The sequence below is a fragment of the Chroicocephalus ridibundus genome, chromosome 5 (assembly GCF_963924245.1).
Source record: "Chroicocephalus ridibundus chromosome 5, bChrRid1.1, whole genome shotgun sequence".
Taxonomy (NCBI): domain Eukaryota; kingdom Metazoa; phylum Chordata; class Aves; order Charadriiformes; family Laridae; genus Chroicocephalus; species Chroicocephalus ridibundus.
This window is the reverse complement of record NC_086288.1, coordinates 57,372,120-57,444,208: the sequence shown is the minus strand read 5'-3', so window position 1 is coordinate 57,444,208 and position 72,089 is coordinate 57,372,120.

The window sequence follows — 72,089 nt, the reverse complement described above, 5'->3', positions numbered from 1 at the left end:
TATTTTTCTTTTTATTATTCATTATTACATTATTTATTTTTAAGTATGGTTTCAAGTCATGCCTAAGGATTAGGTATTTAGTGCTTCAGTTCTGATTGTTTTACTACTAGACTATGGACAAAAGAAAAATGGTCAAAGAAGTTCTCTCTTAATAGGGTAAAATACTTGGGATTACGTGTTCACGCATGGGAGAGTCATTCTTTGAGGTAGGTTCAGATATTGCTTATATAAGCAGATGTAGGTTTTTGATAAGTGTAAGTAAAACAAAATTGTATCCGATTTACAATTCTTAACCCACATATTAGTTTTAGTCATTTAAAGTGGTTATACAATAAGCTAATTAAGATGTGTGTTCATTTGTAGAGAGTATATATGAAATTCAGCAGGAACTTTTAAACACTGAGTAATTCTAAATTACTGTTAACAATGGTTTGAATTTCACTAGAGGGCCCTGAAAAAAATTAGTACGGTCAAGTGCTCTGTTTAACTGGATCTAATAAAAAATTGTGTGAGTTGGTAACTGAATACTGCAAAAAATTATGAAAATATTTTTGACCGTTAACACTTAGAAATTACTCATTATGTACACAATGATTCCTCTATTTGAGTGTTTAATTTGATTGGCTTTACAAGATGCTTTTTGCCTTACAAATAAAAGCGTTTGACTCAGAAATGATAAACGTTCTTACATAGAAACTTTTCTTCCTATTGAGAGCAACAAAGGATGAGTCTCCAAATGGAAATAATTTTACAATTCATTGTACAGAGAGGCATCCCACTGCAGCTTTGAAATTACTGTCTTTCAGGTGACTCATTGAGTGAATTAATTACAAATTAATGGAAACAACAGCCCCTGGGTCAAACATTGATAATGAGACTTTGAATTACACTTAACATGACATACACTATGGTGAGCCTCCTGTGAGCTAGTTTTTCTTAGTCATTTATTTTTACACACATGAAAACAGTCATTTTCTTTCCTTAACTTAAAAGGGAAATTCAGCAATTTTCTCTCCCTGATTCCATTGAAAAATGGAATAACCTTTCTGAAAGAATTATAGAGGTAGTTTATGTATTTGTACAAAGTAGCTTAAATAACTTGATAGTGACTTGTTGATGAAATTCAGTTACCTCAAAGTGCCATTTAATAACGAATTGTAACTTCCACAAATTATGTTAAATGCACACACCTCAGAATTATTTATATTCTGCTTGTAAATATTTTCTATATTACAGCATTATTTGACTTGTCCAGTTTCAATCAAATATTCCTTTTATATATAAATATATATATATAAAAATATATATATATATGTAATCTTCATGTATCCTTATGCTTTGTGTAACAAAATTAAGAGATTCTATAAATCAAACCAAAATGGCAAAAGCATCCTAAATCTATTTCAGGAATCTTCCCTGTTTTTTTTGGATTGTCTCTATTTCATGATGATCCTTCAGTGATCTATAAAAGTTAATAGACTAGAAAATGGGCTGTGCCATCTGTTCCTATTGTGATGAGTTCATTAGTCTTTGCCTGAAAATTTGAGTGTAGTTCTTAAACAGCTTCACTGTTGTCTGTGAATACATCAGGCTTATCTGTGTGAAAACTGTTTTCCGTTTTGAACCAGTCTAACCAGTATTTCGCCTTCTTGTGAAGAGAGTCATATAAAATTTTTTATTATGTGGAAAATAATCAAGGACATTATGAAGAAGGAAGAGCACCTGCATTAAACCAAACTCACTGAGTGCAGGTTGTCTCTTATGTATTTCAAACAGGCTTTGAACACTCATCTAGTAAGATGAGTTTCTCACTTCTCCTTGATGGTAAATCTCCAGGGAAAGAAACACTGCTCTACAGATATAGTGATATAGCTTTTTCCTTACAATTTGGAAAAAGTCAGCCATAACCAGAAATGACACAGTACTTTGAGTTTTAATTAGAGGATGACTTTGAGGGAAGAGAGGTATTCTTTTGTGAAGCAGATGAATTACTTGGAGGCACAAGAGGTAAGTTTCAAAAATCTTCTCAATACCTTCTTTTTAAAAATCACTGACCCCCCATGAAAGGGAAAATCTGAATGTTTTTTTTTAATTCAACTCAGTTACCTTCAAAAGGAATATCACAAATAAACATTTTGTTTTCTTAACAGAGAAGAAATTATACTTGTGAACTACGAGCTCTTCCCTTGTGAACAATATGTTAATATATTATTTGTCATTTTTTGTACTTCTAATGAGGACAATCTTTTCCTCTCTTTCTCTCTCTCTGGCGAAGACATTTTAGCATATGAATATTTTTTATAATTTCTCTTCTGCAGTGCTGGCAGACAAGGCATGCCTTCCCCCATTACTTGCAGTAAGAATAAAGGCTGTCACTCCCAGAACCCACCAGTCTCCTGGACTGACACACAAATCTCACACATTGGGATTGTAGTAAAGTTTCAGTTCTACAGGTGCTGTGGACTTTTGATTTAATAAAGTGTTAGGGTTGTCATGACAACTGCCCTGTTTGCTTTAGTCATTAGGATAAAAGGTCTTATTTATGGTACCAAATGGTGAACTGCTTTGATCCACTTCTTATGTCTCCATAAGTTTTATAAACTGTTAGAGCTGGTCAAATATCTTCAACTGAAATATAGTTCACTAAAACCTGGGTTTTGTCCATCCTGAATTATTTTATTTTTATGGAATCTTTTGGGAAAGTGAAAAGAAATTGCTGGACTTCAGGTCAGCATCACATTAATCTCTAGTCATACTCAAACTTTGTATCTCTATGAAGCTATATCATAAATCTCCTCTTATTCTTCTTCCTCATGGGCCTGTTAGTCAGATCTCGTTCCCTGTGATTCGTCTCATGACATGGTCTCCCAGTCATGGCCATTCTCTTGTGCTCCTGCCTATCTGCCACCAAAGGCATGAATGTACATTTTTCAAAGGACTTTAGTGCAAAGATGCCTCAGCTGAGACATAAGTGAGATGGTACTCTACTCGAGGAAATGGTAAGCAGAAGTGTAGAGTCCTGAAGGCACTTCAGTCACACAGGGTGGAATAGCCTGACCAAACACTGCACTATACCAACACTTACACAGGGGCTTATTCTAAAATGTTAGACTGATTTCCACTGTATGATGGAGACATAGTCTGGGAATCAAAGCCTGGACAATAAGGACTAAGGGGACAGTGCTTTTAGGATTTTTTCTGGTCAATGCCTTGTTAATGGGAAATCACTGTTTAAAACACACAAGATAAACTTTGAATTGATTTGTCATGAACTAGTACAAGAAGTGAAAATAATGTCCATTTCATTTGCAACAAACTTTGCTGTTTGCTTTCCACAATTTAAAGCAACTCCCCTGAGATATCGCTGATGTTTCTTTTATTTATCGCCTCTTGTATTACATATGTTTTAGGAAGCTAGATTTTCTTCATTGTTTTTGAGTCCTTTTGTATTAAGGAAGACAGGTTGAAAACTTCCAGCTAACATGGAAATTAAATCAGAACACCAAATCATTTCTGTGTAGGATCACACCATCTTTTCCTTTAGAGGCAAAAATCTTCCCCTCTTATAGCTGGTATCTCATCATACAGTAGTGAGAGATCAACCAGTTAGGGAAGTCTGAAAAACGTGGAGATATTTCAAAACATATCCTCCTCCTTCTCGGTTAGTGTTTTCTGATTTTCAGTGGCAATAAGGATGGTGTGTAATGTAGTGTGAGCAACATCAAGATTTGTTTTCCTTGTTAATTTGGGCCAAGGTTTCCCGTGGGGCCAGGAAGGGGGGCGACAAAGAAAAAGTAATACCAAGTCTTTGTCTTTCCACTGAACCCACCTTATTATCTTATTTTAGGGGCCTGCTTTTATTTTCTGTGTTAAACATCACATCGAAGCCTTAAACAGGTTCCTGACTCACCTACCTCTATGGGCAAAGAACTTTTCAAGGTCCAGGTTGATGCCTTCAGTCTGCTGAAATACACAGCCAGGCTGTGGGGGGAACATCATTATCCTTGGGTCAGAGCTCCTGATGCTGTGGGACTTGAAAGGAAGTTCCTTTGAGGTTTGAAGATAAGTCAAAACATGCCTAGCTATAAAAATACCTAGAATACTTTAAAATGAACTTTAGCCAGCTGAACTCAGAACGTGTTTAAGGGTCCCAACTGAGGATTTGAGCTAAAATGACAAATCTAAAGGAAAGTTTGACATGGGGAGGAGGGACAGTAAGACAATGAATATTGTAGTAAAGAAAGGATTTCAAGGAGATTTGTGAAGAATGAATGTAGACATGGGTACGGCCTTTTTTAATTTTAAGACAAACATATTTGGATTATGCTTACTCCTTCTGGGCTTTGCCTTTTGGAATTCCGGTACCAACTAAGGACCATCAGGATGGGGGTGTGAATTAAGCATCAACTCAGAAGACTCAGCTGCCTTTTAGAACATGGCTTTGAATAAGCATTCTTCTCAACTGAGCTTGGATATTTTTTCTCATCAAGAAAACAACACTGATAAACAAATACCACATCATCAACACCTAGTTCATCAGCGTTGTCACTTTTTATATAATAATGCCTGGTTTTCATTAAGTGGGTCATCTGTAATTCTTCTGGAACTCACAAAAATCCCTTGCCGTTGCCCTATTTTTAGCAAAGAATAATGAATAACTGATAGGATGAAATATAGTGCTACATAATTGGCAAATGGAGAACGTTTTGCAGAAATCACTCAAACTATTTTGAATTTCATTTCTAGTCATGGTTTATTTAACACTAGCAGAGTGCTGGAAGAGTTTCACAAAAGATTGATGATCCTCTAGAGCAATTCCTAAGCGTAATATTATGTCTTAAAGAATTATGTCACTTTCTTTAAGGGTGCCGAGAAAGATATTACTATGCATCAATAAAAATTCAAGTTTTACCGACCATCTGTATCGCATAAATCAAGTAGAGGGTAAGGGTTTCCCCAGAAAACAATTATGGAATGGAATGAGATGGTCCAAAAGGCATTTACTGTACTAAAGCGTGTTGGTAAATGCATTAAGCTGCAGCTACGATGAACTTCAGAATAAATTTTAAGGACAACATTTTCAAGGATTTGTGCTCAGGGCCCTGTTTGCATGCAAAATGGTGTTATCCTTTGAGTCTACAGGACTCTACTTGTCTACAAGAAAGAGGTGCACCTGCTCAGTTTGAAGTGTAGTTCTCGAACCACTTTAAAGCTTGGTTTGGACGTTTTATTTCAAATGAGCTCAACCTTATTAGAAATCTTTCAGCTGAACTGAAATTAAATAATTTGAAAAGAATGTATGTGTGTCCCTATATATTTGCATACATACAAAATTGTCACAACAAAATAAAGGGATTTTTTTTTAATTAAAACTAATACTTCTTTTTCTTTTCAATGTAGAAAAGCCTGCAGTCAAATTATCTCAATGCTGTTAATATAACATTTGCCACCTTGGTAGGAATCTAGGCCACCATACAACCACTTTACATATTTTAGAGGTGTTCAAGGAGATTAGATAATGACTATGTAAACACTTCAAAAGCTGATTAAATATATGCTGTGATCAATTTCCTGCACTGAAGTTGCCAGTACATCCATGTGCAAGTAAAATCACATCTAATATATGCAATATGGATAGCTAGGATGAACATACCTATTATTACTACGTAAAGAGAAGTTCTGCCTGTCAGTTCCTGGGTTATTTCTGAGATTTCTTCAATAGCTCCACAAATGTGAGATAAAGGTTCGACTGAGTGCATTACAGTTGTTCACAGAGAACTGGAGTTAGATCTCTATTTGGTGTTTGGGAAATTTTTGTTTCATAAAGAAAGGAAAATAGTCTCAAATTGAGAATGTTTATCAAATTTGAACTCCCTTCAGAAATATTTACTTTGACAGTAAAGAAAATCCACTGGAAGTAAGGATTTATGACAGAAATTATTTCTGAATCTTTTAAATGCAGTGAAGAAGGAATAGCATGGGACTGGTGTCTAAATTCTGGTGTAGTTTATATTTGCAAATGTACATTTTGAGCAGAATTTATTTTGTTAAATCCAATGAGCAGTACAGGGTTTAGACTGTGCAGTAAACAAAACTGTACGGAGAAAGGAGAAGAACCTTTTCTTGAAGTACATATCCCTTGGATCAAGAGCACCAATATGATGTCTCTCAAGGGATTGCTAAAATACCATTAAATAAAGATTGGCAGAGACTGTCATGTATTGTCTTCTCAGCCATCAATGACCCTTGGGACCTGCACCACCTTGAGGAGCTGTGTCACCCCAAGACAGTGCCATATGTGCCTGGAGGCAAGGTGGACTGTCTGATCCTCATGCCGACACTGGGAGGTGCACTAAGACCACCATATAATTCCATAGCTATTGGAGCTATGGAATCAGAGATACTGGAGCTCCAATTTTGGAGCTATTATTTTCCATGACTAATGAGTTGGATTACACTTATAAGTGTTAATGGGGTCTCTTTTATTAGTTACCCCAAATCATGCCATTCCCTCTTGCTTTTTGTATAACAGTGTTTGTGAAGCTGCGATAAGTGTGCCTCAGTCTTATCACAAGCGCTGTGACATGCCCGTCTTTCTGCTAGGTATCTCTAAAAAAGCTTATCAATCTCATTTAATTTCCTGGAAACTCAAGACCACTCTACAGCCTGTTGAAGCACTCAGTGATATTAAGCAATGCTTATTCAGGAAAGATTACAATGTTGATCCTTCTAGGTACCCTGTTTTAAAAATTTGGATGGTAGCTTTTGTGAATAAGGATTATTCTCAAGTGCTGTACTTTAAAAATAATAATGGTCATCAAAAGCATGTCTCTCTCAAACTGGTGCATTGCTACTACGTTAATGACCCCGAATTTCCTTGTGTAGTCTCAACCTCAACCCTCCTGCTAGATCTAGAAAATTACCCAATTGTTCTAAATTCCACTTCTAGGTTTTAATTTTTCTTTGTGTGTGGGTTTGGCTCATGGAAAAGTTTATAGGTACTTCTTTCAAGAACACCTGGTTTTGGTAAGAGCTAGTAGTGGTCTAATAAGTCCTTGATGTGATAGTTTCTTAATTAAATGCAAGTATTCGGTGTATTAAAGTAGAGGCAGATATTCATAAATGATCACCAATTCATAAAAAATGGTCTAACATTGCTAAATGTCTGAGAAGTCCATGAAGATATTTTCCAATGAAATGATGTGATTCGTTACTGTAAAATGACCCGAGAGTCAACATATTAGTAACAGAAATATGAATAACTTATATTTAAAAATCAAAATCGAAATATAATTCTCAAAATCACTATGATGTATGATGAACCACACAGATCCATTTTCACAATAAGACTTTTCATTTTGGCATTCCTTCCAGAATCTCAAATATTCTTACAAATCATGATACAATATTTGTTGTCCCACATTTTTATTGTAAACTTGCTAGATCAGCTTCTCTTACCAAGGCTCTGTACAATGCCTACCATGAAAGGACTCTGAAGTGGGCCTTCTTCAGGCAATAAATAATTGTTATCACTGCACAAGAGCTTCTGACTCCAAAAGTAGAAAATTCTTATATGTGAGAGCTGAAGTGACTTACAGGTGCTTAGCACAGACCTTAGTGCTCTGTGATTTAATAGTCTAATTCTGTAGCCTAAAGGTAGGTTAGCCCTCAGCTAGGTAAGCAAAATCAATGATCCCTGTAGTCTAGGCTGCCAGTGTGTTTTAGGTAGTTCTCAAAATAAAAAAAAATCCAGGAATTATGTGGTGATATAGACTCAAAATTCTCTAGTGAATGTTGTAAAAGATAGATTATAGCACTGTCTTTGCTAGCTTCAGCCTCTTTCACGCCTGACTTTGTAGTCATCCAGATTCAACTGGAAGATGTTCTTTGTCTCCCTGGCACTCAGTTGCTAAATAATAGCAGTAAAAATCCTGTGAGCCAGAAACCCTAGTTTTCAGTAGCTCTAACATTATTCCCAAGCAACATGATACATGCTCTTCATTATTCATTTAAAATCAGTCAAAATGTAGCTGCAGTCTTAACCATGAAGGCCTCCCTCCACTTGGACATTTTGGAAAAAAAGATGAATATTGAAAACAGACTATAATAGCAAAATCTTTCTGTGCAGCACATCTAGGAATAAATTTATGCAAAGACGCCAGTCTTCCTTGGGACTGTAACTTCAACTAATACCTTTCAGCCAGGACACGTTGCAAGCCTTGATCTAACAAATACTGCAGTGCTCTCATGGTGGGGAGCACTACATTTTTTGTCCTGCAAAATAACTGTAAACAAGCACATGACAAAGACCCTTGCACTGGTTTACAACCTAGGGGAGATTATAGGTTTTCCTGAGGCAAACAGAAATCACAGTTTCCTGGGTGAAACAGAGCAATTAATAATTATGTAGCCACCTGAGACAACCTTGCATGCATGTGGAATGTTCCTTTTCCTGTTTCTGCTGTCAGCTTGATGCCGACTGTTGCACTACGGATCATATCCAAAACCAGAACTTGTCGAGCATTTGGCCAAGATTTGAGTAAGTTTAGGAAGTGCTTTTACCAGCCCTTTCTACTAATATATTTGGTGGTTAGGACAAAACTTAAGAAAGTAGGACTGAGTTTCTAGGCTGGTACACAAGGTAACTTTTTGGATTTCAGTCACTCCCCTGCTATTTCCTTCAGCCCACACCAAATTGTCCTATGACAGGACTGGAAAGACTAGCGGGTCACAGACCTGCGGTGCTTGGTGGTGTGATAAGTCACTTTGTAAGTAAAGATGTAGATATAAATGCTGTCAGATAGAGTTGATTTCAGTTTTTCGTTTTCTGGACAAATGTCTAGCCATCAACTAACGACAAAGAGGAGAACGTACTGCCAAGAACAGTGCAAGAACTGCGCAAGGAAGTTTGGTATTCATGCACCACTGTGAGAGGAATGTCTGCTATATGCATCCTGCTGGATTTAGGCAACTATCTGCTTAGTGTTATCACGCCCAGAAGCATCCCTTCAGGCACCTACATACAGTTTCATTTAGGGAAAAATGTCCCTGTCTCTGCATGTGTCCACAGAGCAGGCATAGGCTGAGTAAAGGTTTTGAGGATCCAAATTTTGGATTAGAGATTGGTGGCTTAAAGAGTTTGTGTCTGTTGAAGAGACAACGTTGAACTGAACTAATGTGGTCCACTGCTTAGGTCTTGAACTTAATTCCTGTTTCAACAGGCAAGCTTAGGTGATTCTAACTTGTGAGTTCAAAACTCCACTGCTCCACTGTCATACCTTTCTGCTTGACTTTATTGTCTTGATGGAAGAAGTAGCAGAAAAAGTGATTTCATCAGTAGTAGACAATGCTACGGTATCAGATGGAATGGTATCTAATTCTGAAACTTAGCAACAACAGAGGTGACCTTTTTATTCTAAGTACTTCGGGAGAGGCAACCCAAAGACCTCCCATCTCTTTGACAGCACTCCATGAAAAAAAAAGATTCTGACTTCAATAGTCACTGTTAAAAGGGAAAAAAGAAATGCTAATGAGGTCATTAAAAAGTAGCTGAATGCCAATCAGATTCATATAGTTTTCCTTAGCTTTTCAGATGAATAAAAATGCACATATGCTAAGTGACATAGTAAGAACACCAGAAGGGTTACCAAAGGAGTAGTACCAGAGTAGAATGGGTCTGACAACTAGCAAACCCCATGGGATAATTTTTTAAAGCAAGGGCCAAGCAGTCAGCTCTGAGACCACAATGGATCACCTATCAGTCATGATAGATGAACCTGGAATTCACACTTTGTAACATTGAATTCACACTTCGTTTTACTAATTCGTATTCCTAATTTACACAATTACATTATGAATGCATGAAGTTTTGAACAATTGTAAAAATGTAAGTCCTTCACTACTAGAGTAAGTGTTGGAATAAGATGCATCTAAGCTGAGGTTATTCTGTTTCGAAATCTGTCATGTGCAGATATGTCAGAGTATACCCTAAAAAGTCAGAGTTTTTGAAATGCAAAATTACGCAATTTTTTTGTGTAGGATATTGCATCCATGTTTGTATACATGGGCAATACAGAAGCCTGCTGCATCTCTACTGTGCAAATGAATTCAAAGGAGCTGGGAATATAGGATGTGCTCAGAGTAGCTGTTAACAGTTTCTGACACTTGCATCTCAAAAAAAGGTTCCATTTCTGCTGCCAAGGCCCTAGTCTGTTCACACAGGACTGTTTGAAACTTGGCATCTGAGTTCACACACCAGAGGCATCCTGAGAAAAATAATTTCATTGTAAATTAACAATGTTCTGAAATTTGGTTTTGTTTTGATTAGTAACCTACACACCCACCCACCCCCCCTGTGTGTGCACGCATGAATTTCTCCACAAAACCAAAAATCCAGCTCTCTGGCTGCAGAGACAGCCTTGTAGCAGGCTGCCTCACATTTAGAGTGCCTTGTAGCAAAGCAGATGATCAGAAAATCTTTCACTGGATTCCTGCCACTTTTCAAGAGACTTTTGTTCAAACCGAGCTTGTAACTGTGTAACTGTTATAAGTAAATTCTGATAGAAAACTATTGCACTGACGAGATCTTCAATACTGCCTTGCAAAATTTCAGGTTTTAGCAGTTGTTGTAAGTGTAAAGATTCTCCAATCAAATCCTGAGGTATGATGAGGTCTGACTTCTCAAATTGGCACTCTCACAGATGATTTTCTGCCATTCTCTCTAAACAACAAAATTAAAGGCTTATTACACTCATTACACCCTCTGGTGATAAAGCCAGGATAAGAGACTAGAAACCAGTGGAAAATATCTTGGTTTTAATCTTGATGTGGTTCCCATTGCTGAGCCGTTGATACATGATATAACTATCAGGTGTCATACAGTGCAACTGAAGGGCAGTTAGCTGTGATGTACACAAAAGGGTGCACTGGACCAAAAGGCCTGACTAAGTGGGAAGTCCTTGGGCTTGTGTAGTCCAAGACACTGTGCTGCCTCTGGCAGCTGAGGAGACTGTGGCTCGTGGACTTCATTAGTTTAATTCTCTCTTTCCAGTCTAATTGGTGGTGTTTTCGGTGTTATTTTTGGTGTTATTTTGTCCTTATGTTGGCCATCTGATGCCCTTGTCTGGTTGCTTCCTAACCTGTGTTTGTAAGAAACAGACAGAGAGGAATTATCCTAGACCTGTTATTTCAGACCATTTAAGCAAACTCAGTTCATTTTCATTGAGAGGATTTAGCCATCAATCACAACAGCAGCTCTAAAAGTCGGCATGGAGGAGGGAGATCTAATGGGGAAGGAGGTAGAGCCAGAGGGCGGCATGTGTCCACACACAAGACATAGCAGGACTGGGCAGAGTAGGTTCGGACTGAGCAGGACAAAATGGGATTTACAGCCCTGTCTCTTCCTGTGCACAGGGCCAGCTTGTCTGGAAAGCCTTTGGAGGCACTTAAGAGCAACTTTTTTTGAAAGTTGTTTCCCCTGCAGTCTGTTTTGTCCCCCCAAGCACAAGGGAGATGCGCTTTGCAAATGTTTTTCATCTCTCGTGTTTTGGCTATTCAGCCTTCCCTGTCCCCAGAGCAACTTTCTCTCAAGGAATATGACTGAACCCACAAAGCATCATTTTTTATCAACAGGATACGAAATCATATGCAGTGATGAATAGGCAGAATAAAACTGGCGTTCTGCTGCAGTATATTCATTTTGGCACATTTGTATTCTCTTTCCTGCCAGGTTTTGTCTAAAAGATATGCTAGGTTTTTTATCTATGCCCTACTGGATTGTTCTTTTTCTTTTCTTTCTGTGTTCCCTTTCATTACAGTATTTATTTATATAGCTTTTCTTCTCAGTCTCTGTAAGAATCTCTCCCTGTCTCCCTCTTCTGCACAGCCTCGGCATCCATCCTCACCCCTGCCAAAGCCACACAGCCAGTTTCTTGCAGATGGTTGATACTTGTCTTATGGCAAGCTACAACAGGCCTGTTCTCAGTTTTCACATTTGTGAGAGAAAGCCTCAGTCTCAGAAAAATTTCATTGGCAAAAAATATCTGTGGACTCCTATAATGCTAGTGGCATAAGATATTCTTAAAAGTGCTTATCTCTGAGGTGGTTCAACAGCACAGAAGAGGATAATTTTCAGGAGGGGTTTCCCTGATCTTCCAACTTTCTAATAGTTAATTGTGCTGCTAATTCGAGCATAGTCACAAAAGGAAGAATAATGAGGGAAGATTTTAGCATCCATTTTTTCTGTGTTTAAGCACTGTCCAGATTTTGAGGTTTATGATGTCTTGTTGGGAGTGCTATTGTATTCCTTAAACCAGCAAAAAGGCACGCAGGATTGTATGGGAACCTTATGATATTTCTTGAAAAAGGGAGAGAAAAAAAGTTTATTACATAAGCTTGAAAAGTTGGATTTGGACAGTATTAACATAGTGACATTTTAAGAGTTCTATTCAATATTTTATGGATATTAATGTTGCCCAAGTTTGCCACAAAGAGGCCTAAAGGGCTTTGGCAGGTGAGGTGTGATGAAACTTGCTGAGTGATGCAAAATGCTATTCTTTCCAAAAGTCTGTCTGTAGTTCTGGTGGAGGTTACTACTGGATTTGTTGGCCTCCAGGACAAGGCTCATTATTTTAAACTAAGCCCCTGGTGGAGGTAGGTTTCACCTACATGATGAAAGCTCAGATGGAGTGGCTGAGGACCATTTTCTCTTCTGCTGACTTTTCTAAGGGCAGAACTTCAACAGAGGCAGAAGGAAGAGACAATGTCTTAAAATGATACAGTAAGAGTTGCTAGAGCTTTGCCTTCAAAGCCCTCACGCTGGTGCCTAAAAGCGTACGGCTCTACATGTGCTAAGCATATATGAGATGTCATATAGCTCATTTTATCTGTCTACTACACACACAAATGATTTAATTAGTCTCAATACTAAATACCCAAGTAAACAGCTGTGTAATCCAAATGTACCAATCTGATAGATCTAATAACAGTAGTAGATCATAAGAATCAAAGTTGCAAATTCAACACCTGTATTTCAGCGAAAAGCCTGTCAGTCAAAACAGTTTAGCAAATATGTAGGAAAACCAGCTTGGGCAATGAAATGAGTTTAGAAGGCAGCAAAATACTGTAGACGCGAGATGGACTGGAGTAATTCAAAGCTTCACGAGTATTGAGTAATTTCAAATATAAGATGAATCTCTTCAGTGACTTCAAGAATAAGAAAAAAATCATAAGGCTGATATTTATATATATATTTTACCATGGTTATAATAAAATACTCTCAGTCTCAAATCCACAAAATGTTTTCGTCTCCCCCCAACAGCACAATTCCTGACTATAGAGTTTCCTGCAATAATAACTGCTATGTGGTTTATATTGCCAAATGGTATGTTTCATCCATGCATCCCAAAGCACTTTCCTCCAGAAAATGAGCGTTGTCAACCTCCTTTTAAATCAGAGAGATCTGGGAACATAGTCACTTCATGCCCCTTTAAATCCGGGGAATCTCAGAACATACTCACTTTATGTCAGGAAGCATGATGAAGAGACCTTCAAGCGAGGAAAGACACAAACTGGCAGAGCACGTAGTGCCGTGCATGAGTATTAGTGTGTGATACTCATGTGATCAGTGCAGGTGTGTAGCCCAGGGCTGAGCCCAAGCTAAGAAACTCTCTTCCTTGGGAGGTCTAATTAGCAGTTTGCAAGGTGGTAGTGGTGTGGCCTAATTGCCTCTTGGTCTATAGCCAGTTGAGTAAACATCACCCTCTGGAACTCTGCACAACCTTTTGTCACAGTGTTGATATGCCAAAGGTAGCTTTGAGGAGATATTGCATAATCTAGGAACTGCAGGAAAGCCGGTACTGAACCTACATGTTCTGAGTGCTCCTCCGTATGGTTTCAGTCATGCTAATTGCAATCTTCAGTTTGCAAATCCCCAAATATGCCAAGTAAAAGGTTCAAAATACAGTTTATGACTCCAAGATGACTTTTGGGCTCTTCCTTTAGCAGGTGTATCAGGGTTTCCTAAAATGATTCAAAAATTAAGGTATATTAATTTCATCATCTTATTGTGTAAATTTTTAAAGCAAAACCTTCACATTTCTGCTTCTAATTACTGATTTATTTATTACATGCACAGTCTTTTCCCCTGTCATACTTTTAGTCCTGTAGACAAATTATTAGTGATGAAGATAGTTGGTATCCTGTTAATTTTCTATAACAATTTACGAGTAGAGCATATTACCAGCTCAGTCCAAACGCAAGGTGTTCCCAACAGGCTGTGAGCCTTCTCAGTGTGGTTTCTAACCCAGGAGCAGTAATAGCCTTTCCCTTGCAGCCTAAATATTCCAAGGAGATCCAATCTCTCCTTTTCTGTATGACACTTTTGAAATTCAATGTTAATGCCTTCAAGAGAATTTTAGGAGGAGTTCACTCCAAATTCAACATTATATAATGGAAGTGCTCCAGCTTAAAATTAATGTGAGAAAGCAGGTTACCCATGAACTAACATCATGGTATGCTAAACGTGGAGACTTTATTTCTAGCTGTGTTTTAGTAAGAAAAATGTGTATTACATCATCCATAGAAGCTTGTTAACACTATTCACATGACTTATATTCCTATCCTGAAGAACATTCTTAATCAAAGTCAATTTGTTTTTCATACTGGAAGAAGATAAGGCAGGCAATATAATAGCTTGAGATCTCAGTGATATTTTGCTTCATAAATACAAAGATGAGCCTTCCTTTCTAAAAGAAACAAAAACCACCTAGCTAACTGAAACAGCTTTTTGAGCATTACTTTTATTCTAGAAGGTACAAGCACATATTTTTTGCATAAATTAATGTGATTTTTTATTACATAAAAAGAAAGACCACCAAAACCAAAAAAGAGGAAATGTAAAATTTCAACAGTAACAACTCCAAGGTTCTTAATTTTTTAAGGAGTAAAAAGTACATACAAGACTCTTGGTCCTTGCTCCATGTTGGAGGCTAAGACTGCCAAAAATGAACAATGCACAGGTGTTCTCTGACTAATAATGAAACCAAATCAAATGAAACTTAGTTTTCACAAGAAGCATTCTATGAAGGAGCTCTTTTTGATTAAGCCCAGGCAGGGACACCTGCAGCCTTTCAGCCTACACTAGGACTCCTGGGTTGGGCTTTGGTACAAAGTGGTGTATTTTGTCTTCAGAGGGGTAGTAGGCAGGTCATTCATGGCTGGCATATATAAAGAATATCTACCTGTTGCTCAATTATTTACTCTGAAAACAGCTACAGCTTTCACCCTAATCTCAATGAAGGTAGAATTCAGGCCAATGTGTTCAAGACTGAGCACCTCACAGAGTTATGGCCTCTGGAAACAAAAGCGTCAACACCTGCTGAAAGAAGCTGAGACTTTCCTATGGAAATTAATGAGGGGAACTTCAAAAGCTGAAGAAATAGCTATAGTCTCCCAATATAAATATCCTATTGTACTGATGAGAAAAAGGGTCCCAGATGATAGGAAGCCCTTTCTGGAGTGCATATTGCTATTAGGACATTGCCACTTTAGCCATTTTGTGGTAGTCTCAAGGTTTGCTAAGAAAACATACAGAAGTGCGCGCTGCTTGCATGACACTGTAGGAGAATTCAGGTAGAGAGCTTTCCAAGAAATAAGGAAAGTTGTTCTTTTTTCTTGCTTTTTATTCCTGCTACAGCAGTTTGAACTGACCATAGGGTTACATAAATACTGTAACTAAAATAAATATACAAATATAAGAACCTGAGTACAGAATCAATTGAGATAAAAACTGTAACTTAATTTCTTTTGCTGATCCTGGTCTTTAAAATGTGATCCATCCTTTCTATCTTATGCAGCAGAAATTCTTTTCTGATGCTTTCCCAAGTTACTGGTGGACTCCAACTATTAATCATGATAAGGTCCCTCTGCGCTTCTCTGGAAATGTAAAGCTGCTGAGGCCAGATGAGATTCTGTGTGGTATGAGATAATACATGATATACATAAAAACAGACATGTCACCTTTATGTGACCATATCTTAAATTAGAGGGGAAGCCAGGGCATGAATAGCAGTGGCTGGAGCGCATTCAAGTGCACTGGGGAGATGTTAGCACCCCAAGCTTTCTGAGCAGAGCTACAGTTTCAATTCTTAGTCTATATTACAGAAAAGAAAAAAAAAAAAGAAAGAAAAAGGAATATACTAATATGTATGCATGAGCTAGTCCTACCTCTCTGTGGTACGAAAGTGAGATTGAAGGACATCTGCATGGCAAACTCATACTGTTGTTTCCCTTGGGAAAAGTGCTGTGGAACAAATTCTACTGGCTCTTAATCAGATGAAATTTCATCTCAAGGAGTGTGCAGCATAAGATCTAGTCCTCTTTTTGATGAGTGATAAGTTTCATTTCCATGGCTCTCAATCTGGTGTGTATACAGTAAACACATTAGCAAGAACTAAAGCAGTGGAGAAATACACAAGAAACATGGATGACATCTGGCTGTCTGCTGCCTATGTATCTACGTCGGAGGTCTTTGTTTTAGCTTTGGTACCTGAAAACTGTTTTGCAATGTCACAGGATATGCAGGATGCAGCGGTATTGGAAGAGGAATCAAGTTGTTAGGGGAACAAGTTAAAAAACCAAAAACCAGAGATGCTTTGCTCCTACCTCAGTCTGAATCATGAAAGAATTCATTTGAGGAAGTAAGAATCTGCTATCTTGTTCCCTCCCTTCCCTGAGATGTGCCCCCTTCCATGAGAAAAAACAGGCATATGCTTTTTCCGAGCTAGATGTCCTTGGATTGAGGCAGATCCTGCTGCTGGAACTGTTCCATTTTGCAAGGAATAGTTAAATATTTATTTTGCTAGAGGGACCTTGACACTGTATCACTGCAGTCAGGCTGCTCAGTGAGACAGAGGCTGGTCGGAAGTTCTCACCTATCTTGGGTGACCATTCCAACCACAAAGTTTGTGTTTTATGCAAAGTGCAAAAAAGATGTCCAAAGGTTTGAAACTATCCCAAATGCTCTAAAGCATGATGGTTTAGGTAGATGACTGGAAAATGAACGTTCAAATGCTTTCAGCGGAGAGCAGAACTTTGTACCTGAGCATCCGTGAGTATTCCTAACACTGATATCCCCCTTTGAGAAGAGCAGCCTCTTGTCTGAATCCAGAATTCCTTCCCCACCAGCACGCTGAAATTGAAACTGTCTGGTGAAGGTTTCAGGCCAACTGAAACAGAACTGAAATTCAGAGAATGTATTGTTTGGCAAGAAAAAAAAAATCAGTCAGCTTTACTACTTACCTTCATCTCTCATCATCAGAAACGCTCTATCAGGGGATGTTACAAGAGGAAAAAATCTAATTTGTAAAGGAACATTCCATTTGAGATTACCTCAGATCTCAGCTTTCAGAACAGACTGCTGTAACGGGAAGAAAGAAAAACTAGATTTCCTTGTTATTAATACTGGCAGAGAAGAATCCTTCCTCACACAACATTTTTAGATGGATGGACCTTGCTGTTCAGAAAATAAGTTTAGTATGTTAAAATAAAAAGGGACTTTGTGGGATACTTTCTTTAGAATAAAACATTTATTCATTATGAATTGCAATTCATACTTAATTTTTACTTTTAAGATTTCTTAATGCATTTGTGTAGATGGAAACAACTTACTGATTTATTAAATTTCTAGGATTATAATAGAGTTATTTACCATACGCAAAAACAGTATAAAAAGAACTATGGTATTTCCCATCTGTTTAATAATAAAGGAGATAAATTCAACTTTTTTTAGCATTAATATTGGTTGTTTTATACAGAATGCTGAGTTTCAAGCTGTGAGGAGCTGTTCCCCCAGAAGAAATGACTCTTCTGAGCATGGATTTGCTCCGTCCTGTTTCCACCATGCAAACACACGCTTGTCCAGCCTCCTCCACAGGATGCTGACTCAAAGGAGGAAGGGGTGAAGGGGCAGAGATTACAGGGATGCTGGCATGGGTCTGGGGGAGGCCAGTGATACTGTCTATTCACAGTCATGAGTATAGGCCAAAGCTAAGTTACAGTTTCTAGAAAAAATTTTCCTCTAGTGATTCAAACCAGACAGGAAGATACTCTTTACTTCTTGATTTATAGTCCTGTTTTTCTCAAATTTAATTTGATCAGGTTACTAATCAAGTTCCTAGGAAGCTTCTGGTTTGCTATATGAGGATTTGCCAAACTTACCCATATTTACCTATAAAAAGGAGATTCCTGCTGGGCAACTCAGGGTCTTTCTTCACCTTGACCTGTTCATGTGGTATCAGAGTAGAAAAGAGCTTTGGCCAGGGACCCACACCTCAGTTAGACACTCTGGTGAGCTTGACGCTCCATAGCTCCACAGCAAGATACATCTGATTCCACACTGTAATTACATCTCATACTATGCTTTCTTTTGTCAATCGTCTAACTTGCTTAATTTATTGCTTAAGGTTTTACCAAATCAGGACCCTATTCAGTAATTGTTGGAGCTGCCTGGTATTTGACTCTTTCTGAGGGTGTCTCTATGCTGCAGTATAAACTCCAGTGCATTGTGGGCACACCCAAGCTACATTTATTCTAGCAAAATTTCAGTACCAGCAGTGTCCTGTTGCGGATACATGGTGTGACATGAGTGTGGACCAGGTTCCTTGCTAATTTACCCGGCTTCTCCTATAGGCTTGTAGTGCACACAAAGGTCCAGCTGTGTCGACTGTCTACTACAGCTGATCTACTACAAGTAGTATTTTAAAGCTGGCTCGGGTGTATCTGCACAGCAGTGATTGCAGTACATATATTGCTAAGGATTTAAATTTCAAAACGAAAAATGAGAGTCTGTCATGCAAATCATTGATCCTGAAGGTTACGGAAATGGTGTGCAGTTTCCCTGCCCTGGGTGTAGGTAACGATTCCAACCTTAGGAATACCAGTAACTGTATCAGCAATTTCTAACTTTGGCATTTAGCCTGAAGTTGTCTGGAGTTAAGATTGACAGCTAATTTTGGCACTTCTCGATGACGACTTCGATGATATTCCTTTCACTGATATGCCTGTTTCCCTTCGTTTCTATTTACTACATTCCATATATTATTCATTAATAGAAATTTCACACATTCTCTCCCAATAAATAAATAAATAAGATAAATATACAGCTGGCAACAGGCTATAAAGCAATATCAAAATGATATATTGTGCCTGAGTCCAACCTAGGGACTACTGTGAAATATATTGCAAAGGCTGAACCCTCTGATGGATAGTATCGCTAAACCATTTGAACTGAAGTCTATGCCTTAAGGAAGACTGGAGGTATTGTAGGATCAGCATAAAAGTTCACTTTGTATACCTTTCACCTTGAAAAATAAACTTTATTTTAGGCCAGTTTCACACACTGTAAAAGCTGGTTTGGAGGAGGTAATACTCTCGGCCTTTGCCACATGCCACCTCCTCTCTCACTGCTGTCAGCACGGGGCATGTTTACACTGAAATCCAAAGGTGTGACTGCCATCCTGCAGTTATACCCTGGGTAGCTGTAAACTAGTTAAGTCTGATACCAGTGCAGCTGCTGGCAGTATGGGGTTCAACATGTAGCGTGCAAAACCTGCCAGCGACATTGAGTAAATGTTTAGGGCAGGGATAGATGGAAATGTTGAGATACACTCACCATCTCTGGCTGTAAGGAGCAAGCTTTGAACTGAAAACTGGATAGCTGTATTAGCACGGCATTGATCCTGCGCTAATTACGTGGTGCCTTTCAGGAGAATTTAGGATTTAGGCATAATACAGTGCCAACAGTGCTATATTATCCAGCTCGGAGCTGGCTGGTGTCCAGCCGGTCAGGAGAACGAGAGCGGGAGTTCAGGTGTTGAGGCTGTCCTACAGCTACATGGCTGCTCGCGTTCAAAGCGGTTCGCTGGAAGGGACACGTAAGCTGGCTGCAGTCATTCACCTCACTGCAGCGTGGACATTATTTTGCACATAAATACTGAGAAGCTGAGTTATGACTGAAAAGAAACACACTCTTTTGGAGTTCCAGAAGACTGGTAACAGTGTGGGGGCAAACCTATGTTAATTAGGTATGTCAGTTAAATGCAAGAAATATGGTTATTGAAAGAAAACCTCCAGATAGTAACATGCCTAGATCAATGTCCCAAGCGATATCTAGAGTTATTTACTGAGCAGTTGTGCTGCAGTATCAGTCAGGGGCTGTGGCCAGGATTGCTGATTTACTGTGGTAGATCTTAAATAACTCTGAACCACTCCTGCTGAAGGGCGTAAGAATTCAAGAAGTGCTCGAAGAGAGTACATTTGGGCTGTGCTGGCATAACCTTCAGAGTGGAGCATGTACAACCCATGCTTTAATGTACATAGGAGCTAGTGTTTCTCGTGTTTTTCTCCTCCTGGCTCCTGTGTCTCTAACTGTAGGAAAATGTAAAGCTCACCTTGAAAAAATGAAAATCTGTCTGAACGTGGAAGGCACACAGAGACTGGAAAAATTAGGTGAAAAAATGGGGCGGAAAAAAAAATGAAAACCCGAAAAGAAAGCAAGAAAGCAAGCAAGAAAGCAGGAAGGAAGGAAGGAAGGAAGGGAGAGAAAGGATGAAAGAAAGGAAGGTAGGTAGGTAGCCTGGAAAGAAAGAAGACTGAGGTCAAAGACTAGAAGTTGGGAACGAGATTAAGGAAAAGAGCACCTGCCGTCTTGGGAGCCACTGGGCAGCACCAGGGCTGCTTTATTTGGAGTCCTATCACAATGCAAAACCAGAAAGAGACTCCACAGTCCACATGAGCTCCTTCTTCTTCCCATTAGAGCTATGTACATAGAAGGATTGCAAATTGTGTTTTTACAACTCAGTGGGTATGACCTCGTTCCTCCTACACCACAGAGGTTGCTTGTAGGGAAGGGGGAGAATTGAATAAGCAAGGTGACATACACAACTCTATTTGTACAGCACCCATCTATTTTTTTTATTCACATACATGCATGCACACATTTGACCTCAATAAGATTGGAAAAGTAGCATTAATCATTTTGAAAAAATAATTTAAAATACTTCTCCCATTGCTAATGAGCTTGTGTTGTTCTAGTTATAAGTATCCATAAAAATGTGTGTAATGTCATGTTCGGCAATAATTGAGTATCTGTGAATTATTATTATTATTATTGTTTTCATTCTACTGCGTTCTGTTTAGGTAGTACCTGCAATGTATTAGGCTCTCCTCAGTCTACATACAAATGCAGGCATTTCCCACAGTTGCAGATGTGCTAATCGGTATGATCAAAATGTTCATGGCAAATGTCGATCTATGAACCTGACCTTCACTGAAAATACAAGAAGTTTGACTGTTTGCAAATGAGCATCATGTGCAAACATTGCTTTCCAGATTTTTTTAAATTTTTTTGGAAAGTGAGGTTGATGAAGATGACTGTCAGATGCAGACCTGTGAGCAGATGGAATTAAACTGTCAGAAAAATCATCTTAATCTTATGTCCCCAAGTCATGCCCTCTGTTCAGCATTGTTTTAAAAACCTGCCTAAACCAGACTTTAAATCCCTCCAAAGTCAAGACAGTTTATGTAAATAGCTAGGGGCTTTCCTGAACTGGTGCATGGATTGACAGCAATAGTCATGTTTTTTAATATGTTTGCAAGTTCTTCTCCATTAGTCTGGAACAATATACCAAAGTAAACTTATGTAACACAGACAACAGATGAACTTTCCCTTTTTTCAGTATAGATATACAGTATTTGAGATTAACAACATCCATTACCTCAATTAAATGATCCATAGTTCTGTTGTATGGATACTCAAACCCCTCCACTCTCAGATGTAAATGTGTGATATTAATCAGCACTCCAGCAAATCAATGCCTACCTGTTAAGCATTAATAATACACAACACATTTAATGAAAATATGTTTAGAAGCAACTGATATAAATGAATCCCAAGTGAGAAACTGGCCATTACTATGAACTGTGCTCTGTACTGTGAAATCAATCTCTTTTCAGCCCTGTCCTCCAAAGCTCATCAGATATTTAAGGCATCAAATGAGCTGTCTGCCTTTCACCATTCTAAGCTATTTATGCACTGTCACAGGAGATCAAAAGGCATTAGTGCAATTATTATAGAGATTAAGACTAGAAACACACTGAAATGACTGTTGTGTTTCTTTAAATGTAACCTTTCTCTCCTCATTAAAATGGTTGTTGGTAAAACCATTTTCCTCCCCCTGGAACTTGGAGAGTAAAGCTAGTAAAAGAAACTAAGTACCATTCATTATTGCCAGCATCTGTAATTGTTTGTATTATACTTTATGAAAAAAATATATAAAATGCCACATTTGAACTCTAGACTATTAAAAGTGTCAGCTCCATTATATCATTTCTGAAGACCAATTTGCCTTTTTTTTTTCCGAAGGTTGTAATGAGCCAGGTTCGTTTTGCTTTCTACCATTTATCTTTTCAGCAGTAATGGAAAATTTCCCCCTCAGGCACAGCAAGCTATTCTTATCTTAGACAATTAGGCAGAAATGAAAGGGATCATAAAGGTGAGATTTCTTCACAAACAATGTGATGTACTTTATACCATTTAACACTGTGGAATATCTGACAAATAAATTCTGAATGAAGGCAGTGTGGCTAATAGCCAACTCTGAATAATGCTTCAGCTTCTTAACACATAAGAAAGAGGGTAGGTGACCGGGGTCACTTAAAGATGTACTTAGTCTCTAGTTTGGCTGTAGACAATAATTCAATTTTTTAACAGAGCATGGAGAACTTACAATGACACTGAAAATAAACAAGCTCGTGCAAAGCAATTAATTCATTATAAGGTAAGAGGAAAAACACACATTTGGACAGCTTCCTTTGCCAGCAAAACTTGCTTGGAAAGTTTACAGATATCAAGTTGTTTGTTTGATCTTTTTTTTTTCTTGTACTTTCTTTAAATTCCTTTTATGATTAAAAAGTATATGATAAAACAATTACTTAGCATTTATAAGGCCCATTAGAAAGAACAGATTAATAAGTTAATACGAAAAATACTTGCAGCCTTCTTTGTATTGTGCCCAACAAGCAACGAGGTACCCTACCTATATGCTGATTCCTTTGATGGAACCTCTTGGTGCCTGCTTGTCCCTGTTTGGGTACTGGTGGTTGGGGATGACATAAAACTCTTTCAGGTCTCCTTTCCAGAAATCTTCTAGCGTGTATGAACTACAGACTAGTTCCATCTCTGGAATTTCCATCATGAAATGATGGATGAAAGAGAAAATTGATTTAAAAGGTTATGGATTTCTAGTGCTGCTGTGTTGGGGGCTGATTCCCCATCCACTCTGCCCCATCCTTTAAAGGATCACTAAGCTATTTTGAGGCCAGAGACACAGTATACGGCCAGTCCTCGATTAGTTGAGGACAAAATCTTCCTCCATAGACTCTCTTAGCCTATGTGAAGTGACATTACCATGTGATGTGACATAACCATGTGATTTGACATAACCATGTGATTTGACATTACCAGGAGGTACCAATGTAGCTCAATGTAGTTAATTCCCAATTAGCTTAGGTGTACACACCTACTAAAATTAGCCTGCATTCTCAAATGCAGAGAATGAAAATAATGGTATGAGTCTGTGAGGAAGTCCATAGAGAAGAAATGTCAAGAATTCACTGTGCAATAGGTGCTTAGTGATGTCTGAGAGCAGTGTTATCCCTCAGGAGGCACAAGGATTTGTAACTCTCCATGGAAGTAAGGGGAGATAACTCACATTTACTGTGTGTACCACAGGATTAACATGGTATGCATATAATAAATAATAATTTAAATTATTTACCTTTTTTTCCCTTTCTTTTTGGATGGTAGCTTTTTTAGTTTACCTCGTGCCCTATAAATCCAACAAAACTATTGTTTTCTGTGTAAGAGAGAATAATTGCTGCTGATTAGCCCACTTCAGTGCAGAAAGGGCAGCAGGTAAAGCACTGCAAAAAAATGTTGCATAGTACAATGTAATAATACATACATATTACAATAATAGAGTAATATAACACAATAGTATTCTACATGCTACATACTCAAATAATACAGTGCCATAGCAGGTGTCTAAATGCATGTTGACACTGTTACACCAAGGAGAAAACTCTACCAACTAAAGAGTAAGAGGTGGCGAAGCTTCAATTGGAGCAGAACTGTGGCCTTGGTCCATTTTAGCATTGCAGGTCTCTGAAGAAGGAAAAGCATTGGCACTGTACTTAGAGCAAATAGCTGCAATTAAATTCATTACTTAGACAAAATTACTTCTCCTTTCACGGTGAAAATCTCTAATTCTAAAAAGGTCTAGCTGAAGCTGTGGAGTTGGAAAAGATCGTGCCCCCTGGTGCTTACTGACACTCCTTACTGCCTTCAGATTTGCTGGGTGGCTGCTTTGTAACTCAATTCCTTCAAACCATACTTAAATGGTGCAAATAGATATTTGGTATTTTAGCTCGTTTGCAGCAAAAGGGACCAGAAAGTGCCCACCCAAGCGGCGAACTACGAGAACCTGAGGGGCAGCACTACTCAGCAGAAGAGGCAGGAAAGAATAGAGAGAATGGAACAGCTTGAGCGTGCTGGTGGTTTTTCAGCTGTAGCAGCTGCAGCCAAATGGCGACGTGTGTTTTCTCCATATATGCTCCACCCTGTTTTCCTGACGGATCTGTGATTTCACCAAGCATTTTCAGTCATACTATTGAGAATGTGCCTGGTCTCCAAGGTGAGGGTGTGTGATGAGATTATCTCAGCAACTGTGGCCTTTCTAGATTGGCTCGTACAGTACAATCTGAGTTAACAGCATGTATATGCATATATGCACTGTATGCAACTGCCTGGAAATTGTTTTGCAGCACCTTCACAATGAGCCAATACGCCAATTAAAAAAGAATGTTCTAGTGATGACCTCCGTTCCATGTATAGAGATATTTTCTATCTTTCTGAGAACTGCTGAACTGGGAGATGGTGTTAGTTTTACCCAAGACTCAATATTTTCTGATTTATGAATTTTTTATGTTGGCGCATTCCTCACTTTTGTCAAGAGTACCAATTAAGAAATGGGAGCTCATGACTCAGGTTTCTCAAAATAGAGAAATCCTTCCACTCTTAGATGAATCAGAAGACTACATGTACATTATTTGACATACCTAATTTACAGGTTTATTACTGTTGCCAGTTTGACATTTTACACTTCAAATAAATTCACCCATAGGCACAAAGCCACTTTACCCAGATTTTCTTATTTAAACAAAATGTCACCATGAGAAACAGAGAAGCTTAGTAAAAATTACCACTATCCTGTAACAAAAGGGTGCTGAATTTCGAAATAGAAAGAACAAGTTTTGACATGAATAACACTGGCTGTCGTCTGTAGAACTGTATCAATTTGGGAGAACTTGTACAGGAGCAAACTTATATTAAATGAAATATGTCCTCTAGTTTTTCTATATGCATCCTTCATCCATAAGATTAAGATGAATTAGTATCTATAAAGAAGTGAAGTGAGAAAAATATAAAAAAAACATGCAATAAGGAATTTCTTAATTATGCTGCAGACTTTTTTTTAAATGAACGTTCCCCCCATCCATTCTAAAATTAATATAATAAGCATGTAATAGGTTCTACTAACATATCTGCAACAATTCTTATAGCTCTGCACGCATGGCACATAGGTGCTTCATCACAGGATTACGATGGTGCTTGGGGAGCGGAGGATATTCAGACAACAGCGAAGTGTGCAGAGAAAGGGTAAAGAAAGTTGATATGACCTAATGTAGCTAATAAGCCTTCTCTGTGAGAGATTCAGGCAATGAAAGCGATTCAGATTTTTTTTTCTTCCACCACTGTGGCTCTGCCAAAGCAGAAACACAGTTTTGGGGCAGAAACTAGTGTGAATGGAATGAGAAAACCATATCTGGTTAACGCTTGCTTCAGGTCACACACTGTGATGATCCGTAAGTTGTTCTGTCGACATGTTTGTATGCTAATAATATAAGGAGAAAATATGGGACTATGTTTAAAATACATCCAGTGAGTTCTTTGGGAATTCTTAACAAGTGGTCCTGGCATGTTTTCAGAAAACCTCAGGATCATCAAATATGATGAGCTCACACTATATAATGATCTTTTTGACAAAACACTTGCGAAGATAAACATGATCTGAGCTCATATGCAGAAATATTTCTTCATATATGATTCCTTCAAGAATGTGTCATGAAATATCTGGCAAGTAACCCTTCTGAAAATTGTCATTTTTTATTCCCATAATTATCCATTGCCTATCAGAGGAAAGAAGGTGACTTACAAGAGTTCTTTCATCACAAAAACCAATGTTATCCTCCATCTCTCTCTAAAAATAACAAGCTATCATCAGGCAAGATAAACACCCTGATAAAATACCTCGGAAATAAAGTGAACTTTGCCTCATGGTGTGATCTTCCTGATGTTCCTATTGAAGCTCTTGATGGATATCAATACTTTATGCCCAGACATCAATATGACTTTCAGAGATTATGTATCAAAAGAGATTATCAGCGACCAGTTAAAAATGTGTTAAGGCTTGATATTGCGCCTGCTCTTCATGTGGTGGGTGCTTCTAGAGACACTTCCAGAACACGTCATGTGCAGGGCCGAGATCTTGACACAATATGAAGGATATTAGTAATGTACTGAGTAACTAGCAACCAATTCTCTGCCACATTGATGGGAGGCCCCTTTTTTATTTACTATATTTTATACCTAAGAACTTTTAATCACCAGAAATGATAATAATCAACCGTCTAACAATTAGTGAAAACAGTTTGGAAGAAATCACAACAACTGTGGAGAAGGACAAGGACATTTTCAAACAGACCAAAAGAGGAGTTTAGTCATGCTTGCACACAGGCTTCTGATACTTGTGCAATGATATGGGGCATTGCAGTGTTCGTCAGCTTGGAAAACTTAGAGAAAGGAGAATTTCTAGCCTGCTAAACCTCAGCAACAGGCTCACATATCCCTGAACCTCCAAAAACTACTGCGGCAGTTTCATTTTTTTCACAGGAAAGGATAAAGAAGATTCTGTAAATGTGCAAAATATATCTTACAGTATTATCTTAAGTACTTACAGAGGCTGAACACTACATGTTTCTACGACTACACTAACAATGTCCTGTTACTGGTCGTGCCACCAATGTAAAGCTGTTTGTCCAGAATGCCACACCTAGAAGTTGCTTTCCTTCTCAAGTTGATGCAACAGCTGTAGTGGCCAACAGAAGCTGTTTACTGTAAAACCACAATCCTTACCATGAGCAGAACAGTGAGATGGAAAATAGTGCATAAAGGTGTGCAGACAGTGAAAGCACCTGTCAAATGGGATGCAGAAAAAGGACTAGAAGCTGCAGGTGACAGAAGTGTGCCACTGTAGAGGTAGACGGCTTAGCTGATGAATGTAAAGGCTAAATATCAATACCGAAGAATGCAAAAGACACAAGCGCACGCATAAATATGGGACTGGCACATTCCAATGTCATAAAATTCATTTATATGCTGTAATTATTCCTTAAATGTGCACTTCAGCTGAATGCCTTGTGATATATGCTACAGGATTTAAAGCAAAATCCATATCAAGTGATGGATAAAACCGCAAACAGAAAGAAAGTTTTGAGAGTAAACACTAAAAGTTTGTGATGGTGATAAAGACTTGTAGCAATTATCAATTTTTTACATTGCTTTTCCAGTTAATGTGACAGCCATTTGAGTCAAACCAGACGTAAACAAGATACTGCAGAGACTATACAGAGTCCATTAAGAATAAAATGATATGAACTCTCAGCAACAAAGAAGCTCCTAGACTGATGTCCTTGTGACGCTCTGAATCATTTCAAAATAGTTCCATATCTCACATCAATCAGAACATGAACATCTATGACAACTTTTGTGCTTTCAACAGGCGTCCACAGCTTTGACATATATTGACTTAAACACTGTAGCTGAACCACAACAAACCTTCCCACAGCCAAATACAGATCACAGCTGCTGCTGCTGCTCTGAAGTTACTCTTGGTTGTCCCAGATGTTCAATGTGCCCTACTCAGCCTTAACCTTTGGAAAGCACAATGATGGGATAATTTAGCAGAATCAGAAAGCAAACCCATAAACTTATGGCATCTTTTTTTCTTTTAGGCAATGCTGTCCTCATTACAGATTTTGCTTTTCTGTTTCTTTCCTCAGCAAATGTAGTGGTGAAATGTCTCTTAAAGCATAATTGTCTTCATAGGGGCATAACTTCTTAAGGACACCTAACAATGCTATTATAATTAAAATGTTAATAGCTAATTGACCATGTAATTACACCAAATCAGTTCACTATCAGCCAAAAAACCAAGCAGAATTATTAAATAGAAGTCAGTGTTCAATTAGCAGATGCAGAACTTGTGTAGAGTGACTGGGACGGTCTTTCAAGTGGCAGAACTGCTTTGGACTGTGGAAGCCCTCTGGTCTTTTCTGTCTGGTCAGCAACTTTCCATGTGGAGTTGTTGGAGTCTGAAGGGCAAGCACTCGAGTCTCAAGAAGGAGAAGGAGGGGGTCACTTGGTTGAAATTAAAACACTGCAAAGACTGCTCAAGGAAGTATCAGTAATTCCCATTCTGCATTCTCTGTTGCTTTGTGCGCTTTGATTTTACATGTTTGACCTATTCAAATTGTAAATCCATTAGAGGCAGCAGCTGTTGCTTAATAACATACACAGTTTCACTATAGGATCCTCATGGGATCACTAGCAACATATTTATTTAATAAATAATAATTTGGAGAGACTGTAGATACAGAGAAGTAGTCACAGGAACCTGTGGTGAGATATATCTAAACACTTTGGTTCTTTCTTATTGTGTTATTGCTTCTTATTTTTAAGTCTGCCATTTAGAAAGTGTCTAAACAGCTCAAGATGACCTTACTGCTTTGACACTAAATCACAGGAAAGAGCTTCTAGTGTCAAAATAGGAAAAAGAAATGCCAAGAACTCTATGGATACACCACTACAAAATAAAGCCGTCATCTCCTGCTTATAGAAACATCAGATTTACATTTACTTCAACAAGTAGTAAACAGTCCTGACAAGTGAAATGCCTCTTATGTTTCATCCCTGAGAGGATTTAGGGGAAGACAAATGCCGCTGCTTCCGAGAGGTTCAAATGCAGGTCACGATGCCACTGGGAGGGCAAGCCCGTTCCTGGGCAGCAGGCTCACTGCCCTCCCTGCCCTGCTGTCCAGGCTGGGCCAGGTCTCGGTGGCTCTACTCACACAAACTGCTTCTGGTCCCCCTCCTCTCCCACAGAAAGCCCCAGGGATAGGTTGCCCTCAAACCTCTGGTGAAACCCAAGAGTGTCTTAGAGTTGCAAGCAGCCACGGCCACTTGCTACCGACGTGTAGCCTGGCTTTCCTTGCTTGAAGTTTGCCATGAGGACAACTTTTTACTCTATAGGATAAATAGTTTGTGACTTCTCAGAGGCTGTTTCCCACAGAGCTGCATACAGAATTTCATAAATGACACAAATACACATATAAAAATCTCTTCCTGTCCTCATGTGGTTTTTTGTTTGTTTGTTGGTTTCCAGAAAGAAGCGCTAGTAGGGCCTTTTGCTGTTAATCTTGTTTAGTCAAAATCAGATTTCAGGAGGGTGTGAGGTCCTCGTCAGAAAAGAAAGATTTAAATAAAGTATATCTGAACAATACACTAAATAAATCGAAGCTTAACCTTTAAAGGCTACCACTGGAAGCCTTTAAAGACAACCACTGGATGGTTTGATACTTTGGCCAGTGGGAAAGTTAACCTTTAAAGGCTATCCGTACCTTGGTTTGGTACTTTGGTGAGTGGAACAGTGGCCTCGGCCCTGCTAATAGTGTTTAGCATGAGATCACAGTTCGCATCTCATATTGTGGTGATTTATATTGAAATTGGGAGTAGTAATGTCCTCATTTTTTTAATATCCTAATTATACTGAAGAGTTATTCTCTGCAACATATCCTATTATTCTTAATTTAACTTTGTAACTGTAGCTAAATCGTTCTAAATATGCTTGGCTAAATACGTTTGGATTTCTCTTGTATGCAGAAGCCAAAGTCTGACATTACCATTGACGTCTAAGCAGCACAGGGAGTGCTGCAGGAAGCCAGAAGCAAAAAAGATCCCATTACAAATGTTCATTCTTCTAGTACTTTCTCTCCTTTTTGAACTACTCTTGGCTTTGGGATAAGCATAGTTCCTTTTGTTTTTTATTCCCCTCAGGCTGTATTCATTTGTTGTTTTGTTGGGTTTTTTTCTTCGAACTAAGACATGTTCTTTTGATTGCAACATCCATTTCTTTACTATAAATCCAACATTTATAGTTCAAGATTATGATGCACACAAGCATAAACTGCATATAAACATGAACTAATATTTCTGGTCACACTTTATGCCCAGTATTGGAAAAAATAGCTCTAGAAACCTTTGACAGTTAAAGGACGTTTGTGCAGACAGGATGGCACCAACTGAAGCGGTGTCTCTTTTGTTCTCTTGTCAAAAGCAAAAACCTTTTAATCAGTTAATCCTGATACTATCAAGAATTGTGGCATTCATAATGGCATTCATTAATAAAGAACTGTATGTTCAGCTTCCTAGGTATCTGCTACTCCTACTGAATAACACTGAAGGAACAGAGACGTCAGGTGTTCCGCCCTTTCACTGCAAATACTCTAGCAGGCATCTTTTATTTTTCCTTTTTGTTTACAAAATGTCTGTAGAAATGTAACAAAATGGTGAGGTTAGCATATATGTAGGCAACTTCTTTCTCCTTGTAGTCATGAAGTTTTCAAGGAGTTTTTAAGTTTTACTGTAGCTCATGCAAGGCTCTATTTCGTGAATTTTGACTGGAGCGTACACACAGACAAATCACCAGAGGCTCCTTTTATGTTGCTTGGAAACACAACTGCATGGAGCTGTGGAGATTTGTATTGTTCTGCCTAGAAATCAAACTTGAAACACATTCTTACAAAGAAGCAAACCAATTTTGCTGGAAAGTTTATTCAGAAACTAGTCCAAATTTCCAAATAGACGTTTGGAAAAAGTAACAGCTCTGTGACTCAGAGTACACGTTTCACACAGGTTTGAGATTTAGCATAGATACAGACCATGAAAGCCTATAGGAGACAAGAACACAGATGTGTAATAGTTTGCTCATTGACATGGCTGTCTATATAAGACTTCATTAAAACACCACATAATACCAGGAGCAAACTTAAAGATAGGAAATACAGTTGTGACAAATGAACTAAGTTTAAAACTCAATTTCTGGTAAAAATTCAGGCATAACCAGTCCAATGATAACATTATCATTGAAATTCATGATACAGAAAAATGTGGCCATTCTAGTTCTCCTTAATATCCTTTGGCTGTACTTCATTATCTGAGACTGGTTTAGAAAACACTTGATAAACCTTTTGTTTTTAAGCTTGTGAAGTTGATGTTGCCTCTGTTTTGTAGTTTTGCCGGTTGCGCCCCACCCTGACCATGTCGGTGATAAGCAGTGGTGTTTGCAGGTATTCCCTTGTATTTGCTTGTCTCAACACTCTGCTCTTAAGCTGTTGAAAGAAAAAATACCTCAGTTTCAGGTGCACAGAAAACGGATCTTCTTTCTACACAGCTAACTGTCACTGACACTGCCCTGACACTGTGAACTCAGAAACTATTTCTGTTACCTTACCCAGGAGAGATAAAGAATTTGGACCTCTGTCATGGGACAATTATTTTTCTTAAGAGTAGTGCTTATGCTCTGAAAGCAAACATGGAACAGCATCACGGAACAGCTGAGGACGGAGGGCACCTCTGGGGATCCTCTGGTCCAACCCCTGGCTCAAAGCATGAGTCAGTGAGGGATGGTTGCTCAGAGTCGTGTCCAGTCGTGTTTTGAGTATCTCCAAGGACAGATACTTCACAACACCTCTGGGCAACCTGTTTAACCACTCTTACAGTAAAAATGTGCTTTCTTATGTTTAAACAGAATTTCCTGCATTTCAATTTGTGCCCATTGCCCCTTGTCCTGTCATTGGCCAGCACCGAGAAAAGCCCTGCTCCCTTTTCTTTACTCTCCCTTTCAGGTATTTATATACATGGACAAGATCCCTCTGAGCCTTCTCATCTCCAGGCTGAACAGTCCCATCTCTCCTTGAATGAAAGAGGCTTCACTCCTTTAATCATTTTTGTGGTCGTTCACTGGACTCACTTCAGCAAGTCCATATCTTTCTTTTACTGGTTAGTCCAAAGCTCCACACCCCAAGTGTGGCCTTACCAGTGTGGAGTACAGACCTGTCACCTCCTTCAACCTGCTGGCAAGTCTCCTCCTAACACAGCCCAGGATGCAGTTGGCCACCTTTGCTGCACAGGTGCATTGCTGGCTCATAGTCAGCTTTTTGCCTGACAGGACACTCAGGTCCTGCTCTGCCAAGCAGCTTTTCAGCCCCAGTGTAGCCTGGCACCTGGGGTTATTCTTCCCCCGTTGAGCTTCATGAGGTTCCTCCCTGCCCATTTCTCCAGCTTGTCAAAGTCCCTTTGGATGGCAGCACATAGAAGTAGTGTATCAGCTACTCCTCCCTGGTTTGTATCATTAGCAAACTTGCTGATGGTGCACTTTGTCCCAGTATCCGTGTCATTAATAAAGATACTAAACAGTATTAGCTGTAGTTCTGACCCCTGGAGCTCACCGCTAGTGGCTGGCTTCCAGATGGATGTCACGCTGCTGATCACAAACCTCTGGGCCGGCTGGCTCTTCAGCCAGTTTTCAATCCACCTCACTGTCCACTTACCTAGTTTGTACTTCATTTGCCTAGCTTGTACTTCATCAGCTTTTCAATGAAGATATTGTGTGAGAAAATGCCAAAAGTCTTGCATTTTATTTCATTTTTAAGTACTCTTGCCAAGGAGCCCCTTAGAGATATTCATAAAGTTTTTGGTCACTTTTTCTTATTGCATAATTTTTCAATTTTTGAGGAGTTTGCTGGGTTTCTTCCTTATTTTAAGGAAACTTATGACATTTGAAAGTTTGACATTTAGAGAAATATGGTGTGCTTAGATCAACGTGCTCTTTAATTTCAGCATTTCAGCTAGTTTGTCAGTTGTAAGAATTTTGAATTAATGTTTAAAAAAAAATGTTTTGGCAGGCCCAAGTAATTTTTTTTTTCAAATTCTTTATTCATGAGAATTGTTGAGAGTTTGACTCTTTCAATTTGCACTGTGTTTTGCTAAAAATCAAAAAAAATTGCAGAGCCAGGAAAACTATGTGTTGTTCACCTCCAGTAACTGTATACGACAGCCTTTGTCTTCCCAGAAACCCAGATATAATCTATCATGGGTATGATTACATAAAGGATTACCATTTCATATTCATTCTTCTCATCTTACTTGTAAGTTGTGCTGTGTACTCTGTTTATGCAATCCAATTAAAATGCCTTCATGCTTTAAAGTAGCAGTACTCATAATATTTATAAGAGTAGTCCATTGTCGAAAAATCCTAAGTTGCAATATTTCCAAGTCAGCTATAAAATGCTATTATAGATGATGAATTTTAAAGCAAAAGAACGTAAATCAGAAAGAGATAATTGTATTGTGTTATTGATGAATATAATGAATCCTGGACCCACTAAGGTTTAAGAGAGAATTTCACATTGACTTTAGCAGAGCCAGGGTATTATCCAATACATCTGATTCTGTCTTTCACATACATTCCTAAAGAGTCAATTATGTCCTTACTTCATATTAGTATTGTGGTAGTGTCAAGAAGCCTCAGTGAAGACTGCGTTCTGATAGGTATTAAAATTTCATGTGGCTTATTAGTCTTACACATGTCACTCCACAGACTGTAGTAGGATCACGAGAGCCTTATGCAGTTATATATTAGCACAGAATTGGTGCCTTTCTACAGTTTTGATTCTGCAATTGAGTTTAAGGCTCAAGCTGTAAAGTCAAGTACTTTTCAAAATGACATGCTGTGTTTCTTTCTTTGAGGGCAGCTACATTAAGTTCAAAAGCTCCTTTCAGGAGGTGTTCCAGCCTTTTCTGAGACTGCCAGTTTTCACACTGGATTTTGCTCCTAGATGAGCACACATACACATTCCCATGCAAGTCAGAGATGTGCCAGGGAACACAGGAAAGTAAATTTTCTTGCCTTAAAGTTCTTAATAGCCATGAGCCCTTGGTACTTTAAAATTTGAGGGTTTAATTTAAACAACAGTTTGTAAGTAGCTTTAAAGATTACATTGAGCAGATTTCCACATAGAAACTCCTTTCCTATGTTCTCTGGCCTCTTTCATTGCCTGATGTCAGATAAAAGCTTTCCAAACTGAAGAATGGCTTCTGCTTCTGCATATGCAGAGCACAGAGCTCTCAGGTGAGTGACAGAAGCCACAGCCTGTGCTGGTGACCAATGCCACCAGGGCTGCTGTGGTGTGTATCTATGATCCTAGTACCGAAAAACATGCAATCAAACATCTTGAAGTACTGTGCTCACGATCTCTTGATCTGCAGATATGCAATCTCACACTAAAATCTAACCCTGCTTTTATTAGATAGTTATATTGCCATACGCAGCCAAGGAGATTTTAGAGATTCCACAGTGTAATAAAAAAAGTCCCCCAAACCTGTATTGTGATTAGGATCACTTTTCTCAGTAAAATAGCTCCTCTGTAAGTTTCCAAGTGAAACTCAGCTCTCAGAATCTGTGCCAAATTAGGTGTCCTCGACCTTCAGGTTCTTGATTTTATTCACTGAATGGTCTCATTATACAGAACACCGGTCTTTACGTGTCTTTTCTTAAATTAGGGCATGACAACACCTGAATTTCAGGATGGTGAAATGCAAATTCAAAGTGGAATAGATATTCTTGAATAATCCCATGCTCAGACATGCCTTTGCACTAAGAATGAAGTCCGTGTCTCCTCAGGCATTCACTTCCTACTTAACAAATGAGATGGCATGATATGTGTTCATTGGTCTGGAATTTGTATTATTACTTGTCAAATGTTAGCTAAGATCCTACTCCTTATAAATCCCAAAGTTAAACTTGAGCAGGTAACAACATTTAATCATTATTCCCATCAAGTTCCCAACTGGAACTTAAGTGTTTCCTATTCTATATGTGGGTAGTGATTTCTCTTTCACTCAGCTCTGCATTCTTTGCAGACAATACTTGTATCCCTCTGTGTCATACCCATTTTAAAGTTGCTGCATGCCAGCAGTATACAAAACATTTATATTCTGAATTCTATTTAGCTATATCCACATTAAAGACATTTTTTGAAGCAGAATAAATATGGTTTTTAAAGCTCAGAAATTTTATCCATAATACACTAAGCCAATATTTATGTATTTTGTGTCCAAACCACAGAGCAGGGCCATCACACTTGTGTCACTAATATTAATGCCACGGGACACACAGTCAGCGTGCTATAAGATATTATCACTTGTAAGCTGGTCATGACACTTTGATCAATGTGTGATATGAAAGTGAAACATAACAGGTGATCGGGTGATCTGACCAGGGTATCTCACTGGTGCACTTCATGAATCAGCTGGAGACCATGCTAACTTTATAGGTATGAAAGCTTACTGACAATGTTTACATATTATTCAAAACACTTTGGAGTTATGCAAATTTATCCTACAAGTTAATTTCTGTGGATAGCTCTATCTTGAAGGGGGTTGCTTGGCACATTTTTTAAAATTTTTCTTAAATTTCAAGTCAGCCCAAGTAGGTTTGCAGCAGCAGCAGATGAGTCCTCCAAGCACCAAAAATTCTTACTCCAGCATACTACCAGTACTAAGTTGAGAGCACAACAGGGTTCCAGCAAATCCATTCGTTACCCTTGAAACTCATATGTAGTCCACTAAAAGTTAAATCTTCTTCAGGCAGTCTGAAAGTGAATTGTGATGCTAGTCTTTAGGTTGCAGCTCACCTTGCCTTGTTTTGGTGTGTAAAACAGAATGAACGGGATAGGACTTAAGACCCTTCTGACTGGTACACAGAGGTTTGATAGACTCGCATGGACCTTTACTCGCTTTCCATCATGGGTGCTTGTCAAAATTGACAGAAATTACTTAGACAATGAAGTCTTTTCCATATGCCTCTAAATTACCTCGCTATGCTAAAGGTTTTTATCAAATTAATTAAAGCTGCATAAAGGTCAAGATTTGCTCTTGACAGCGTTGATTTGTGAAGCAGTGAAAACTACTTCAAGTCTTTCACAGCTTGCTTTGAACCCACAGTTGTGATCCATCTGAACTACAAAATGTCACAACAGTCACTCGCAGAAAATCTGCAGAAGGATTTTGCCCAATGTGATGAGCATAAGTACGCCCTTTGAGTTGGTATAAAGTGAAATTTGTAACTACTTAATAAAAACGAAGAGTTAGAAATGTGATCAGTGAGCCATAAATCATCTTCTTTCATTAAATAGCAGAATCAAGAAGGTTATTTTATTTTTAAATATCAACCTCTTCTCATTTACAGAGATTGATATTTTAAATTCAGTATCTTTTTGACATAACCAAGGACTGTTGTCCAGTAGATACACTGTGGGCTACATTTGAGAGATTTGATTGCTGGCCTTTACTTATCCATTCTTTTCCTAGTTGCACCAATTTTCAAAATTAATGTGTATTGGTCACCATTTTCACCTTCTTTAGGAGAGGCCAAAAGGTTTGAGTACATTTGAAGGAAAAGTCAAGCTGCTTAACAAATTGCCTGCAGCTGATTTGTCATGCTTACATAACCTAGGGAGTAACATTAAACAATCGAGCATATGTAACATGACATATCAATTCCAAGCTTTGGAAATGATCCTACTTTAGGGAAAGGTAATATGAAGACCATGATAATAGTTTCTTATTCAAAGGTGTGCAAAACTTAGTTCAGATAAATGACAGTTATATAAATCTGTCTCTAAATGAACTAATCATCTTAATTGCATGCTTGCCTTTAAGCATACACATAATTCTATTGAGCTGAAGGGGATCTGAGAAATCTGTGAAAGATGCAAGAAGTATTAACTTGTCCAAAGAGAAGCAGGGAGACTGGTGCTACAGCCTGTCAAGTCATGTGTCTGCTGAAGAGGAGACTGAATTCCAGTCTACGCTCCAAAATTTCGCTGCAGGCTGATCTCCCTCTCCTGCACAAGTGAGTGTGTCCTGGGCTACAGAGTTGGTCTTTCTCTATGTTCTTCATTGGCAATTATTTACTCCCTCCATGTAAAATGCAACAGTCTCAGCAGAAGGGGTTGAAATAAACTCATTCACAGAATAGACCGAGAAACATTTGAGACCCTTTGTTAGTTTAAATCCTTTTGGAGAGAAGAGGACAATCTCTGTTACCCTTCCCATGTGGGGATATTCACTGTGCTACTGGTTGAAGTGGGGAGGAGAAGAGGCCAAGCCCTTCAGCCATTGCTGTTCTTGTGAGGTTCAGGCAACTGCAGATTTTAAGGGCGAGTTCCTGACTGCCGATGGCTCGTTGTGTCTCCCCAGACCAGACTTTGGAGCTGAACTCCCTCAGCAGGGTCAGAATGAGTCCTGGTTCCTCTCCTCACCCTTTACTACCACGTAATTTAGGTGGTTTGTTGCTCAGTGATACACCTTGGTGCAGTTTTACTTCTTCCCTTTTTCTCAGAAAGGAGTCCAGCTGAAGAGTGAGTGCCGTTGGAGAGCAAGGTGACCAAAATGAAATGCTATGGTGCCAATCATAGTGGATTTAACCCATTGCCACTGGGCCATTAAGAGACTTTTGCGCTAGATGTCCCTGCTGCTGTGCTTCATAGCCACAGCACAGGGACCATTAGCCCCTGTCTACATTGCTCAGCCAACTCCTGTAAAAACAAGCTCAAGCAAGATCCCTGTTGTCAGTGTCGGATGTATCTTCAGTTTGTGAGCTGAGTCTTCTTGAATTATGTTGCAATACACATCTACAACAGAGTCAGTACGCACCATAAATATCACAGCCATAAAAGCTTACTTGGCTGAATCCAGTCGTGGCATATTGGGCACAGAAAGTGTGCGGAATTCAACAGAGCCTTGTCCCACTTGCCCCAAGAGTTAATTTGGCCTGTTATCTTTCTTGTCCTGTTAACATTTATTTGCACCTAATAAGGCATGAAATCATTACTCCTGGTATATGTCCTAACATTTAATCCCACGGTGTCATATTTTAATTGGACAGAAAGAGTATCTAAATGGTTCTAATTCCCCAAGGATGTGGTTATCCAGTAATAATCACAACCCTTGAAGCTCCCTTATTACTTTTATTAAAATAAAATCCTTCATGACTGAAATACTACATATTTTCTAAATTGCATCAAAATGAATTTGATGGTTTAAAAGAATAGATTGCAAATTTAGTTCATACAAGACCGCCCATAAGTAATAGCTTATAGAGCACCTTTCACATAACAAGTCCCCTAGCTATAAAATGATAACACTTCAAACACTTGAGAAATGTGGCTGAAGGCATCACATCTTTATAGACCCCATGAGGAGGCCGTGAGGCTCCTACCAGTAAGTATGGCTTGAGGCTTCAGCCTTTGTTATGTATATTATATAGCATGTGATCAGCTGGAGAAGAAGCACCATTTGCTGTCACCTACTGGGCCCTAGCTGATTTAGTCACTCCATGTAAATCACAAAGACAAGAAATTGCAAAAGAGAAGCTATCACTCAAGTTTCAGCTTGGTCCTTTGGGCTAAATCTACGCCAGTCAATGAAACAGGGCAGGACTCATTTTCTGAATTGGAGGGTAAGAGGCAAAGCACGGCTAAATGCACAGAGCTAAATCCTCTCCTCCCTTCCCCATATGCCCAAACAGTCCCTCCTGATGCCAGCGCAGGCACCGTCTAGGAGCAATCCGTGTGCACATCAAGGAGGAACCCTCAATCCAGCCATGAGCAAGAGCGTGCCAGTGCCTGGGCCATTCCTTCTTACTTGGATTGACATCACACAGACCACATGTGAGAGAGTAAAGGGAGTTTTCTCATCACTAGAAATGAAGTCAGCTCTGTTTTGAAGCCTGCTGCGAAAGAAGCAGGAAAAGCAAAACATTTAAGAGCGAAGTCCAGCTGATGTAATTGAAATTATGGTAAATTTTTAAGTAGGTTGAAAATAATGAACTTTGCTAGAACATGTGAGGACATCAACATTAACTCATAATGGTCTCCTTGAGGTAAAGAAGAAACACCAGGAGACCTTTTAAGACCCCAGTGTTCTTGTTTTTCTGTTTTAGTGAAGATGCTATGAGAGCAAATGGAGCCCCAGAAGAGACTGCCCAACAGAAAACACCCCCTCCTGGCAGGCACATTGCCCCTTGATGTTAATTGCAGTGTACCAACTCCTGACAGCCTTTTAATAGGCAAGGCAGGAGGGAAGGTGGTATTTCATTATAGGTCTTTATAAAGTACTAAAAGGCAAATTTAAAATGCTCATTACACTTGAGTAGTTCCACTTTACTTAAATATTGGCTCCAGGTTTACTTCATTATCCTCTTACCAGTAATTAAGCTACCTCGGGACAATCAGCAAATAATAAAATGCTGTGGTGGAGGAAATTAGTTTAGACTACAAAGAATGGAATGAAATTATTGTGCAAAATAGAAGAAAGCAACTGCATATAAAAGATATTTAGCTATCTCTAGATAAATACATTCCCAGGGCCATAATATTTCCTCTACATGAAATATATAAACTGAGGGTTTGGAAAAGTCCCTACTCATTTCTTCTCAATGCAGTTTATTAGGTAAACGTGGCTTTTCATTCCCACTAATGTTTGATCGATTAACTGGTCATTTTCCTACAGTTTCAGCTGTCGGCAAACCAAAGAGTAAAGGCAATGCTGAACGAAGCATAAGTCCTCTGTCTACCTCTATCTTCCACCTCATTGACCGAAGACTACAAAATCATAAATGCAGGGAATAAGCTGATTTCTCCTATCCTGAGCTGGAAAAAAGCAAAACATTGGAGTCAGGTCATCCTGGAAATGAGGCCAGGAGTTTGGCTAGGCATGTCTGCGCTCTCTTTTTTCCATCTCCTGCTCCCACTGTAGCTCGTGTAGGGAGAATGTAGCTTTCTTCACTTGTGCTAAGGAAGCTTTCCTGACCCTGAGCCCTAGGCAGAGCAGGGCAGGACATGTTAACTGGGTTGAGAAGTGAAATTGTTTGTAATGTTTGTGGTGATTTTATAGCATACACTCAAAAAAGATCCCTTTAAAAGTCCTTTCCAACCCAAACTATTATATGGTTCTATGAAAAAATGAGTAAGGTATGACCATTTGAGAGAAGGAGAAGCAGAAGTTGGGGAGGAGATTTTATTTCATGCAGCAGCAGTAACTCCTAGTTAAATGATTTCGGTTCATTTGTCTGAACTAGATTAGAGGACCAGTGACACACAAGGGATGTAAAACCTAGCACTTGACTGCTCCTTCTCATCCACCCTGCAAACGCTGATGTAAAATCTGTGGGGGTTAATTGATTCCTACAGATGTGAGAGAAAAATCAGCCATCAGAAGGCAGGTAAATTTCCAGAGGCAAAAGCCTTATACCATGAGGGAGCTACATTAAAGGAATGGCAACACATGCCCTTTTAAACTCGATGGCTGACAAACCACAAAAAAAAAATTAGTATCTTCATGATGCACTTTAAAGAAAATCATGCCCTGGACCTTAAATGATGACAGGTGTTTTCGTCAATTTATCAGTTACAGAAAGTGGCTGTGCAGGACTGGTATTTGTAAATATGATGGACACCTTTGATACCACAGGAGAAAAGACAGACTCTCTTCTCTGTGTGACTCCTAAGCACTTAATATGTTAATAAAATGTTTTTTCCACAAAACACAGCTCCCCCTCAAAAAGCTGAATTTGTTCAATTTCACACTGCAATGGGCAAATTGAAGACAGCTGGCTTTACTCATCTGTGATTTTTTTGTTTTGATTGATTAGTTGCTCTGTTTCAGGTTTTAGTGGAAGGAGAAACAAATAATGCAGCCAAACTGCTAACAGTATAATTATGATTTTATTATTGTGCCAGTACTCCATAACCTTAAATTTTTAGGACATAACAGAAGTAAGGCTCAGTGAAAACAAATGTGTCCATGGCAGGGCATGAAGATCCACTTGCGTTTAGTATCTCTCTGATTTAATATATTAGGGCTTTAAAATACAAAAGAGCTAAAAAGGAAGTCAGGTCATTCCCTGTATTTATGTCTCTATTTATATTCTCTGCTGTCCTGATGGTATTGCCATCAATCCAATTCTATTGTAAGGTAAAGATATTTGGTGCGTCTCTAACATCCAAAGCTCCTGAAGTCATGTGATTATAACTCCTTCATTTTTAGCTTTAGTTAATTCTCTGTCCTCAGTGGTACAGTGAAAACTTTGTGAATTCTAAAAGGTCAAAACCCAAAAGGCACATGCAAAATCTTAAAACGTGTGTGGGTCTTTGAAATATATTTTTAGTTCTTCCTTATGATACTCAAAGGGTCTAGCTCTATATTTTTGAGTGTGCAGGGTAGGTGAGGCTGAATACTTAAGTTCCATTCAGAGCCATAGCAAAAGGAAAATATGTCTATGCCTGGGATATATTCCCTTTGAAAAAGGCTTGTACCCTATGAACACCATCACACTTAATTGGAAACAAGCTTTTCAGAGGTTATTTCAAGAATATAAACAGGTTCTCACACACTGTAGAGAGACTGACTTGAATAATGCTTATTTCATTATCATCATTAAGAATAATAACAACCTGTTTTAAAGCATTCTGTTAGACACTTTATGTAGTTTTCCTTATATGTTTTATCAGAGCTATGCATGTGTAAAGAAATCTGAGTTTGTTTTGTTTTTTTTTAAATTGATGGCATTAATGGATTTCGGTGATTTAAAGAAAAAGAAATCATAGAATCATAGAATAGTTTGGGTTGGAAGGGACTTTTTAGAAGTCATCTAGTCCAACCCCTCTGCAATGAGCAGGGACATCTTCAACTAGATCAGGTTGTTCAGAGTCCCATCCAACCTGACCTTGAAGGTTTCCAGGGATGGGACATCTATCACTTTTCTGGGCAACCTGTTCCAGTGTTTCGCCGCCCTCATTGCAAAAAATTTATTCATTTTCTAGTCTAAATTTTCCCTAAATTTCCCTAAATTTTCCATAGCTCTTCCCTTGTCCACTGATGTAATCACTCCATCATAGAAGGCCACTAGGTTAGTCTGGTGGAACTTGCCTTTGGTGAAGCCATGCTGCCTGTCTTGAATCACCTGCCTGTCCTCCATGTGCCTTAGCATAGCTTCTAGGAGGATCTGTTCCATGATCTTCCCAGGCACAGAGGTGAGGCTGACAGGTTGGCAGTTCCCAGGGTCCCCCTTTATACCCCTTTTTAAAAATGGGTGCAATGTTTCCCTTTTCCTAGTCATATCATAGAACCATAGAATGTGTTGGGTTGGAAGGGACCTTTAAAGATGATCTAGTCCAACCCCCCCACAGTAAGCAGGGACAACTAGATCAGATTGCTCAGACCCTCATCAAGCCTGGCCTTGAATGTCTCCAGTCACCAGGGACTTCGCCTGACTGAACTGACTTTTCAAATATCATGGAGAGTGGCTTGGCAACTACCTCAGCCAGTTTCCTCAGGACTCTGGGATGCATCTCATCAGGTCCCATAGACTTATGCATGTTCAGGTTCCTCAGGTGGTCATGAAGCTGATCTTCTCTTACAGTGGGAGGGACTTTTCTCCCCGAGTCCCTGTATAGGCTGAGGTTTTTTTAAACCAAGAGGAAAGTAAGACATTCTCCAACACTGGATTAAAAAATTGCGATGTACATATGATGATCTGTATGATCTACATTTTGGAAATTAAAAAGTGACATTTAATATGGTGTATGAATTGTTAAATAAATATTAGTAATGGTGTGGTTATTTTTCTCAGTCAAATATCATAAGAGGAAATTTACTAAAAAACTTAAATACACTTTCAAAAATGATCTCTCGTAAAACTGCTAGAAGGTTGTAAGCAAAATCCATGCGGTTGTAAGCAGAATCCTTGCATCTCACAAGTTGAAATGCTATTTCAGATAATGATGTAATAGTAAATATTTTCTCTACGAAAGCATAGTTAACAAACATGTTCCAAAGTTTAAATTCTCCCAAGAAATTAAGGGTACTATGAAAACTCACTAGATAGGAGCTGTTCTCGGGTTGACAATATAAACAAGACTTCTTTTCTTTTCCTGGCACTGAAAATGTAGGAAAATAAAACTTGAAATATGCTACCTCGCTAATCTTGATGCAAGCTTTCCTGGGATAAAATATTAATATTGTTTTGTCCAAGTAATACATCATAAATTATAGTTCTATCAAAGTCTGTGTTAGGTGGCTTACTGAAAGACTGCTATTCATAGCCTGCAAAGTCACTTGTTCTGCAGGAAGAACATAATTTCTTCACAAAGCAGGTTTTTTTGTTTTCTTTCGGTGCACTGTATTTGAAATTCTTTTATATTGATTTCTTTTTTAATTTTTAATGTAAACAGAATATGGAAGGCGTGATGATAATCAAGATCTATTATAGCACTATATTTAGTTTAGAAATAATAAAAAAAGATAAATAATGAATAGGCGGCAAAGGCTTATCTTCCTCCCCAGCCTGCTCCATGTAGTGCTTTGTTCCAAAGTTATTGGAATTTTCAGTAAAATGTACCAGTAAATTTAGTCAATTAAAACTTTACTGTGATTCAATAGGAAGAAGATTTATCCTACCTATGGAGCTCATGAGGCTTTGAAACTTCATTAATCTTACAAATTCGTTTCTTTTCTTTACTAGGCTTCACATTCATAAATATAAAGCACATGGTTGTGGCTACCATTTTTTAGCCCTTTCTCTGCCGCCAGCCTGTGATTGCGTCTTGACAGATTTTTTTAATGGCTTGCCCATTTAGAACAGAAAGCGTGTGGCATTCCTGCAACCTGCAGCTATTCCAGGAGACTATCAGGTGTTGCTGAGACATGGAAGTAAACACGCTCCGAGCGCTAGAGCTTGATTTTCGTAGAGATGATTTCAATGTTACTGGGAAGGTATGATTAGTAACAAATCCAGTCCAAGCTGCTGCATGTCACTCAGAGATCAGAAAACATAACAGACAGGGTAATATTAGAGACATGATTGAAAATAATAAAGCTCTGTGCCCTCTATCTTTTCTCCATGTAGACTTATATTCCCATTGCACAATGAAGGGCATCAACTGATGTCCCCTCCTGGAGATTCAGGTTATGCTGCAGGTCCTAAGCTAGGGAAAGCCTAAAAGAGAGTAAATTTAGGTAGATATAAGGAAGAAATTTCTTACAACAAGGGTGGTGAAAAACTAGAACAGGTTGCCTAGAGGGGTGGAAGATATCCCATGCCTGGAAACATTGAAGGACAGGTTGGACAGGGCTCTGAGCAAACTGATCTTGTTGAAGTCCAACCAACTCATTGCAGAGTGGTTGGACTAGATGACCTTTAAGGGTCACTTCCAACCCAAACTATTCTATGTTTCTATGAAAGCTCGCAGCTACCCCATACACTAAACGTTAGGTGGGGTGACTGCTCATGGGGAGTCATCTGCCTGGCGTTGTGTCTGCAGCATTAGAGCCCAGACACAGTTGTCACAGCGGGAAAGGCTGACCGTCCATTCACATCCTCACCTATCTCACTGTGAGGGTTTGTGTCTCTTACCCTCCTACCAGTGCTTCCAGAACAAACCGAGTCACATAGCAGGACATCCCCGGAGGGTTTGCACTATCGCTGGCTGTGCGCAGAGGACTCTTGGTCCTTCCTGTTAGTAACGTTTTAAAGGAATTATGCAAGGTCTCATTTTGGCAACTTCATCAAGCATGTCTTGTATTAAAAGGAGGAGTTCTTCTCCTTTAACTATTTAGAAGTATGTCTGCACAGTGCTTTGCTTGCCTAATTCCCACTTAGGATATTTAAATATGATTTTATGTGCAGGTGAGATCTTTAAAAATCTTTTTAATTTCCTACTTAAACTTGAAGGTGCCCAATAGCTTTTTGCATCTGCATTTTTGCTCCAGGGTGCATGTGAAGGAGCAGAAGACTCAGTAGCAAAAGCACTTTACACCTTGCATACACTTATGAATCGGGACAGATATTCTTGATATGACCCACAAGCATTAACTCAGTAATTATTCTCCAGACTCATTTCTCCCACACGTAAGAAAAGGTCACATTTGTGCCCATGGTTTTTATCCTTCTCCGAGCGCTCACCTGGAACGTGTAATACCCAGTTTCAAATCTCTTTCTAATTTCTTCCTTCACTGCTGTGGTTATTAAACACCAATATATTCCTGGATTGGAAATGTCTCAGGTTGAGCTGTTGCGCTTCTACGTGCATAAAGAAATACAGCCTTTGGTCCTAGGGCCATAGGAATAACAGCAGCTGGAGATGACTGCTGCGGGGGCCAGGCTCCTGCTCCTGAGCTCATTTTGGTTCACTGAGCTCCTGAACTTCTTTTGTTTCATGCGGTTGGTGCTGAGCTCCTGTTGGACCTGCCAACAGAGAAAAGCCCTGCTGCAGTTTGCTTCTGGCAGTTCTCTGCCACACACCTAACAACAGGGCCTGAAGTGGGGGCGCTCAGGCTATTTCACACCTGGAAAGGAAGGCAGGGGTTCAGGACTCAGTTCTGAGCCCTTTGGGGACCCTCATGCCTCTGTGGGACAAAGAGTGGTTAATGCCACAGAGAAAGAGATCCCTTAGGGCCCCGCTTAGGTTACTTACATCAGTGTTCGTAACAGCCAAAACTGCCTTCGTGCCTGCAGCTGGCATATGAAGGCATATCCGTGAGGGTCTGAGGAGCAAGATATCTCTACATTTATTTTTCAGGTAGATATTAGAGGAAAGCATTTTCCTACAGATGAAAGAACTCCTTTCTAACAAAATCGGCCCATTTACAAACAACCTCTCTCTTCCAGTAAAGTTGCTGGACTATTATATATATATTTCTTTGCTGAAGTAAGTATCATCTGCATGAGAAACAAAGGAACTGTCTCTGACTTAAAAGCACAAATAATGCTTTCAGCAAGCAGGTCCTGTACTCACACTTTTTATGATCTGTAATTGTCTTCCATTCAGTAAGGCTCAGATACGAACTAAAAGAGAGGAGAGTGAAGAAATAATATTTAGAAACCAAATGTCACCATTTCTTTTTGGAGGAATCAAGTTCCTTCTAGATATTGCCTCTTTATTTCTTATTTTGGTATTTCTATAAATTCCTTGTTGGCAAAAATCTCACTCGTGATAATGTTCAGGGGCTTTCTCCACTACATTTTACACCTCTCACACATAGAGATGTTTTTCTGCCTATTGGCAATTTTTGGCACTGTTGTTAGAGGAAAGTCATTCAAGGTGGAGGAACTTCTTTGCCTGAGCTTTGTGGGTGACTCCAGCAGAGAGGATAATTAAATGGGAGCTTTATTGCACTATTTCCTCCTTACCTCAGAGATCTCTTCCTTCAGTGCCCGCTTCCTCAGGGAAAGAATATCATTATTTATGTACAGACATAGGAAGTAAAAGTTGTGGGGACACAAGGTTCTGCTTCCCATTTTGAATATAGGAAGCCTCTGCACTCCAAAGTCATTTTCTCTCTTTGGTGAAAATGCCACATGTCATTTGATTCCTTAAATTTAACTTCACCTCTATGAAGGAGAGATCCCTGCAATGCTTGCAGAGGTTCTGCACTCTAAGCAGAGGGAATTGATTGTATTTTAAATCTTCCTATAAAGACTATTATTAAGCAAAGAAGATCTTGTAAAGTACAGTGCATAATATGCTGTCTCTCTGCTGTGTAGCTTAAGAATGGTTTCGTTATGTGTTATTAAAGCTGGCTGGAAATTTTCAGCTGCTTTGGAATCTGCTGTCAGTGCCCGGGTTTTCACCTGAAATTGGAACACCATCAAATTCAAACAAATATTGGAACCCTCCATGCAATGGAGGACTTGTTAGCAGAGCTAACGTGTCACAAGCCATAACCATACCTAGCACATACTGCAGTCCTTTTTAAGCAAAAATGACGGAGGTCTTCAATTTTACAGGCAGATTGGTCTTGTTGCTGACAACATCAGTTGGGGATTCACCTCCTCCTTTTCAGTTCAGAATGATGCAGAAGTTAGTTTGTTGCAGATTTTACTATTCTTCATAGGAGCGGTGATGACAAATGCATGTACCTTCTCTGTACGCACGTCTCCTTATGTCCGTCATTTCTCTTCTTCCTTCTTCCTATTTATTTGTGGAGAAGGAGGTTTGGCAAAGCAATTATTCCTTCTATTTATTTCAATGGAGCTAATATCCTTGCTTATGACGGGCAGTTATAGGTAGTGGGATGTGGTTCCTTGGTAAATAAATTACTTGCAGCACTTGTGATGGGCTGTGTTTGCCGCCAGTCGCCAGACTGCTGCAAGGGAACATGGTGCTGGCAGCGGCAGATGGGCCAGTCCCTGACAAGGGATGTGCTGCAGCTGGCAAGGTGGGTGCAGGAGCAGCAGCACCGCTGTGATGAAGCTGGAGCCAGAGGGCAGATGGCAGGGAAGAGCGACCAAACAGGGTCAGGGATCCTCTCCTGGGATGCCGGGCTGCAACCTGGGGGAAAGCAGATGGCACAGGGCTGGTGGTGGCGTCCATGCAACCTGCCCTACCACAGACCTGTCACGTGTCCACTCTTCATCCAACCCAGTAGCCTGATGTGCCTCAGGCTGCTTTCCCATGCTGAAGCTCTGTCTGTCAGCAAAGAGCTTTGATCAGCTTCTAAGTACAGAGGAACAAAGTCAGATGTCAAATTAAGTTGCCATAAGATGAGTTTGTGCCAAATTGTGTCTCTGGCTCTGTATTTAACCATCATGGGACCTTTGATTTTACAACACACCTACTCATGGACCTTTCCTAGGGATTCTTTCCTATTATTTATGCCAGTCTGGGGCCTCATTGTGGAAGGAGCACTGTAGAGAGTAGGTGGATATTCTATGCTTGTCTCCAGTGTGAACTCAAGGTGCGGTGCTCATCTCCAGTACTGAATTTACCCACCTCTTGCAGCCTTTCTAAAATATCAAGCAGGTGGCTGAGTCTATTTTGTATTTCATACTATACCTCTTGCATCAAAAAATTAAAAAATACACTTTATCAAGACTGATACCCAGAAAAAAACCCACATCATTCACACTTCTTTCCATTAACATACATCTTTAATTACTGATAATGATATTCCATGGTCTCCATCTCAATGTTGACCATATTTCAATGAAACAACTCACCTGAGCAAATCAAAAGTTTTCATCTTGGAAAAATCAGTTGGTAACTGTGTGGGAGGACAGATCTTGCTGTAAAGGCACATTTTCTCTGCTCTGAAGAGCAGCAATGAGCTGTCCCCCAAATCCTGCCACCACCATAGTAAGAGAAATCCACTGAAAATTTTCTTAGCTCCAGTCACTGGTGGGTTACATCATACTACTTGTGGAACATATTGCTTGGGTTTTGTTTTTCCTGGTGATTCTTGACAGGAACAGGAAAGGGCACTATACATCACCCCAGTATTTTTTTCTCCTTTCCCTATCCTCCTGCTGGATAGTCACCAGACAGAAGGAAACCGTTTCCATGGGGGCTTAGAAGAGGGATAGCATTGCAGGAGTAGCCCAAAAACACTTCTGTGTTCAAACATAGCAACTGCTATGGGAAAATATTTGATCGGGTCTAGAGAGAGGAAAGTGCAATCATTTCTACAGGATGGCATGGCTCGCCACAGTGAAATAAAAATAATAAAAAAAATTAAAAAAAAGAGAAAAATGAAACCTTTGGGGAATTAAGTATATAAAATGTCTGGGCATGGTTTCCCTCAGAAAGTAAATTCGAAATGCTATTATTCATAAGTATGCAATCTTAAATCAGCTGGTGCCTGAACCACATCCAGAACTGAGGTACCAAAATTAAGTCTATCCCTCTCCCCAGCTCCCTGCAGCCTTCGCAGAATTAGCATGTAACACATTTGTATTAATAATTCAAGGGGAAAAAAATCCACTTCAAAAAAAAAAAAGCATAATAAAAGGACAGAAGAGAGGGGAGAAAGATTACCGATTTCCTTTAGAAAAGAGCCTATTCTCTTTTTCTGTCATGGATACTATAAAAATTTGCCACCACTAAGCATCCTCTCTAGGGTACTGAAATCTTGCATCCTCCTGTGTCCTTCTGAAGACCCACGGCTTGTTAGTCAGCTAACAGTGCTTTTTCAATGCCTCCAGCCCTGCCTGAAGCCACAGCAGACAATTCCTTTGACATTGCTTCTTGCCAGCTTCCCTTGCTCTGTCTGTGCTTTAAATGAAGCTCCCAATTCTGATATATCCCATTCTGAATAATACAGGATATGGGAGGCTGCTGCTTGACGCTCAGTTAGCCAACTAATGACCTGAAAAATGGGTGTATATAGATAAAAATTGGTTGCACAGGAAAGACCTCTTTTATCTTTCTTATGAAATTATATTTAGGAAACTGACAAGATCTAAGAATTCTTCTTCAATCAGCATGAAAATGTTTTTCACAATCAGGATCTGCCACTTGCAGCCAGGGCAATATTACTCTTTAAAAACATTCTTATGATATTGCACCATGCACTGGGTATGTTTCAGGCAAGTTTTCACATCCATCTAGAATGTCTGTCAACACTGGACATATAATATCTTTATTATATATTCTCCTGTCATGTAAGGAAAGATCGCAGGCTCACAAGGTAGATTTCGGAATAGGAATAGTGATCGATCTCAAGGACACTCCCTCTGCTTCCCTGTCGTGGAAGCAAGTGTGACTGCATGGGTCTTCCGCTCCACAAAGCAGCCACCAAACAAGGAGATCCTCTGTGACATGCAGCTACTGCATTACAAATAACTGGAAGTATTCACTTTTAGGAAGATTCTGCAGTGCTATTTGACCTCATGGGTTTGCATGAGTTGTTTGCGTGCCGGTCTCCCAGTCAAGTCCAAAGATCACGGCCGAAGCTTTGTAGTGTTAAAGATTCATTGCTTATTTTTATCACAAAAGTAAAGGAAGTGCGCACACAGATAGTCCTCTCCATTCATGAACTACATAAGCTGTTCCACCACAGTCACTTCTCTAGCATTGCTTGCTGCATGGTAACGAGTGTACTCGTACTAACAGGAGCTATTGTGTTTTCATTGGTGCTGCACAAGCTTTTACAGAGGCAAAAGATCTAGGACACAATTCAAATCTTTTGAAGAGCTTGAGAAGACCTCGGTGGACAAGTGATAGACTTTGGATCAGGCCTCACATTACATTGTGTTTCTCTTGCATACGAGCCACAAACAGTTATCACTGTTTTCAAGGGTAAGCTTGAAACAGGTCATTAATGCAGTGACTGATGGAAATGATGCTTAGAAAACAGAAGACTGAGATGATTACGGCAGGTCACAGCAAGATCAAGAAGCAGATTTCTCAGTAAGAATCTCCTTAGTGTAAAGAAAAAAGAGCCAGGGGCAGAAAAATCTTTGCCTGTTAATATTTAAGAGTTATTTAAGTTCTGTCCCTGGCCATGGTAGGGGGGTTGGAACTACATGATCTTTAATGTCCCTTACAACTCTAGCAATTCTATGATTCTCTGTTCATCTTGTGACAGGAAAGTGTGGCATGTATCTAAAGGCCGTTATAAAGATTTTATGATAAAACAGTAGGAAGGTATGGAGATTTCTATCAGTCACTTCCTTTTCTTCCATGCTACTTACTAAGAGGCAGGGCTACCTTGAAGTAATCCTGATAATCTGTGTGTGTTGGGTAGTTAATATTTATTATGCAGTAATATTTATAATGTTCAGGGGAAATTACAAAATTTTGGTAATTTCCTCCAGAGGAAATTTTTAAGATACTATGTTTTGCTTTGTGCAAATTTCTTACCACAGGAGAAAGGGTCCTAAAACTGCTTTTTTTTCTCCCTACAAGAGGTGAGTGAATGACAGATTTCGTTCTTGGTTTGTTATAGTCCTCTAACCAAGTGACTGAAGGGTTGGGATTTGTAGCACCTGACATTTCCTGAAGAGGAAAAGGATATGATTCAAATGTTCCTACTTGGGATGAAGATATTCCTTATATAATAATATCCCTGCAATCTGGAAGATGCACAAAGGCTTAGCTGGTACTAGCAGTAATATCAAGTGAATTCAAATTAGATATGCTTATTGCAGATCAAAGACGCTGCTTAATAGTGTCATGCTGTTATGGTTGGGAAAACAGAGGATTCTGTTTCACAGAGCTCAAAGAATTTTCTTCCCAGTCCTCTGAATTTCAATGACTTTCCCAGCCAGGATCCTTGACTTCCAAAGTTAAATTTGTAAGCAAAAACTTGAACTCTAGATAAATTAAACTCCAAAGCCTTTTCAGACAGATGCCCACAATTCTCTTATGAAATGAATAATTCATTCTAGACAGAAGCCCTAACCTGTACATGCAACCAAGACAGATTAATTAATTTATAATGCGTTCCTGAAAGGGGGCGTACCATTAAACTTGATTTTGTTACAAAACTTATGGCCAGGAAGTTCAAAATGTAAATATAATTCCTTATCTGTTTATAAAGGAGTTAGTTAGCAAAAAAAAATGGCTATACGGTATTGCTGGAGAGAAGTAGAAGTCAGTAAAGCAGGATGTGAAGGGCAAGCAAATCAAGTGCTATTTCCTGATGATGTAGTATGTGACATACTGATCCATGACATGGAAACGCTGCTTTAAAAAGTAAAATGTTTTTCCTCTTTTTAAAGTAAATCTAATATGTGGTGATCATATTGTAACAAAAAATTTCCTATTAGAAAAGAGTTCTATAACAATAATAGTTGAAGCCATGAGCTTACTCAGAAATAAAACTCATGTTTTATTCCCCATTCCATCTTGTAGGCACACTGTTTAGCTAACTGTTCACATTTTAATGATCAGGTACTACAAATTACCTTCAAATCAATGAGAATTGTTTTCAGAACTGCCATTGATTTTATATATTTCAGACTAAAATAATTATATATTTAAAAGTGTAGTTAAAATATGCTGAAGAACAGCTACATTTCTTACAAACAATAATGCACAGTGGTAATATTAGAGAAAATTCATGGCTGTTAAGTCTGACTAGGTTATTTGGGATGAAATCTGCTTGATTGACAGCATGATTTTGCTAAATCTGAAACTGGAGATCTTCCAGTCAGCCAAATACTAAAGGAGAAACCAGAGAAAAGGAAAAGCCTGGGAGAGGTCATTCTGTGTATTAGGTCTGTTCCTGTACATAGACAGAAAAGTTTTAAGTCCTTCACCTGCATGATTACCAACGACGCGGTAGGAATACTTCCAGTGAAGCAAAATTGGAACAGATAAGGGCATCCCGTGTTTTGAAATGTTTCATTTGAGGCATTTTGATTTGAAAAACCTTCATCAAATTCAAAACCAAATTTTTTTGCATATGAACTTTTTTCAAATGCCAAAAGAAGCCTGCATGTAGTCTTGCTGGCACGGCCTTGGTCTGAGACAATCAAAGTTTTTTATGAACCCTGGGTTTTATTTTTGGCATTTGTGCTCAGTAACCTCAAAGAAGAGCGCTCAATACTAGGCATGAATTAGTTCTCCCTCACACAGCTCTGTGCCTTGTACAATTGCACGTATTGAAACAAAGAACCCTCACACCAGACACCTCAACTCACTTCTGCATTTGTGAAAAGGTTTTTAGAGTATTACTTTTAATCCTCAAACACAAAGCGAGAACCCAAATCTGAAATACTAGATGTTGCTGCCCAGAACTGTTGTTCAAGTATTCATTGTGGATGTCATGGTTTCTTGGCAGTGTTTGGGGAACCACAAATGAACAGTGCAGTTGGTTTCTTATACATTTAATTTGGTTATCCAAACTGATGGTGCCAGAACTCTCTAGGTATAAACTGGAAAATAGTTTACTGGTGTGAGCTGAATGTGGAAATCACACATGGGCAGAAATGTCCTTATGGGCCTGACCTGGCATGTAGAGTGCCACCTGGACCACCACCTTGACCAACACTCCTTGATAATACACACTCTCTTCCCTGCTTCCTCATGGGCATCATGAGTGCTGTCACAGTTAAACTACACATCCATCCAGGCAGTACCCAGACAAAAAGTTATTTATAAAATGTGGGAGTATTTGTAAAAATGCCCACAAGCTTTTGCAAGCTTCTTTGTCGCTGCTTAAGGACCCCTATGGTCCTTAAGTATAGAAAAGCCACCAGAGTTTTTTTCTGAAAAATATCCATGTATTTTTGCCAAGATTTTCCCTTGCTTCTGTTGCTAAGCATTTATACAAACAGTCACGCTGATTTCACTAAAACTACACACTGGATTATGAACTTCCCAGTCTAAACACATGTTTTACAAGAAAGTCCTTATAAACCAGGAGGTTCCTAAGATGATTAATGTGGTGAAGAGTTTTCTCCCTTTCTTCCTAATGGTGCTCTAACACAAACTCTAGTACACAGAAATTTATGTCTGTGAGTCAAAGTCAAGTACTCCTGTCTTTGAGGGGCTCTCTGCTTAATTGATGAGTTTGATTTGCTCAGGACAGATTGGGAGCAGATGGCATATCTAGTTGTGAAAGGGCTATGCAGTGCCTGCTGAGAGTTTTGTCCTGTTTTGCTTACAATCTTATGATATTGCTTGGTGGGGCTTTTTTTTCACAGCTCTCCTGAGACCAGCTCCAAAAAGGGCTGCACCACGCCAACTACTGTCCAGCCAACAGAAGCTATAAGAGGCTTAGCGTCTTCCAAGATTTCGCCTTGCTGATGACTAGACCTTTGAAGCCAGCACTTTGCATGTGTTGTCTCTAAAGTAGCATTCTTTCTTTACACTGAATAAATAGTAGGAGAAAAGTAATCATTCCCCCCTCCTCTCCAATCCTCTCTCTCCCTCCTGATCCCACACCCCATTCTGGCCTGCAAGAGCAAGTATAAGGTCATCTGCAGGATGCTTTCCTTCTTCTGTGGAATAGTTCCTCTTATTGTTTCCCAGACATTAGTGTTTCCTGTTCAGATTGATTGCTTCTGTTTTACTTTCCAAGGTCCACTTTTTAAAGAGATGTATGTGTTTTGTACTTTTATTCTATTCTTAGACTAGGGAATGTAGCAAATAGGAAATTAATTCAACCCTGGCATTCCTTCAGTTTCTTCACAACATACACAAACTGCTCACCTCCTGCTCACCGTTTACTTTCTTCACGTTTTACCCTGTTGTTTGCATTACTTACGCAAAAAATATTTTAATATAAATAAGCTGTGAGTTTTTACAGCTTTCTCTGGTACAGCTCAGAGCTTAACTCTCATGTGCCTCTGCTGATGCCTCTTGTTCTGAAAGGATGCGAGTGGTAATCTTGCAACCAAATGCAAGGCACTGGGCTCACTTTCCCAATACCAAAGATAATGTGACTTGTTCGTAATGAGATTACAATCAAGGTCTGAAATTCCCTTGTCTCAGCAGCTCTGAGGGCTAACACTTTCGGAGGTGATTACATTTCCTAACGGTGAAGGATTTTTTAGCACTATTTCTGCAGACCTTGATAGATTTAGCTTTGAAATGAGGCGTGTTACTGCTCTAATATTATGCTCTTTGGGTAGACTGTTTGTGTGCTCTGCAGACAGCTCACTGCATTTTAAAAGCACTATTATTTCCTGCTACAGAAAGCATCTAAAACTGTATCAAGCAAGCCTGTCCTTTTAAAGGTTTCAAGTTTAGTGTGGGGCTAAAAAACGTGTTGGAACAGGCATGAGATGAGTGGATTTCAATTCTATGTGATCTTTTTTTCCGGAGAGATGTGTCTGTGTGTGCTCCAGGCATCAACTTGTGTAATGAAAGATAAACTTCTAGAAGTCTTGATAATTTCTTACCCATCTGCACTGCACCAGTAGTGGAAATGGCACACAAAAAAAACCCAAACCCAAAACAAACAAACAAACAAAAAAATGAAACAAAAAAACCCACAAGTTTTCTCACAGTCTATGAAGTACACCATCATTGTAAAACTTTTTAAAGTGGAACATAAGTAGCCTGGCCTGGGAATTACTGCTTAATTTTAAACATTTATTAATCTATGGCATATTTTGTCACTGGACCTATTCTGAATTTTTATGGATGCCCAAAAGAGAATTTATCTCCTTTCTTCATATGCACGTTACTCTGAACACAGATGCTTTTATAATAATTGTTATCATGAGAACTCTTATTTTTCAAATAGATATAGGGTTCATTACAAGTGCTTCACAGAAACCTTTGTGAAACAGTAAATACCAAGAGTCATTACGTAGCCTTTTCACAAAGGCTCACATTTGCACCTAACAAAAGAGTGACTGACACACACATGCCCTTAAAGGCCATTACAGAAAATTTCTCAGCTGAGTAGAAAGTCTGTAAACACTAATCTTTTCCTAAGTCAGTGAAGACCTTTCTTAAGAAAGGTCTAGATCATCCAGAGCTATATCATCTTTAGCAAGTAAGATTTTTTCCTCGCATTGTGGAATTACCATTTGAGTAGATCTGGGGGTTCTGGTTGTACATGCCAAACCACCCACAGCTTAAGTTCTTCAGTCAAACACTGTGATCCTCAGAATGCCAACTTAGCTACTGCACTGACTGTGAAAGAGCCAAAGCCCACAGCCACCTCTGCCTAACACCTCACTATTAATATAGTACCTTCTTATGAAGGTGCTTACGTGCATATTGGTCTGCCCACGATGAGCAGTTGGCGTCCATAGCTCCTGCTAGAGCTCAGCTGGGCTGCTGCTGGCTCAGGGCTGCCCATGCAGGAGCACACCAACCTCTGCTGCTGGCAGTCCACCTGCGAGCATGATGGGCATTTGCTCTGTAGTCAGTACAGTCGTGCAGGAACAGACCTGGGTGTAATCTCTTTAATCTCTTCCTCTGCTTCTGAGCTGTGTCTCTTGAGAACGAGCCTCACTTCATGACCAGACACCTGAGGAAGCATCCTAATACCCCAGCTAGCTGCTACTTGGGTGGAATAGGAAAGAGGGGAACACAGCTCTTGGCTCCTTTTACTGAAGTGTCTGCTTGGCATAGAAATTCCATATTTAAATGAGAACTACATTCTTCGTCTAGCAATAGTAAGCTTGCCAGCAGTAAATGAGACACATGTCGTAGTCCTTGTTCTACTGAGTGTTTGATTATCTCAGTTTATGCATTCCTCACATAAAACCTGTAAATAGTCAGTGGGACAGAAATCCACACTGGGAAGTACTTCTTTTCTACCAAGGGCTTTTTCAAGAGGGCTTAAGTGATTACCTCAGGAGAGGTTGCACAATCAGTCAAAGTTAACAAAGTGATCCAGGTGAAAACTCACATCAAGAGGTGAAAGGCATGTCAAAAACAGGGAATGAGGAGTATTGAGGAGCTTTGGCTAAAACGCTGTGGTTTCTCAAATGCATAATATTGAATGAATATGTATTTTTAGTAGGAAGAGAACAAAGAATAAAACTTGGGTTCTCCCCAGTACAAGTTTAAAAATATTTTGTTATAGAATTTTTAAATTACTCAAGTCCCATTTTAAAGTCCTCTTTATTGATCTGGGAACTGCCTTTTGACCTAAGCATTGATCTAATAGCTAAGGAAAATTTTTCATTGACCGTACTGGAATCTCATTGGCTCTTTTGTGAGCAGTGACGTTTCATGCCACAATAAACAAAATATGACCACAGCTGAAGACAGCTTCCTATGGGTCCATTAATAAAGAAAAGGGATAAAAATCTTCATTTTTTTTAAAGGACACATCTGCAGTGTGTGTTTCAGGCAGAGACCTGCTGCTGGCGTGCAATACAATTCCAACCTAAAGGCAGTGTGACCTTGTTAAACTTGTTTGGACTTGAGACGATGCAAACCATCGATAGCCGATGTTTGGTCAGTTCTGAGCATGGGCAGAGCAAGTTTATCTCTTCCCTCTTTCAGATGTCATGGTGATAGGAAACACCAGGCCAAGATAAAAGCTCATGCCAGTAAGTGTTCATTCATTGTAAGAATTTCTCTCAGCAATTTTCTTCTTGTGATTATTTAGATTGTCCCATCTTTGACACATATTTCCATATTATAGTGGGACAGGAATGACAATTTCAGTGGTGCATATGATATTCAGACATGATGAAAATGGCCATATATTTGTGGGCCTGGAAAAGGAAGTAACTAATCAATAGAGTTGAGAACACCATTGATGCTCTCCAGTAATGCTGATAATGGAAGCAGTGTGATCGAATTGTTTTATGAATGAAACTTCAGCAGACTTTGGGCTTGCTAAATCACAGTGTGGTTTCATGCTCTTTTGGCTGTAAGTTAATTGAATCTGACCTACGAGGAAGTTTGTTACAGCTTGTCTCCACAGAATAATAGCCAATCTTGTTGTTTTCCTAATTAAAACCCTGATTGATGTTAAATTCACTGAAACTACTCAGACAAATATTGTCATTGTCAGCATTTCTTGGCATCAAATCAAATGAGAATTAATCTTTTTCTAATTTTAAGTAGTTTTCAAAATGACATCATATACAAACAATAGCTGATCACTCTGAGAATAATTCTCATATTCTTAACATAAATACTTCAACCAAAGAATAACTTATCCCTTGTGTACTCCTACCTGTTATCTGACACCACAACTTTTCACATAGGAAATGCAGTGTATTTTACTTTTTATTTTTTACTACTCTTTGTATGGCTTTTTAATGTATCCCCTTGAGAAAGGATTTTATCTTGATATGAATTAAATCTTATATTGATCTCTTAAAAGAACCCCTCAGCTGACACTGCAGGATGAACTTAAATCACATCGAAATGTGTTGGAAATCGTATTTACTGTAACTGTGCAAATAACAAACATGTACATTGAATGAAACCAAAACCAAAGGAAAGTGAGTTTTAGTTTACAATATGTTCAACATAGTATGTGTTAGCTTAGTTATGTTATTTGCTTTGTAAAACAAGGAAAAGTATCAAAAAACTCTTTTTCATTTTACCTGAAATATTCCATTCCATTTTTGGTGCAACTCTCGCTTTACTTTTTAGATATTATTCACTTTATATCTCCCTTCTCCAGTCAAGTAAACGTTTACAAAAATTGAGCAACTAGAAATTTCTAAGTGAATATGTTTTTTTTTAAAAAAAGGTCAATATGTGTCCTTCTGGAAATGGTGAAAGCACGCACTTTTAACAGTTCTCTCTTCCCCCCCCCCCCCCCCCCCCGCCCCCAGAATAACTTCAGTCTTCCTGAAATGCCAGCTTTTGGTAAATTGTCTCCTCATCAAAACATATTTAATCAGTCCTGTTGTAAATAGAAAATACTGTAAAAGTATGTTAAAATGTGAGCTTAGTAATTTGGGGCAAATCTGAATAAAGCAGTCTTTGAGAAACCAAGGAAGCCGAGGTGTTCTTTCCGTTGGAGGTGATGTAGAAAATAGGACAGACAGACAACGTCTTCAGTTTTTCTGTCTTCCACACTCACCCGTAACCAAAACGGCCGATGCAGCAGTTACATGTGGTACACTTCTGTATATGCTTTAGCACCATCTAGCAACCCTCCCAGATACTGCACGTCATCGCCTGCTTTCCCTTGTGCATGTCTTTAAGCTGAAATCTAGACTATTGTTTTTAATTTTCCCAAATACAGTCGTAGGTGTTGCTAAATAATATGCTTCAATATGAAACAATATCCAAGAGTACTGGGGCAAGTCAAGAGAGGATTTCCTAAGTATGTAATGCTTGCAAACCCCACCACAGTTGCCTGGCAAGCCCTACCTCCAGAACTGTTTGTATATGGACTATGACTTACCTTTTGCTGATATGTACGCGCATTTGTTAGGTATGTGCTGATATGGTACCGTGCAAAGTCCTCTTATCTGGTAATAAATGTCGAAGGGAGGATCAACATTAAAACTCGATCACCTTTACACGAATGGCACTAGCGCTTATTCTTTCATTGTATATCTTCAAGAGCAAATCAGACTAACAAAATCTCACTGTTATGTATAGTTCCGTATCACCTATTGTCACTTCTATTTCTCTGAAGCAGGCATTATCCAGTGATGATGTGTGGGACATTTCCTTCCAGTTACGTACAGGCAAGCTCTGGGCTAGACACCAACCTGTGGCTAAGACAGCACAGTTTTGAGAACTGCTACAACAGAGGAACATTTTTCAGGTAGTAGCACTGATGTATAGCAACATTTTTAACTGTTCTTTAAGGATATGAATAAGAACTGAACACTAATGCTGTTCAAAAGGTCTTTCTGCACAACTGCACACAAAAAAAGAATAAAAGCAAAGGTCTCTCTTCCTCCTTCAAACTTAGAGCTGCATTTGTCCAGGAGAAGGAATAAAACTATCCAATGATGACAAAATAAGTCCTGGAAAACAAAATAAAATGACTTTAAATGCTTGTATGCATAATGAAAGTCTTGCTGCAATGTGTTCAGGGTTGGGGTTTCAATGCCTGAGAAAATGAAAGACATTACCTCTCAAATTGAACTGTGTGCATACAAAGATTCAGAGAGGGAGAAAATCCCCCAAACCAAAAAAAATCAAAATTGCTTTATCATACACTCAAGCACAACTTTCAGGTTGTTGTCTGGAGGATGTCACTGCTAATCTACTGCACGATCTATAGTGCCAAACCCCTTACTGATGATTAAAGTAAATGGCTAGGGCCCTTCCAACAACAGTCTTCAGTTGGTTGTGAGGATTTTTCTGAACAAAAAAAAAAACAACCACCAAAACGTGACAAAAATGAACTTTCTGCTAGAATCAGACCTGTTTTGATTAAACTTTCATTGGGAAGGGTTTTTTTGGTTCCCAGGTGCATTTCCATGATAAAATTCTGCAAAAATGGTCTAGAAAAGAGCTTGATGAAGTCAGGTCCCCCAAGGCAAGAACCATTATGTCTAAATCACCTCTGAGAAGTGATAGTCCACATTACACGAGACAGCCCTCAATCCAGTGCATTGCTTTGCTATTTTTTTAGAAATCTTTTCCCTCTTTCTGAAAGAAAAAAATACTTGTTTTTTTGCAACGTGATCCAATTATTTCTTGTCCTATCTACCCTGGGCATAGAGAATTAGTTCTCTCCAGGGCTATCTTTTACGTAGTCAAAGTTGCTACCATGTCCCTTCTTCAATCTTCTCTTTAGGCTAAAAGTCCCAATTCCTTCAATCTTTACTCATAGGTTTTTAGACCTCTGATCACTCCTGATGTGGTCTTGTCACCTGGGGCTTAGGGCACTCATGTTAAGAACATGAGCCCTTGCTTCGCTAAAATCAGATACAATGAAAACAAAAGCAAATAATAGCACTGTAAGAGACAGCATTGCAAAGTAGTACCTCTGACCTAAGTTTTACACATACTCTCATTAGTGGATGACTTTGAAAGTAGACAGTAATGTTGGCCTAGTTTAAGCTGAGAATAGATGCTCAAATCTGTTAACAGTTTTATTTTACATCACTCTCTGTTCTGATAGGAAGCCATGAAATATGCATAATATTTTGATGTCTGTAACTTGTCTCCTCTTTAGCAATGCTTGCAGGCTACCAAGAAAATTGTCAGTCTGGATTTGTTTAAAAAACAAATTTAATTCACTCAGGGTTTTTAATGTATCCTGTTTGTAAATAAAAGAAAAAAGGAAGCCATTTCTCCTGAGAAGGCCTACGTCCTCCATATCATGTTAAATAATTAACAGCACTCATCACACCAGCAATTATTAGGAGACATCTCCTGGAGATGGCCTCTTGCTCTCAAGAAACACATTGACTAATTTTGACAAATGTCATTGGTCTCAGAACTGTGCTTATTCCTGGTAGCACATTTAATGATCTGCAGAGCATGTCCCCTTCTAATACTTCGCAGTTATAGAAAGTACCTCCTACACCGTGCAATTAAAGCATAGTCTGTAAAATAATTAGTCACAGGGAAAGAATGTCAGACAGGAACAGGGGTTCCTAAGATCACAATCATTTCAGCAATAATTGTTGAGCAAACTAGGGATCTATTCAGAAAGCTGCCCAAAGACGTAATTTCAATGCTAGCATTATTTTATAAGGAGAGTTTAAGTGCAAATTAAAGAAACGTTCCAAGAGGGTGAATTTCATAAAGTAGTATATGCTACGTGGGTATTTATAAAAAAAATATTGCCAAATTAGGATTCCAGCCCTTTTCCAAAATATGTCAGAGATATAAACTTCTATGTGAGAACCAGTTAGCTAATATGAAATCTCATTAATATAATTTAATTTCACAGGCTATTTCAGCAACAACATTCCAACCTTTCTTCTAGGAGATAAGAGAGAAGGGAGTGTTTTTCCTCCGTCTTCAGTAGTCAGACCAGCTATCCCCAGGGTGTTCAGCCTCCTGAGCTGGAAGATAAGGATGGAGAGCAGAACAACCCACCCATAATCCAGGAGGAAGAAGTCAATGATCTGCTTCTGCACCTAGACGCACACAAGTCTATGGGACCGGATGGGATTCACCCAAGAGTACTCAGGGAGCTGGCGGGAAAGGTCACCAAGCCTCTCTCCATCATTTATCAACAATCTTGGTTAACAGGGGAGGTACCAGATGACTGGAGAGTGGCTAATGTGACGCCCATCTGCAAGAAGGGTCAGAAGGAGGATCCGGGAAACTACAGGCCTGTCAGCCTGACCTCGGTACCAGGAAAGATCATGGAGAGGATCATCTTGAGTGAGCTCTCACGGCAAGTGCAGGGCAGCAAAGGGATCAGGACCAGCCAGCACGGGTTTAGGAAAGGGAGGTCCTGCTTAACCAACCTGATCTCTTTCTATGACCATGTGACCCACCTTCTGGATGCGGGGAAGGCTGTGGATGTTTCTATCTGGACTTTGGTAAGGCCTTTGACACCGTCCCCCACAGCATTCTCCTGGAGAAGCTGGCGAATCATGGCATAGGCAAGTGTACTCTTCGCTGGGTTAAAAACTGGCTGGATGGCCATGCCCAGAGAGTTGTGATTAATGGGGTGAAATCCTCTTGGCAGCTAGTCACCAGTGGTGTCCCTCAGGGCTCAGTTTTGGGGCCAGTTTTGTTTAATACCTTTATCAATGGTCTGGATGAGGGGATTGAGTGCACCCTCAGTAAGTTTGCAGATGACACCAAACTAGGTGGGAGTGTTGATCTGCTTAAGGGTAGGAAGGCTCTACAGAGGGACCTGGACAGGTTGGATCGATGGGCCAAGGCCAACTGTATGAGGTTTAATAAAGCCAAGTGCCGGGTGCTGCATTTCAGTCACAACAACCCCAGGTGACGCTACAGGCTTGGGGAAGAGTGGCTGGAAAGCTGCCCGGCAGAAAAGGACCTGGGGGTGCTGGTGGACGGCCAGCTTAACATGAGCCAGCAGTGTGCCCAGGTGGCCAAGAAGGCCAACAGCATTCTGGCTTGTATCACGAATAGCGTGGCCAGCAGGAGTAGGGAAGTGATCATGCCTCCGTGATCACTCGGCACTGGTGAGGCCTCACCTCGAGTACTGTGTTCAGTTCTGGGCCCTTCTGTACCAGAGGGACATTGAAGTGCTGGAGCATGTTCAGAGGAGAGCTACCAGGCTGGTGAGGGGTCTGGAGACCAGGGCATATGAGGAGAGGCTGAGGGAGCTGGGCACGTTTAGCTTGAAGAAGAGGAGGCTGAGGGGAGACCTCATTGCCCTCTACAACTACCTGAAAGGAGGTTGGAGAGCGGTGGGTATTGGCCTCTTCTCCCAAGTAAATAATGACAGGACCAGAAATGGTCTGAAGTTGCGGCAGGGGAGGTTTAGATTAGATATTAGGAGGAATTACTTTACTGAAAGAGTGGTCAGGCACTGGAACAGCCTGCCCAGGGAGGTGGTTGAGCCACCATCCCTAGAGGTGTTTAAGAAATGTCTAGATGTGGCACTTCAGGGCACGTTCTAGTGGCAGAGATTGTAGGTTGTTTGTGGGATTTTTGTGTTTTTTTTTTCCTTGGTGTGCGTATGGTTGGACTTGATGATCTCAGAGGTCCTTTCCAACCATAAAGATTCTATGATTCTATGATTCTATGATTCTATGATTCTATGAAAATAAACTTCAATGGAGCAATAATGTATTTAATTTGGAGCAGAACTGATATGGTTACCAGATCCAGTGATAGATTCAGGACATGAATTCAAGCCCTGGGCCAAGCTCATACCAAAGGCATTGCCCATTCAGTGCGTCCGTGAAGGGGTGCCTGTTCATCAGAGCTACCGGAATGCTAGTCATGTCCCTTCTGTGCACATCGCTGGCCACAGGCACTACCTAAACCATTGTAGCCCCATGGGCCTGCTGGACAGGGGCAGGTACTTGGCTTCACTTTCATTCATCAGCCAAGTTTTCTTGTTCTGAGTCTTCAGTGGGCACTGTCTAACGTTATAATCTAGGCAATTAGTTTCCATGAGTTTTTGGGAAATTCTGTATGAAGCCCCAGCGCAGTTGTCTCCAATAAGAAGAGTATCACATATCTCATAGCTCTTGACAATGAAAATCAACCTTGTATCAAGTCCATCTTTTATTATAGACAGTTTCCTTTGACCTTGGAGTCTTTGCTCAGTATAACAGTTTTTTTCTATGTCTTTTCAGTGGTTAATGTTTAAAGTGACATTGGACTTTTCTACCACCCTAGCCTTTGGCTTCTAGTTCACAGATGATCATTGTTATTATAATACTGTTTTACTTTTACTAAAAGGGTTTTCCCCATTTTCAAAGGTGTTTGATCTAATGGAAGGCAAGCAGCAGATGGTTTATACAAAATCTCATTAGTCTCTCTGAAAGAATGTTTCATTACTATGTGGGTGGAAACATCCTCTGTTTTCCAATTGCAATACAGCAACTGTAATGTGCAGCACACAATATTCCAGGTTTTATATAGTAATTGCCTTAGATAAGACTCAAAGAGAGAGGCAGCGAGGTCTACAGATCCATTTCTGACCTTGGGTATGTCACTTGGGTATTTCCTTTTTTACGTGCTGTTTCCATCTTACCTTACAGCACAAGTTCCTTGACACAGAGATTATCTTCCACATATGGTCATATAACAAGATACAGATGCCTTTGTGCAGCCAAGGCTTCTGTGCTTAGTGTAATAAAAATAAAAAACAGTAACAATAAATGAAACACTGTAGGCCTTTATCCTGTGGTGGTATTAATGTGCAGAAAAAGGAAACTGAAGGTGCCATCCATGAGGACCTGAACATCAAGCTACAGACTCATGAGTGGAGACATTAAATTCAAGGCATGAAGTCAGAGCAATTCACACTCTAGTTACTGCATACAGATAAGTAGGCGTTGCTTTTGTCCACAGCTTCAGTTAATAAAAGCTTTGAAGCAAAAGAGGGATGGGGAAATAATATCTGATGGCACTAGTAGCATAGAGCAAATTAATGATTCACAATTAGGAATTTATCTAAAACCTGATTTGCAGATCATACCATTCTGAGATCCATACTTTAAGTCAGTTTTGAATAACCCCCCGTCTGAAGACCATGGAAAGAGAGAACAATGAAGATTTGCACCATGGAGTACGTTGTAGCAGTTCACCAGTTACAGTAAGCACACCTTTGGTTTTTCGCTTCCATAGTGGGTAACCTGTATAAGAAAGGATAACATCTAAAATTACAACCAGCTCTCTTAAATGAACTATTAAAAAATGCACTCAAAGAGAATACTAGGCTGTAACATTTGCTTGTTCTGAGTATTGATACTAGCTCAAACGCTTCAGTATTCATGAAAAGAGGACTCAATAACATCTCGAACGATCAAATCAAATACCTTAAATTTTCCCCCACTACTTCTTCAGTTTCTAATGATGAACTTGCATGTATAGTCCCAGTAATACTGAGATGGCAGCTGTAACTGCTGGCACTCAGCGACCATATATGCACAATCAAACTGCTTGTGTTGCAACTGCCACTTAGTGCAGCAACACTCTGCATTTGCCATGTTTAAGTACTGCTTTTGCTACGATCATTATTGACAGATAGCACAAAAGCTGTCTGTTTCTCCATGTAAAAAATCTTTTCTTTCCAGAAGAACTGACTAATTTCTGTGACTCCTGAGGCTAGAATAGTCCTAATAAAGATCAATTTGAGTCTGAGTTATAGTAGATTTATAATGTGGTTTTTCAGTAACATTTTCAGTGTGTCAGGAAAGCAGCATGTTCTTTCTGATTTGTTCTAATTTGCTTTCTTCTAGAAAGAAAACTGAATGTATTTGGGCTGCAGAGTCAAAACCACACAAAATGTAATCATTTGCAGAAATGGCTTCTGTAAAGCTGGCATGTAAACAAGAACCAAACACCCTTATCTGTGGTAGGTGAAGGGAAGTAAGTAGTTACCATCAACCTGGTGCAAAGGCTGCTAGAACGGGTAGAACAGGTTCAGAGGGCAGGCAGACAACGACATTACTAGCTGTGTGTGCTATTATTACCTCCATATCTATCATTTACTAAATAAACTTGCATAGGAAGAGAAAAGGAAGGAAAAAATATTAAGATAGCTGCTTTTAATTGCGTATAATTTATAAACAGCATTTTATGAACTCCCAATGTTATTTTTTAATAGGTATGTTTGTGACTTTTCTTATGAGTATGAGGATATTAATAACATCTCTAAAAGGCAGGAAAACGTGTTTTCCAGTGAGTTAAATCTGGATGAGAGCGACCAGTTTATATTGAATTAGTCCAAAATTTTACAGTGAAAAAAAAATTCCTTTTTTTTTTTTTTTCAGTATGTTACTCTGTGAACAATTTAAAACTTTTCAAGGGAGAATATTGATATCAGTATAAATTTTTATGAAAAATCTTCCAGCCAATTGTCTGCCTGGCTCCAGGACTCAGGATTTTTATGCTGCCCATTACTATTTAGAAGTGTCAGATCTCCGACATCTCACGCTCTGAGATGGGATTTCATGCGGTTGGTTCCCATCCTTCCCCACCAAAGAGCCACACCATTACCTCTCTTGCTCTGCGCCAAACACAGCCGGCTGGTCGGATCTCGGTGACAGACATTTCTTCCCATGCTAGAAGAGAACTGACCAACATTAAGCCAGAAACTTTTTCCTGCAACGGGGAAACTTCAAGCATGAAGACCTGCAGAGCAGGAGGAGACCCGCAGGGGTCTAAGGTCTGCCTTGCACACTCAGCATCAGAGACCACACTGAGGAGGAGTTAGTACTAGGGTGTTGTGTTAACTCCAAGAAATTTAAATTTTAGTCAAAATTCTAAAAGAAAGTATTGTTTCTGGTTTGACCTTCTTTTTCTTTTCAACTTCTGAGTCTTTAACATGGAAATCTGGGGTGCATTATTTTTTTGTGCCTGTATTTTCTTTTTTCTGTTGTAACAGCCGAAGTTTATTAGAATGCTTTGACTTACAGAGCAAAAGAGCATAATGTTATGACTACATCCTAGAAAGCTAGTTTTGATGCTACCCAATACATTGGAACAGTCTGCTACTCCTTTCTCAGCCAAGCAAAATCTACCAACTTGTGCATTTTTGGCAGTGATATGTGTTTTGGAGGAAAGCTGCTATTGTTTTTGTGCCTTAAATTGTAACAGAGCTTAACTCTTTTACAGATGATGTACACTAGACAATTACAGGTATTAGTTTCAGTGGTGTTTTACCTAAACTTTTGCAGCAACAACTACAAATCTTATTCAGAGAAAACTCATATAAAAATAAAGCTCAAACGTTCAAAAATATCAAGGCTGGTGAATACCCGTTCTGTGAGAACTGCATTAAAGTGAAATAAAAAAAATACCCTCCACCAAAACAAAACAAAGAAACCCCCCCACAAGTGATTCATCTCATTCATCCAATGTAATTATCAGCACAAGAAAGAAATAAATGTGAGGACAAGAACAATCTAGGAATTAACATGCAAATAAGAATATGGAGCTTTCTGCATTGTCTGAGCGTATACACAGTCATTATAATGAGAAGCAACTCTCTAAATTAAAGTAGCCTAGGCCAGGTGTGCAGACAGCCTCATATTTACTGCACTCAGATATCAACTTAAAATAAAATAATTTGTGTAAGGATGAATTGTGAGTATGTTAAAGATTCCCAATTGACAAGGCATATAACCAAAAATGTCTAATAAGAGAACGCTTCCAGGCTCATCATTGGCACTTTGCAAAACATAAGGCATAGGCAAGAGTTACAGCAAGAAACCATCCTATCACCTACAAAATAGTTGTTCTTTGTCCTCCTACAATACTGTCCAGGACTTAAACCAGAAACACTCAAATTTGGTAGGAAATCAAACCCTTCCCTCCTTAAAAAAAACCCCAAAACTTAATGGGGAGAATTTTAAACTGCTACTTCCTAATTTTCATGATTTCATATTTCTGAGGGAAATAATTTTTAGGGTTAAAGTTGACCAAATTTATGTAGAATTGAAAAAAAATGTGGGCAACGTAATGTAATAGAAATGAGAAGGTCTTTCACCGCTGCATCTCAAAGCAGCTCACCAGCTCCAAGGCACTATAACGTAATGACTGACAAACTGAAACTCAGCAGTTCACTCGCTCCCTAGGAAAAGATGAAGGGAGCAAAGGGAAGCTTGGCTCTCAAGCCAGGTGATTAGGAACTTGTCTATAATGCATGCTCCCTCTTGCTTGTTTTCTCTCCCTAGCACATTCAATATTTAATCAGGCGCTGCAACGCTAGACGCTGTGGATTATATTGTCCCTCACAGTCTGCTGTGCTGCAGAGGGCAGACGGCTCTGGATCACAGCAAGGACTTAGAGCAAGTCTCTTCACCCTGTTGCCTACCATCCCATCCACGCAGCCCCTTTCCTTCCTTTGGGTTGAAATCCCAGATTTGTTTTAGGCAACACCAAAACTCATGTTGAATGCAGCAGAGCCAATATCTTATCCTTTGCTTCGAAGTTGTGGAAAAAAGAATAAATCACATGAACCTTTTGATTTTTCTGAGGGAGAATACATCATTAATATCATGGTGGTAGAGTACACGATAGACATATTTAGAGGTTCTCCACACATAGCAGCATTTCAGTTGCCCAATATTTCAACTCCTTTGGACAAACAAACATGTGGTAAAATAGAATACTGATATAATGAACTGTCATTCATCATTCAGTGTTACAGATGATGTTACAGAAAGCGCCAAGTATAGAAATCTGTGTATTGAAACCAACATTCATCTTCAAAAAAATCAATGTGCTAAGTAATAATAACTAACCTGAAAGAAAATATATTTGCAGAAGCTCAGCTACGCATGAAGAAAATGGATGTGAGTAAAGAACAAATGCTCAACAAGAAATCATACAGCAATTTTTTATCTTCTCAGGATTTATCTACAGAAAAATTTAGCTTTTTTTTTTTTCAAATCATATATTATAAGTTACATCAAAGTCACATAAGATGTGTTTTACATCTCAGAGAGGCTTCAATTTGGGAGCTCAAAGGTCCACCTTTCTGTTAAAACCAAATTATAAAAATCCTATGAAAATACGAAGAAAGAGGTCCCCCAAATTAGGTAGTACATCAGAACCAAAGACAATGCTTAAAGCAGTCACACAGTCCAAATACTATATTAAATAAGAACTTGCCCAGCAGTATTTTATTATTCAGTGTTCATATTTAAACAGGAAAAAAAAGAAAAGAAAAAAAGAAAAAAAAAAAGAAGAGAGAAGGCCCTTCACATTTCTAATAACTGTTAAGGTGACTTCATTGATATGTGTATCTAAAATGAAACATAAAGTGTGGTAGAATATTGTAATTAACTTGAGTTAGATTACTTATTCCAACTAACTTAGAAGAACTCCATCCCTCAAGACAGGATGCTCTGAACTAAGGCCTGTGTGCAGGAGAAGACTGAAAACCTCATAGCACTCTCACCGTTCTCAAAATCACAGCAAACTGAAAAGAAAAAAAACCTCTTCACACATGAAAAATTCCAGAAGTAGATAACCCACTAGAGAGGGCAAGGCTGGGATCAAGGACAGTCCCATAACTACAATGATTACAATACTGATGGGCTGAGCCAGAAAAATTCTCCAAGACCACCATACGTATTGTTTTGTAATATACATAAAATGAGCTCCTAGTGTAAGACCATGGGAGGCTGCCCTGACACTTAGCAATGTTTCATCCATGGAGGAGACTGCAGCACACATCAGAAACATCATACACGCAGAGACCTCAGCCCACCACATGGAAACATCTATAAAGCACTTGAATTAATGCAGATCCATATCTACCAGACCCAAACCAATATGCTTCATTTGGTTACCCCAGTGGGCAATTAAAATACCCAGGCAGAGGGCTTCCATCTGTATGCTTAATTCCTAGCCTGACTTCTGTGAAGGCAGCACAGGTTGAGTGCTAAAATGCTGGGGAAACACAGCCATTACTGAAACATGGACCTCTCACAGAAAACCAGAAGGACCAGCACAAACTCCTGGACACATAAGACAAAATGATTTTGTCAGTATGTCAGACATTCCTAATGATGAAGATACTACCTAAAAAAGTGAAATTGTGTTTGAGCCAAAAACAATTTGAGGAATTATACCATAGTGACATTTTGCGGAATCTGGCATCCGTTTAGTGCTCAGTGCAGCACGTAAAAGTGCCTGGTGGACTATTGAGCCTGTTTGTTGTAAAATGTCTTACCTAAAAAAGCACACAGCAGCCTCATTATAGAGGAGCTTTGAGATAAATTATAGCTAAATCTATTAAGAGCTATACACTGTTATCATAATGTCTTTCAAGTTTGTTTACTGAATAACTGAATATCCTTAGTCCTGGATTAGGGAACACAAACTATAGATCTCAAGGGCCGTTGCTGTTACTTATACGTTCTTTAAAAGGAGGTACTTTTTTTTTTCCATCTTAAATTATTTACACCTAACAAGCTCAGAGAAAAGCCCATTCTCACATAGCTCATAACTTCAAATTCACTGAAATGTATAGACAATGCTTTTCTGATAAAAAATTTGCATCCCAGAGTTTAATGAATAGAAAGTCTGCTCCTAAATTGTTTTAATTACAAATTCAGTCAAGAATGCCTCTCATTCTCTTCTAATGTAGTTCAGATTATAGAAAGTTAGAACATAAAAAAGTTTCCCTAACTCCCAAGACATTTTTAAAATCAAAATGTTCCTTTCTCCTTCGTTTAAATCATTCTGTTGTTCTTGCCTGAGAACAATGCCTAACTCATTTAAAGAAAGCTTCTATTTATTTATTTATTTATTTAGCTGTTGCTATGCAAGAGATACAAGCTGCTTTCTTGTTTCATTTTATGACAAATTATCTTTTCAGCACCAGCAGTTGGTTTCAGTGTCTGACCACTGGATCTGAACATAACTTCATGCAAACTCAGAAAGAAATTTGGACACGCAGTTAGCATTGGTGTGTAAATGAGGTCCGCTGAGAATTATCGGATCTAAAGAGAAATCAACAATCAACAAGCTCCAGAAACACAGCCTAAGCACCATGTCAATGATGATTCTCTCAACAAAAATAACAGTATTTGTAACACTTGCTGTAAGCAAGCATGAAATTGGAGGCAGTCTCAAAAGAATCAATCCGCGGTGCTGTATATAGAAGTACTTCATGCTAGGAAATGGACTTTAATTAGAACATCACTGGTGTCAAATTTCTAATAAAATGTTTAAAGACAAATGGAGATAGCAGAACCTTGGGAGCTCTGCTAATGTAGAAACGTCTGTTAATTGCTGGGGATTTACATTTTTGCATTAACACAAAGTCTGAGGCGCAAAAGTGATAAAGAGACACAAAGGCTTTGTACGCGCCTAAGCTCTTTTCAGATTGCCACGTAAATGGCGTGTTCAGCCAGCGTGGATCATCCGCGAGCTCGCAGAGCCCTCACCACCACCTCCTCCGCTGGTGCAGCCGCGGGGGATTAAATCCCACCTATGCTCCCCGTCGGGTTTTATTAGTACTTGCGTGCAGACATTACCACAGACTACCTGCTTCTGCATTTAGAGGTAACTCCGTTTTACCCAGTCTTTCCTAAGGTGGCTGGAAGACAGAGAAGGATTGCCATTTTGATAGCCTTATTGCCTGCTTCCTTGAATCTCTCCCACCGCCACTGGAGCATGACATAACTATCCTCTGAAGCATAATATTCTGCTGAGCCCCACATGGATTTTCAATAAGAAATTTGATAACGGATTATTGCTTGTCTTCAGTGAATGACCCGAGCTTCTCTCTGGGGTCTCTGAGGACCAGACCATTAAAAAGGTGATAAATTTAAGGCTACAGATAGCAATGCATGGAGACTCTTGAGGGAAACGGATCCAAATTACTTCTGTCCCTCCTGAAGATGCCAGGTATGGTTGGCCAGTGAAAGTAATATGGGCACATGGTCAAACCAGCTAAGAATCATAAAAAAAATGCACAAACCCAAAACAAAAGCAAACCCTTCTCGCCCCCAAAACCCGCAAAAAAATAAAAAGGGTAATACAACACATAACACATATGTTTTTCTTTCTTCCTTAAAATACAAAAATGATCTTCAAATTTATGTCTTTTCACAAAATGAATAGTTTGAACCTTGGATATTTCAAAGTGCCTCTGAGTACTTTCAAAGTCATAAAAGAATTCACAAACTCAGAAATGGTCATTTGGGAGGTGTGGGGGTGGAGAGACTCTGTTAGAGACACAGGCAGAAACGACCTGTGCAATCGAAATCTATTCTGCAGGCCATTGCACCTCAATAGCAGAGGATGGCTGTGCAAAAGGCCAGAGGGAAGCAGTGATATATATGCGCACATATATTTGTGCAAATATGCTTCATCAGGTAAAGGCCTCTCTCTTGCATGGCTGGGACACCAGAGCATTAAGGCAACAGCGTCAAGGAGACAAGCTCCACGCTCAGCCCACAGAGAAACCAGCAGTGAGCTCAGAGGTGAGAAATGGCGAGGCTATTCCTGAGCCCCTCTGTCCTACCACGTGCTGC